Source organism: Thalia democratica, chromosome 9, assembly GCF_965202585.1.
Source record: "Thalia democratica chromosome 9, ktThaDemo2.hap1.1, whole genome shotgun sequence".
NCBI classification, from domain to species: Eukaryota; Metazoa; Chordata; class Thaliacea; order Salpida; family Salpidae; genus Thalia; species Thalia democratica.
Genome location: NC_139173.1, coordinates 19,778,127 through 19,850,215, shown reverse-complemented (window position 1 = coordinate 19,850,215; position 72,089 = coordinate 19,778,127). Strand labels below are relative to the sequence as shown.

Sequence of the window (72,089 nt, the reverse complement as noted above, 5' to 3'; positions counted from 1 at the left end):
TTAATACCGGTATTTGGCGAAGTGTTTTCCTCACACATGTTTACTTTTTTTTATACGGTGGTACAGCCATAAAATAATCTTCTTGTATATACTATTCTATAAGTACGCATTTTAGTAAAGTTATAATACAACTATCATTAAACTGATATAGTTTCATAGGAAAATTACTTTCAAAACACTAGTAAACCAATGAAAGTTTTTTTAATATCATCATTGCCCTTTATTATAAAGTTTGGCTATACATCAAAAAATAACAAAGTTTTTGTGAAAGTAAAATTCAACTTAATATTTAAAAGAAAATATCAGTTTTTTTTGGGAACGGGTCACTTTTGCACGAGCGTCACTTTTGCACGAAGGGATACTTTAGCACGAGCGTCACTTTTGCACGAGGGGTCACTTTTGCACGAGAGGACACTTTTGCACGGAGACACCTTTGCACGAGCGTCACTTTTGCACGAGGGGACACTTTTGCACGGCGTCACTTTTGCACGCAGGGTCACTTTATCACGAGGTGACACTTTTGCACGGCGTCACTTTTGCACGGTCGTCACTTTTGCACGAGGGGACACTTTTGCACGACGACTCTTTTGCACGGAGGGTCACTTTTGCACGAGGGGACACTTTTGCACGGCGACTCTTTTGCACGGAGGGTCACTTTTGCACGAGGGGACACTTTTGCACGGCGACTCTTTTGCACGGAGGGTCACTTTTGCACGAGGGGACACTTTTGCACGGTTTCACTTTTGCACGAGGAGACATATTTTCACGGCGACATTTTTACACGATGACAATTTTTTATGGCAGGTTTCTTGCACAACGACACTTTTGCACGGAGAGTCACATTTGCACGAGGTGACACTACTGCACTTTCCTCATTTTTGCACGAGGAGACATTTTTGCACGGCGACATTTTTTCACGATGACAATTTTTACGGCAGCTTTCTTGCACAACGACACTTTTGAACGGAGAGTTACTTTTGCACAAGGGGACTCTTTTGCACGGCTTCTTTTTTTCACGAGGAGACACTTATGCACGCAGTCATTTTTCCAAGAGGAGACACTTTTTCTAGGCGACATGTTTTTAAAATGACAAATTTTTACGGCAGCTTTGTTGCACAACGACACTTTTGCACAACGTCACTTTTTTAAGATCAATTTTTACACAGCGACATTTTGGCACTATGACTTTTCCGCACGGAACATCAATTTTGCATGCAGGCCAATTAAAATTTTTTTTTTAGCTAGTACCAAATCTGTAACATAAAAAGAAACTGAAAACTAAAGTTTTATAACATACCTATATTTAAGGAAAAAAAACCAAAGTCCCCTCGTGCAAAAGTGACCCTGCGTGCAAAAGTGACGCCGTGCAAAAGTGTCCCCCCCGTGCAAAAGTGACGCTCGTGCAAAGGTGTCGCCGTGCAAAACTGTCCCTACGTGCAAAAGTGACCCCTCGTGCAAAAGTGACGCTCGTGCAAAAGTGACGCTCGTGCAAAAGTGACACCCACCCGTTTTTTTTAGTTGTTGTTTAAAAAACATATACATAACAATTTTTAAAAAGAACTTATACATGTTTTTAAACTAAATGCATAACTTTTACTGGTATTGTTTACAATACTTCGTTTTTGCAAACAGTTTCAAAATAGATATGCTATCAATAAAATTTATGAAACGGTTTTAACTACTTCTGATGATTGTTAGCTCTAAATCTATATCCGTGTAAAAACTGTATTCAATTTATAAAATTTATTTTATTTAAAAAAATTATCGCTGGTGTTGTTTTTTAATGTTTAAAGAGTAAAATAAGTAACACAATTTTTCTTTAATGCTCATTATTATACAGTGCTCAAATTTTTACGTAGTTGTAGTTTTTAAGTGAAGTTTTTTAGAGAAGTTACTTTTTTATAAAAAAAAACTTTAGTAAATTTTGATACATTCCCATAAAACCAAAGCATTTATATTTGTATAGATTTAAATAATAGGTAAAAGTTAAATTATTTAACTCTAGTTACAAGTACAAAACTATAAATTGACTTTATATATATATATTTAAAAGAGTAAGTAGTGATTAGTGTTAACTTCCCTTTTTACTTTGATGTTTGTTTTTTGTGTTTAAAGAATTGTTTTAAAAAACTGACAAATTTTTATCTTTGATTTATTATTTCCTACTGTGTCAAACATTTTTTTACAGTTTTGACGTTACTTTACACATAGTTAGTAATTACTTAATAACAACTTTTTATTTCAAATTGCTCATTGAATGCCGTCATTGAAGTGTTAATCATAAAAACAAAGGTTTTAATATTTGAAAGTAATAGCATTTTCTTTTGAATAGAAATTTGTTGTTATTTAATTACAAACCTTGTGTCATTGCAGCTTGAGTATTAAAATAATATTTTAAAGTTTTAAGAAAGCACAGCTAAGAATGTTGGACAAACGAGCTAAAATAGTTATTTCTGTCGTACTCATCTTATTGAGCATTGCGACAGTTACGATAGTTGCTGTTTTTACAACAGGCGGGGCTGTTCAAACCACCGAAACAAGTATGAATATATTATAATTTTGTATTTATTTACTTAAAATTTATAACAACTTATATGTATACATATATGCATGTAAATGTATATTCTGATTAACTGGTATGAATTAGCAAAGTAAGTAAAGTTAGTTCTGTTTATGCTATAGCAAAAAACAAATTTTGAAAACTTCGTTACAAAATATCTGATTGTTTGACTTTTGTAAATTTTAGCTCTTATCTGGCTAACTCAGTATTAATGTTTTTTTTAAATGTGTAGAACTTTTGAAAAAAATACTAAATTGTTCTGTCACAAAAAAAAAGCTTAGAAATAAAGCTTTATAAAATTTGTTAGCATTTTAAAATGAAGTTTATACCTCAACTTCTTGTCTACACTGGAAGCAAACTGTTAAAGTTATAAAAATTGAAAACTTTTTTATAAACCAAAATTCAAAACAGAACCACAACCAGAACTGAAATATACTGTAGCGAAGCATGATAATGGCACATATATTAAAGAGAAACTTGCAGAAGCCGAAAAACATTGTAAAACGTTTCCAAATGGACGCCTTGCCCGCTCCGACAACTTTGAAGACTGGAAGTCAAAAGATTCTATAAAGTTAGTTTGTTGAAAATGCGTTCAAATATTTCGGATACGTTTTGCTGTGGCAGTGGTCTTAAAACTTTTCAATTAGCTGCGCGCACTGCACAATAAGTTAATAGAATTAAAATTCTTTGCAAACCAAACTTAAAAATAGTTGTTATTGAAAAAAAGTATTTTTTATGGTTTAAATATCTTACATTAAATATATCGTGTTAAGAACTATTAGTTTGTGCTTGTATTACTGTTTTTATTTAAAAAAAAGACAAAATAAACTTAATTTAGAAGAAAACTTCACCTTACTAACTATTTGTGCACAGTAAAATAATTTTATGCACACTATTGTGCACAGATGAACTGCGTGAAGGCTACTGATTATTTGGATAAAAACTGTACTATTTATATACTTCAAATAAAAATTTCCTATAAATTAAATAGTTGTGGTTTACTTATTACAATTAGCTTTTATAAGTAACAAAATACCGTTATTTTGAAAAAGCTTATTAATATACTTTTTTTGTAAACTTTTTGAAGCTTAAAACTAACTGTTGTAACTTTATGTAAGTACTCTACATAAAAAACCTAAATAGATGCATTGTTAAAGACGAATTATATTTAAGGTTGTTAAAAGTTCAAATGAGAGTAATAAAAAAGTAATAAGTACACAGTGCTATAATACGTATAACAAAAAAATTAAGGTACTCGATACTTTAAAAAGTAAAGTAGGTTTTATTAACTTATAAAAATGTTTATTTTACAAGAATTTACACTAGTTATGATATGTGAAACACTTATTAAGTGCACTATTAAAAAATCGTAGTTATATAAAATAATTTAACTTTATATTTCATAAATACAAGTTTAGTAGTAATCTTTAAAGATACCTCTAAATTTTCAAATGATAGTACATAGCTTACTTAGAGACAACTTTATTACTACAGAAAGCTACTTAAAGACGTTCTTAACGGAGAGCCTAAGACAGTAGATTACTTTATGGTCGGACTGCAGTACAAAAAAGAAAGTATACACACTTACGAAAAAAAAGAACTTGGTAAAATATCGAATTTAGTTGACGGTTACGACTATTTTACGACAGACGATGATCAATCGCAAGTATATTTAGATTCTGAATACGGACTTATTAACGACACTGATAGAGAAGAGCCCTTTATTTGTCAACATGAATAGGCATTAGAGCTTTGAAGATTTTATTTTGCTTCAAATAACGTCTAATTTCTTATCTAACTGTTTTAATTTGTTGGTCAAACAAAGTATAAAACTATTTTAGTTTGAGCATTTTGTGTTTGGATAACTAACTTTTTTGTTCTTTACAAAAAATAACATTTAAAATGTTATCGTCTATTTGTTTGTAACTGTTATTGCTATTAGATAATAGTGAGATTTTTAATTTAATAATCTTAAATATTTAGTTGTGATAAAAACTTTAACTTATAAGCTATACTAGTTTTAAAGCTAAACCTAAAATGTTTGTTTGTTTACAAATCTATGAGTAATGTTAACACAAACTTATTTCTAAAATTACATTTTCACTAATAGTTTTTATTTTTTATTTTTAAGAGTCTGTGTTGTTATTAAATTTTCAAACTGGTCTTGTCAATACGTCATTTTATAATTTTTTTATATGAATTAAATGATATAGATACGAAATACTATTATAGGAAGGTTTTTGAACGTATTTATATACCATTTGCAACTTAATATCAATAGATTATTTTTTATACTTTATAACACAAAGCTTTTCAAAACCATACGAGTTTCATTGTCAAGTGATAAATTTTAAATAAAACTTGAAAAAAAGTTTGTTAAGTTAATAGCTTTAAAAAAAAACTTTATTTATGATGTATGAATAAATTCAAATAAATACAAAACTTAGAGATTCAGCAATTAAAACTAAAGGTATGTTTATTGTTAGATTGTTAATAATTTTGTTTTTTCATTTAATGCTACTTGCGTATTTAAATTAGGTCGCTCTTACTCAATCAATATTGATTCCAGACTGTAGAGTTCGCTTTTCTTACATCGTTTTAAAACTTTAAAGTTTGTAATACCAGCTCTGCAGATCAGAGCATCTCTTACATTGGAGAAACATCACGACAAATATTCCGACGAATTACAGACCACTGCGGAACAGATAAAAACAGCGCAGTATTTGAACATATTTTTAATTGCACATCCTGTCAAAACTCTGAAATAGTTCAAAACTTTAAAGTTTTAAAATGATGTAAGAAAAGCGAACTCTACAGCCTGGAATCAATATTGATTGAGGAAGAGCGACCTAATTTAAATACGCAAGTAGCATTAAATGGAAAAACAAAATTATTAACCATCTATTAATAAACATACCTTTAGTTTTCATTGCTGAATCTCTAACTTTTGTACTTATTTGAATTTATTCATACGTCATAATCTAAAGTTTTTTTTAAAGCTATTCACTTAACAAATTTTTTTTTAAATTTATCACTTGACAATGAAACTCGTATGGTTTTGAAAGGCTTTGTGTAATAAAATATAAAAAACAAAATGAATAATCTATTGATATTAAGTTGCAAATGGTATATAAACAAATACGAAACAAAGACGTTTTTATCTTTTCTGAATCGTTTTTCAAAACATAAATAGTGCACTATAAACTGTAAAAAAGTTACATAAAGTCTTTAATACAGAATACACTTGTTGGTTATCTCTTTGATTATTTCTTCATAGTATTTTAAAAAATCAAGAATTAAATTTTAAGTTTACACTCCAGTTAGTAGCTAAAACTGTTATCTGAAGGAATTTATATTATTTATACTTTTACTCAAACACAATTTGATGCTCATAAACAAATTTTAAATTGATTCTGTTTTATAAATGTTTAAATTCTCATGGCTTTACTAACTAAAGTACATTTATGCTACTTATAGACTATTTAGAGCAGGGTTTCCAAACATTTTTTTTTCAAATTGCCCCTTATGAAGAAATAAAAAGGCTATTGCCCCCTCCAACAAGACTACCATTTAAAACACTTCAGACCTTTTTTTTTTGCTCTTTATCTGCAACTCAAGAATATCTAATGTAAGTTTCAAAATTGCCAAAATTTTAAAATTACCCCCCCCCCCCCCTTTTATTAATTATTGCCTTTCAACTTACTAAATTCCCCCCAGGGGGTGGTACCGCCCACTTTGGGAAACCCTGATTTAGATTATAGATAAAAAACTTAGTACACAAGAATAAGCTAATGTTTGTGTTATTATTTTTACATATACATTACATTTTAAAACTTTCTATTTTTAGTATCTATGTAGCGTAAGGTTTTGATTTTCTAGTTTTAATTTATAAGTCAATAGACTTTCAAACATTTTGCAATGCATTTTTTCTCGTAACTTACAGAAATCAAAACTTTTTTGAGCTAAAACAAACAAAAGTTAGTTTTATAACGTTTCAGGTCAAAAAAAAGCTAGTATATTTAATAATCACACAGGGGAAAATCAATTTCTGAACAATTATAAAATAGAATATTACAATTTACTAACTTAGCTTATCCGAAGGTAACAACCTTAAGTTTTTTGAAGAATATTTTTAACAACTTTTACTATACTCAGTGTGTTATTCAAATTCTAAATATTATAAACATAAAATAATAAGTACAGAAGAGTTTTGTTATTCAAAAAATAGTGTTTTTTTATAAAGTAAAACTATCAGTAAAAGTTAATACAATAACAGTCAATTGATAAGATGTTACATATGTTTTAGAAAACTAGATTTAAACTGACAGAGTTACTACAATAAAGATTTTACAAAAATAATGTTAATCAAACCATATAAAGCACTCAATTAAAAAAGAAACTGCACTGAATTATAAATTAAACAGTATTTGAGATATTTTTGATGCATAATGAACTATGATCCTTTACATTATAAACCAATAACAGCTTAGAAAACAGTAAAATATAAATCATTATTTTTTTAGTTAAATTGCCACTTTACAAACTAAAGCGTGAAATCTCCAAGCAAGCTTTGCGTGTCGCGCGAACTTCCTGACTGTGACGTCATATTACCAATAACAGAGTTCGTGGAAGACTTTTCGTTTCCCGCTTCGCTCGCTTGTTTCGAGTTCAGATCAGTTTTAACAGCTGAACTGCTTTTTCCGTACAAAATTTCGCCAATGTTGCTGTTGAGCTGCCACTCGCTCAAAACGCTCGAGTCAACTGAAAGCTGGTCGTCGGCGATCGACGTGCCTGAAGTTGACAATGAAGTGTGAATTTTTTGCAATGGAGTGATAAAGTGTAAAAGCTTGGATTAAACAGTAGAGTTTTAGTTAAAAAAAAAATTCTTAAAGTTTGGCTTTAAAAAGGGGCAGATAGCCTTTCGTGAGTAACGGTCATATTGACTAGAAAAAAGACATTAGAGGATCGTTGAATTCTTAAAAAATAAAAACTGAGAATCTGTTTAATGATAAACTTAAATAAAATAAGTTTCACTGTTTGTCCGCCGTTAAATTATCAACAAGTTTTAATTTTATTAACAAAATATTAGTTTCAATTGTTTTAAACAGCTGTTTTTAAAAACACTAAATACGTCGTAGTTTATTATATTAGTAGGAAAACAATTAATTTTATACCTTATCTTTATGACTTAAATTTTTCAACAATAATTTTTCAAAAGGTGTTAGCTAGTATAAATAGCTTTAAATAAAAAAACTAAATCGTGTGTGCACAACAAGGTTTTAATTTCACGCAACTAAACTGCACTAAGTTAATAGGAATTCAAAATAAAAACTTTACAATTTTGAATTTTTACTGTATGCAAAGTAGGTTTCTCAAAAAAATTTTTAATAAAGTAAGCATTACAAAACAAACTTACATGTACTTTGATTATTTGGAAATGGCATCTGTAAAAAGAATAAAAAAAACTTAAGTATTTTCAAACAATTACAAAAATTAAAAGATTAAAGTTTGTTACATAAAACATAGTACTGACTTAGAACTTAGGTAATTTGAATAATTAAATAAAAAAATGTTTTGTATAAAAAACAAACTAAATAAATTTTCTTTATTTGATGCATAACAATTTTTTGTAAGAAACTTTACACAATATGAGCTCAATTCTTTATTAAGAATTAATTAATGTTGTTTAAAACATATGTACATTTTTATTTATTTTGATTTTCGAGATCCAGATTATGCCTCATAAAACAAAAGTATAAGGTAAGCAAGTACTAGAGAGCAAATTGAAAAAAAAAAACACTTAAGTTTTATTTTAAGTATTTACAATACAAAATGTTTTGCATGTAAGCTTTTTGTTCTTAGTTACACTAAATTCAAACTTACATTGGTGTTTTCGGAATTGCTGTAGGTATTGCCCATTTGTAATTTGTACTTAGTTTTCTTATTCGTAGCTAAGAAATTACAATAAACACTATTATATATGTAAGTATTTTTTGCACGTTTAAGTAACAACATTGAATGCAAACAAAAACGCTTTTAATTGATAAAAAACTGCTTGAAAAACCAATCAGATTAATGGATAAAAACTTTTTTATTATTATACTAAAAAAAAAAGTTATAAAGTATTGTCTTACATAGTTGTTAAAATAAATAAATAAAATATCACATGTAGTTACAAAAATGCACAATCTATTATAAGTTCTTTGCTAGAATAACTTTTATTTATAGCAATACAGTATTAATTTAAATATTTTTACATACGTTAAGTACTTACCATACAGGGTTTTGTTTCTAATAAAGAATAATAATTTGAAGTATTTAAACTATTTTCAAACAATATAAAAAGATGTTTTATAAATACATTTCTAACTACCACAGAAACTTAATATGTGCAACTTTTGTACATTAGATAAAGTAGTAAAAATTTATATTGGTAGGTTATACATAAACTCACTTTTTCTTTCTTGTAACATCTTCTTCTTTACTTGTTTTGGTTTCCTACAAAAATTTAAATATAACAATTAGATGTAATGTAATTAAACTACATTTGACAAAATAACCTAGTTTCGTTTTGTAGCTGGTCAATCAATTGTATTCCACTTTGGGCAGTCATATTCATGTGGTATTTTGAAATATTTCTAAAAACATTTTCTACTTAAATTTGTCAATCTTCAACGACAAAATTGTATATTTCTTCTTACAATATCATAAATCTTACTACAACTCTAACTTTAATTAAATTGTATCAAAAAGAAATCAATAATACCAGTACACACAACTAGTATGCCTGTCTATTTGGTTGAAAAAAACATAAACAAATTGTAACCTTTTTTTAGACTCTCTAAAGTCATTTAATCGATTGATTTCTTGAGAATTGAGCATCTTTCCAGAGCTTTTAAACGGATTGTGCTCCTTACCTCTCATTTCATTAACTTTTTTCATGTATTCACGATTTCTTTGAGCTTTTTTACGGTTCATCCATCTTCTAAGCTCTATTTTCTTCAAGTCTTCTCTATGGTATAATAAAAATAAAATAAAAATTTATGTTTTACCTGATAATTTAATATAGATATAATAACTGTGAAAAATCATCTGTTACAGACTTTAATTAAATGATAAAAATTGCTTATTCAATTTATAATTAAATGAAATAAAACTATCTATTTCATAAAATTAAAATTTATTTATTATTATTTAATTAAAGGTTATATTTTTTGGCTACTTGATTAAACATAATTGTAAATTTAATTTTTTGTAGTTCATGCTTGATTAGTACCATGTAAAAACATTTTGGGTAAAACTATATAATTCATAAACCTACAAGGAAAAAACGCCAAATAATTTTATATAACTCAAAACAAATTAGGAATATTAATAAATGTTCTAACAATGTAGGTTCGGAAGCCTGATTCATTTCGCTTGCAAATTTTACATCTTTTGAAAGTTCGTTTTCGTCAATATCTAAAAATTCTGTAAATTTCAATACTTAAAATCAATTAAAGTTATAAAGTTTGAATTTTATACCGTGAACACTTACACTTTGAATATATAAAATATAGATAGACAAATAAACGTTAACGTTTAAAATTTTATTTTTCTAATTTAACCATAACTTAAAAAGAAAGATAATTTATTCTTAAAAATATATATACATAAAAAAATATCGACCTAAAAACTCCTTTAATGTTGTTTGCAATAAAAGACAAGATAAAAATGTAAAAAATATTATTATCTTTTAAAATAAATGTTTTTTTATAATAAAAAAATTAACAATAAGTTGTTGTCAATATAAAATGTAGGAACAGTTTTTTAGAATAAAAATCATGGTAAAGCTCAAATTTTTTTGAAAAGGAATACACTAATAGTACAAAACACACAAACTAAAAAAATATTCAAAATATATTAAAACCTTGATTTTTTTGTGCTTCACACATGTAAGAAGTGATGCTTTTCATCCACTTATTATATTCTTCATCAGAAATTTTAAAGTCATCCACATCATCTTCAACAGCATTCGGATCAATAACATCTTCAGACTGTTCGTCGACCGATAATGTTTCTTCTTTGCTAATACTTTCAATAAGCTCAACTACAAACAAAAAACTTTTGTTTAAAAAATATTAAATGTTATAGCACGTATTTACTTGAAACACTTGAATGGTACTTTAGAGGCTTGGTGGCGTAATGGTTCTAATGAGGGTATTTAAAGTTGTGTAAGTTTATTATTGCAAGATCAAAATCAAGTAGTCGATGCACACAACAAAAACATAAACTCAAGGCGCATATATTTAGCAAGTTTATAAAACATTAGTTTTAAATTACCACTAAAACTATTTGACCCAAAGATGTCAAAATCAATCGTACAATATAAAATACTTACTATATGAGTGAAATTAATACACAACAAAAAACTGGTATAAAATTTTCTGAAACAAAACCCACCTTCGGAAGTTTTCAAGGGTCCGAGCAGCTCGTACGCTTCCTTCAGTTTGTTTCCATACGTCATCGTGAGGTCACCAACCTCTTCGTTTGTGAAATCATGCGGAACGAGGGGCTCGTATTTCGGAAATATCATATTTGGAGTTGGTTCAGGAACCTTAGGCGGCAACTGAGCGTCTACGAATGCCAGCTCTTTTATGGGCGACAAACTTTGGTTTTCCAAAGCAACGCGGTCTGTTTGCTGCGACTTTTGGTCCTTGTTGTGGGTTATAATTTCTGCTGCTATGGCCAAACTTGCGCTTTCCTGTGTTATAAAAAATATGAGAAACTGTCAGTGGCGGTTTGTGAAAATTAAAACAAAACCAGTATATTTTTAAAAGTAGTAATGAGTAACATAACTATAAATGTTAAACTTTTAAAAAGAGTAAAATGTATCTTAATCTGCAACCTTGAGTTCAAAAGCTTTGTAAAAAGATAAGATTAGAATATTTCACGTTTTTAAAATACAAGCTTCAAAAATTATGATTAAAATTAATTTAATATTAAAAGATGAACTGAAGAAAACAAATTATTTTTAAATTTTTAGAATGTTCAATCAAAACATACTTTAGTTATGCTTACGGTAAAAACATTTACACTTAAGCTCAAAAGACTTAGTTATTTTAGTCATTTTGAACAAAATTTTGTTGATTACAAAACTAATAAATTTTTTTTTTTCTTTAATAAATTAATATAAAAGTTAAAATTTATCTTTTGTGATATTACGCTATAAAGTGTTGGCAAGAAAACATAGATATAAGACTATTTTTTATTTAAGTACAAACTTTGAATTGCTGGTGCATATCACTTGCTTGACTTTGCATAGCTTCTAATTGTAAACTCATTTGTCTCATTTGCTTTGTCCAAGCTTCTCTTGTACCATTTCGTATTTCCAAAACCTAAAAAAAGACTATTTTGTGTTCATCTAGAATCTAGATAATATCATACTTTAAACACAAATATAACATGTAGACATCACATTTGCACAACTAAACTTTTTGTGTGAGTGAAAGTTTTGCACGTCCAACTATACAACCTTAACACCTCATACCCTTAACTCTAGTTCGTTACCTCTAATCTAGAACCTTTAGTCATTCTAACTTAAATGCAAGTCATTATATGAAATACTGCAGTCCCCTTAACCTACAATACTTAACTAGATTTAATAACAATATTCTTAAACTTGTTGACAATAAGCCTCTAATTTCTACCCTTAAACTATAATTCTCATACTATATCAAAAAAGACCAATAGTAAGGAGCTAAAGAATCACTAACTAAAACGTCACCAACGCAAAGTGATAGCAGAGGAAGATCTGACACCTTATGAGTCTAATTAATTCTATAAGAAAAAGTTTAGAACTTGTAAAATGATTTTTTATTTATATAATTAATAACCGGTAGTTGTTGTAAGCTTTTTAAAAGCTTGTATTTTTTGAAAACTTTTCTTCTAATATGCAAAAAGTTTTTTTAAACTTTTAGACGATAAAATTAACTAGTTATAGCAAACTTACTTTTCTATAACTTTATTTTTAAAATTTATAGCGCAAAAAACATATAGTTATTAAACAAAACAAAATTACTAAGCAACATTAATTACAATTATTACATAAAACTTAAAGTTCTTTATATTTTTAATTTAAAAATGAAGAGAAACTTTCAACAATTTTTTTTACAGTAAAATACTTATAATGAAACAATATAACATAATAAAAACTTTAAAAAACAACATTGCAAATAAAAAAGTATTTTGTAACCTATCATTATATAATCTGAAATATTTACAATTAACCTTTTTACAGCCTAAAAAGTTTAAGGTTTATTTTTAAAATTTAAAAGTTAATTTTTTTTAATTAACAAATGATTTATTGATTAACACTTTTTACCTTTTTTATTTAACTTTGTATACTTCTATTTAAGCTAAGTAAAATAAATAGATAAAAGAAACTAGAGATCAATAGGTTAATAGGTTTCTTATAGAAGATGAAAGCTAATTGAAATGAAAGAATATTACAATTATTTGAAAACACTACTTTGTTAAATTAGTATCCTCTTTTTACATTTTCAAACCCATCTTGAATAATATAATTCTTAATAGTTTTTTAAATAAGTTATATCGGTTAATTCATTTAAAAAACATATATATTTTTTTGCAGTTGTTTACTTAATTTTTTTAAATAATTTTTAACCTTAAACTATCTTATACTTTCTCTGCATATTTTCTTAAAATGTTAAAACCTAGATATATTAGCTAATAAACCTATAAGGAGAGAACCACTTGACATATAATAAATAAGGAAATTCTTATTCTACTTCAGAGTCTTCTAATGTAAAACAAAAGTAAAGTATTAGAGTTCAGTAAATTTCCACACTAAAATTACAATAAAAATTCCTAATAAGTGCAAAAAACATTTATAAAAAGAAAACATTTGTATATAAAATAAAGTATAGATGTGAACTTTCAGTCCATATTACATATATTTTTTATACGTTTTTAAAACAGTAAAACACTGGTGAAAATAAGATAAAAGTATAAAAAACAATACAAATAAATATCTCAATCTTGTAACACTGCTATACTGAGATATTAATTTAACAATGAATTTAAAAATTTCAAGCCTTGAAAAATGTCGTAGGTGAAAATACCTTAATTTATAAAATTATTTTGATACTCATATTTTAATGTTTTTTTTTTGTTTTTTTTTTTTAAGAAAAACAACTTAACCCAAACACAATGATAACATATAAACGACCAAACACACTAGCAACGTTACTTATCAATTATAAAATAATTGCTCATCAACCAAATGCTGATAAAAGTATTTCTTACCCATGTGGGAAATGTATGCTGTGCGATCGAAATGGTAATAAAGGAATGGTTAAAATCACTGATAGTTTGACATTAAAAACCGGAAAATTAATTAAATTAAAAAAGAAATTAAATTGTAAAAATTTTGGGATCTATACGGAAGAATGCAAGGAATGTAATGAGTATTATGTTGGACAGACGATAACATCCTTTTCGCAAAGGTGGTGCTCGAATAGATATAATTGGAAAAACATGGATAAGAATGAGATAAACGATCGAGCTGCACTTAAACTTCATTATAACAAAAATCATCCAACTATATTTAAAAAATTTGAAAATGCTTTTACAATAACTTTTTTGGACAGCTCAAAGATAAAACAGAACTAGATTTTTTAGAAAGCAAATGGACAAATAAATTACAAGCTAAAATTAATATAAACAAAACAATACTATCTTTTTACAGATAAACATTCAAACTAAAAAACTTTTTAATTTCTTTATTATACTTAAACTTATTTTTGTTTATTAAAATTTGTACCTTAATCTTTCCAAAATAATTTGAGTACTCCTTTTTTATTTAAACCTTACTTTTAAAATTTCAATTAGTACGTAAAAAAGTTACTTTATCTCAAGAAAAATAATTCAAGTGATATAAAATGTTATTAATTTTTACTTAAAATTAAAGATGAACGTTACGTCACTGTATTGCATGTTTTCACTTTTTTATACTAAACTAAAAATGCTCTGTTCATAATTCTTATATCTACTTGAGAATGATTTTTTGAAACTAGTCGTAGATTTTTTAAGCAGAAATATTGCAGATTTCTTTTAAAAATTTTTGAAATACAACTTCCTAAATAATTAACTACGATCAAGAAAAAAAGAAATCCAATAAAGAAAAGTATACTGTGCTGGAAAGATTTAAGGTAATTTTAAAATTAATTTGTATTCTGTGAATATTTTAATGTAAAATAAAACAACTTATTTAAACTTTTTTTTCTCAACGACCATTGTTAAAAGTATTAAGTCGAGAAAAGAGGTTTTAACATACAAATTACTTTTAAGTAAACACATATTCATTCACTTGAAATGTTAAAAATGTTGTAAAAATAAAATAAAAAAGTTAGCTTAAACTTCAGAGGTATTTGACATATTTAAAATCGTACTAAACGAAAATTCCGAACCTTTGTTGAGGCTTCAACATGCTTTTTCAATATACTTTCCTGTTCTTTAAATCCTGGAAACTCGTTTTCAATGCGACTTTCTGCAGTTTTCGGGTGAGCTTTATCCTGCAAATTTTGAAAAGATAGATATTTTGAAAAGCAACTACAAGTGTTTCTGGTGCAAATAAACCAACGTTTACGTCAATCCCGCTTTTCACGTCAGAAACTTTTACGTCAGCCACGTGAATGAACTCTTTGCAATCGTCATTTTGTTCCTCGAACAACCGGTCGTAATCGTGTCTGGATAACAAGGTTTTTTTTTGAAAAGAAATAGTTAATTGAAAACTTGAAAAAAAAACATAGACTAAATTTACTAACAACTTAAGTATTTTATTTAAAAACATAGACACAATTATTAGCACTGATTGCATAAAAAAAAACACACCAAACCTAAAAACTTTTTCGATACAATAAATCTAAAAGCTATCCTCGGTATACCTCATTTTGTATAGTTCTTACTTAATAACCTCTATATAACCATAGAAGTTAAGCGAAAAAACCTAAGAGTATTTTTTTTCCACGTTATAATTGAAACATTATTTAATCTAAGTTATGTAAGAGTTTTTATCCTTCAATGATAACCTGAGCTTCATGAATACGTCTGGAGGGGGCTGAAGTGGATTCGTCTGCAACTCATCATTGTAGTCCACCAACTTCATTTCTTCCTTGTTGTTTTTACTGTCCTCCGTTTGAAGTTTAGCGTTTTTCATGCGCACTTTTTTCACCGTCTGAAATTTAAAACTTAAAATGTGAATTTCGGTTTGAAATATTGGGAATTAGGGTATATGAGGTACAATGCTTTTTTTAAATTAAAATTGTCTTTTAAACGAAAACTAAAAGTATAAGTCAGTTTTTATGAAAAGTAAAAAATAACTTAAATATAATTTTGAGAAACAGTCATTTTGTAAAAAGCTTGCGATAAAAACTTATGAACTGCAATTTTTTATTGTCAATTTTCTAAGAAACTTAAATTTTCTTGAATAAGCTTTGTAGTCTGAAAAACTGCTCAGCGGTAAGACAATCACTAAAGTAACTAATAAACTTAAAAATATTTTAAAAATATATTTTCTTTTTTGTTTACTGAGTTAAAGAACTTAATTGTACAGCAAGCATCCCTTGTAATAATATTTAGAAAAATCTTCCAAAACACGCATTGATAAAATTGTTAAAAAATAAAAATTCTTTGACCAAAAAAGTCTTTTTCCTTTTTGCATCTTTGAAGAAAGAGGACAGTTGGAATTTTTTTTACAGAGTATTCTAAATTTTTAAAAGATTATACTTAAAAAATAAAAAAGAATGCTCAAAAGTTGTACGAGGAGATATTTTTTATATGAAATAGTCTTTCTTTTTTCGGATTTTTAAATTTGCGCCTTAAATAAGTAATGATGTATGAAACTCTCAAAATTTGATCGCTTTTATCTTAAATTTTTTACAACTTTAACAAATGGTAAAAAGTTACTGATAGCTTAAATATCTATGTAAAGAACTAGACAAAAAAGTGATTCAACACTCCCAATGTCCTTAATCTGAATGTACAATATCTAAAACAAAGTGCAGCAATGCTGATATAACAAATTAAACAATTTTATTCTCATAGGGAAACCTACATCCGTTTATTTATTTATTTTTTTGAACATTAAATTCATAATATATTTAACAATTTATACTTCAGTTTTAAAAATACGCATAATAATTAGTACACAGTAAACTTGTTTTGAAATAATATTTTTATATGTACTACTTAACAGTCTAAAACAGATAAAAGAAACTTCCAAAAATTAATTTTTATGATAAAAAATTTCCTCTATACTTACCTTCACACTAAAAGACTTACAAAACACTTAAACTGGCAAAACTAGGAATATGTTACAAGTTAAGTAGGCAAAATTTTAAAATTAAACGAAAAATACAAGTATTACAAAAAAAGTTTGCACTCTGCTATATTTATGTTACATTTTTCTATAACAAACTTTTTTACTTGTTTGTTATTCTAACAGCTAATTACATCTTTGAAGCAATATGTATTTTTATTGTATGTCTACTTTGAAAAAAATATTTTGTTAATAATCTGGCTAAACTTAAGATTAAAACTAACTATTTTCTATTCTTAGCTTTAAAGTTTTAAACTTAAAGAAAAGTCATAAAAAAGTGGTGTTTTAATTACCTTTATTAAAAACTATCTATTTTAGCGTAGTAATAATATAAGTAACTAAATAAAAAAAACAAATAAATAAAAACAGACCTGTCGCTTTTGAAAGCAGGCTTGTGCGTGGATTTGAGCGCTGGTTACAAAATCCGCGTCTCTGCTGTTCAGTTTGTTTTCCAGAATGACTTTTTCGACCTGCTCTCTTATCTCGTCAGGGGTGAAATATCCTTCGAAACATTCCTCCTTCTCCGCTTTCTCATTATCTTGCTTCTCTACAAAGCTCTTCTCGGTGACAGTTTCTTAAAAGTATACACTGTTGAAAAATAACCAAAAAATAAAGATAAATAATCATAGCGCGTAAGTAGTTCCGATTATTTATAACTTTTTGTTTGTCCTAGTGGAAGTTATTTACTGACACAAATAAAGGCAAAAAACAAGCTATAAATTATGGCAACTATGAGCACGTGTTTAAGAATTTTACAAAAGTTTAAATGCTATATTGACAATAATTAAAAATTTTCATACATCAGATAGATACATAACTAGGTACTATAAAAAAAAACAGACATACTAAGTTTGTATAAAAATAACACAAAGCTCACCTTTTTCTTCAGTCTTTGAAACTTTATGTACTTCAGGACATGATGTCTCATTTTTGAGTTTTTTGTTGTTTTCTACAAAACCAGGCTTCTTGACACTGAGCAATTTCATCGAAGGTTTTTTATGTGTTTGCTGAGCTATTTCTTTTGGTACTTCATTTACAATACGAGTAAACCCATTGTTTGGTTTCTACAATATTTGTAAGCTATCAGTTTAAGTTTTGTTAAGTTAAACAAATGGATTGAAAGAGTTACTAGTTAGAAGCAGTGAATATTAAACTAACGCTTCTGTTAAAGTTATCTTATGAGGTGATATACCAACAGATTTTGTTGACTTTTTACCAACAACAAATTAAGAAACTGCGATAAGATTTTAAAACTTGTACAACTATTGGTGGTAACATGAAAAAAAACTGTTTATTTCATAAAATTAACTTTTCTTTTAAAATGCTCAAATAAAATATATATCAGGTTAAATAATCAGTAAAACTAAACTTATTTTTAAAGAGTACATATAAGTTTGTTTAACAAAAATTTAAGTCATATGAAAAATGAGTTTTGTTCAAACGAACTGTTTATTAGAGTACTTTGGTTTTAAATAAAAAATATTTATTTAATTTAACTATAAAAAAACACAAATAGCTTTAGTAATTATCAAAATAAAATTGATTCACAAAAATTATTACATTCGCACAAACCTGCAAATTTAAAAACTGTCCATACTTCTTATTGTGGTAACCTAAAACTTCTCTTGGGTCAATCAGCTTAGGAACTCTGTTGAAGTGGTTGACTTGAGCCGTAGGAGCTCTATTTTGGTACGAGTGAGTTATGTTTGTAAGCATACGTAGTCTTGGTGGTGGTTTGCTGGGTTGTGAACTAGTGGTTGGTTTATTTATGTGTTGAGTTTGAACTTGATAATTATTGCTTATCATATCATTATGGTTAGACAACTCATTGAAATTATTTTCTCTGTAAACAGGAGTCGACAAGCTGGGGTTATTAACAACTTGCTTTGGTTTTATTGGTACACTAGCCTGTAAAAGTTTAGGACAAGTTTCCTGAACAAGTTCTTTTTTATTTGCTTTAATTGGTTTTGTGCCAATAAGCAAATTTAATTTTGGCTTATTGCTTTTTGGATCGTTATTCTTTGTCCACGCAAGTTTAGTTTTATCAGTTTTCACCAGAGCGACATTTTTCTGAGTGTTTGATTTCGGCAGCGTTATGAGCTGGACCCCGTGGAACATCTTTAACTCAGTTTTGGCATCTTTATTAGCGAGCTTGAGAAGGGGCATCTTATTTGTCCCGTTACTTCTCACAGTCGGGCGACTGGTCGGAGCTGACTGGTTCTGCTGGACAATCTGAGGAAAAACCTCCCCTTCGCTCGGCTCAGAAGAAACTTTGTTCACGTTTTCATTATTGTGGGGCAGCTTCAAGGGAACCTGAAGTCTCTGCAGCATGTCGTTCACCGGACCGTTGTTGGCGTTCGTGCCGGGCACCAGAGTCTGGTTGAGCAAAATCTGACTGAGCAGCGACACCTGCTGGGCGAGAAGGACGTTGTTTATTTCGTTCCTGACGGTTTGCGAAATGTCTTCCCTCGGCAGCTGGCTTGGTGGTATGTGGTTTGAGTAGTTGCCAGAATTTCCCGCGTATCCGCTTTGAACGGGAATGACGTTTTCTTCTTTTGCAGAACGAGCTTCGGCTCGCAAGTCGTCCTGGCTAGCTGGAATTAAAAAAAAATATGCATATGTGTTCTAGTTTTGAAAAAAAAGATTTGACGGTAAGAGTTACGAGCATATTTTTTTTTTATCTTAAAAGGATTTTGTGATAGAGCCTGGGTGTAAGTAAAAACAAAATAGTACACAAAAATATTTTTTCTACATCATTGGTTCAGAAGATACATAAATATATTGTGGCAAAGATTCTTTTAAAATGCTTAAATACTTATAATTGCTCTTTTGAATAATTTCTTAACTAGCTGTTTTTCTAAGAAAAAATGCTTGCTGAAAATTGTTAAGTAAACATTATAAAACTTAAAAGAGTTTTTTCTCGTAAACTAATTCAAGTATTAACAAACATAAGCTTATTAAAATAGAATATTTTTTGAAGATTAAATTTACATTTTATATAAAACGTTTTAATTTCTCATAATTATTTTTAAATCTATATATAAACCTCAGGGCACATTTAAATTTACTATATCATTGTCATTCTTTAGCACCTTTTGAGTGTTAGTATAAATAGTTATATATACATTTTAGATAAAAACCTTCGTTTTTCGTTCGTTATAATTCGTACCAAACTTAATAACCAGACAAAACAATTAAAGTGGTAAAAGTTTAAAATTAAGTATTTCTAGAAATGTATAGAACTAATATTTCTATGTATTTCTAACTAGTAGATTTTCTCGATGAAATCTCTTCCTCATCCTTTATTGAAGAAGTTTCGCGTGGAATTGTGTCTATCAAGCTGCTTTGAATAGTGTCTTTTTTGTCATATGTCGTCACTTCTTCTTCGGAATTTTTCACTGGAAAAATTTAAAAATAGGTTATTTTTAAGTTGAAAACTATCCTACAAACTTTTAATTTAAGATGACAAAATTGATCTTAAAAAAACATGCATTAGTTCATTTAAAGTTAAACTTCAAAAAATTAAACTTATTTCTAACGAAATTTAATCACATACCAAGCTGGTCATAACAAATTATTTTTAATCAAATACCTTTGCTGCTGAACGGGCTCATGGTCGTCACATCAGTGTTGTTGTTGTTTGAAACATTCGTGGAAGGCTGCTGCAGCGTGTTCTCATCGCGCTCCTGAACGTTTGTTAAACTATAGTTGTTTTAAAAGCAGACCTTACGTTTATAAAGTTGACTTTTAACACTTAAATTTGAAACTGTTAACGGTCTGCATTTTTCGAAGACAACGTGAATTTTTTTTTTGAACATTCCTTCCGTTTGAGGTGTACTTAATTGTTGCGCTTATCGGACAGTGTTAGCCGTTTATCCATAGTACAAAATAAATTTACCAATTGTTTTACAAATATTTTTAAAATGTTAGAAGTTAAGATAAAAAAATATCAGAAGTCCTTATAATATAAGTGGTTAGTTATATACTAGCTGACGAAGAGCCGCACATTTTGTTTAACTATTCCTCTTACTTTTTCTTAAACGTTTAAACTTGCTTTTTAAGTACACCTCAAACGGAAGGAATGTTCAAAAAAAAATTCACGTTGGTGTTTTATCTTTGAAAAATGCAGACCGTTAACAGTCCAAGAAAAAAAGAACACAGATTTGATATTAGTAAAAAATTAGTATAAAAGTTTTCATAAAACATTATAAATTTACTTTCAAATGTCTAGTTGTTAGAACAATTTTATAGTTCCATGCTTACTACTGTATAATTAAAATAAAACAGAAGATTTTAAAATTATAAAAATTACCGTTAATATTGATGAAACTTGTGTAATTTCGTCCTTTTCTGTTGATAATGACTTGGCGTTTTCTTTGTTTTCGTCTAAAACTTCTTCGCTACTTATATTTTTAATTGTTTCTAGCATTATATTTTCTTTATTTTCCCCTAAAACTTCACTGTTGTTTAAGACCGTAGTAGTTTCACAAGATACATTTTCTTTATTTTCCTCTAAAGCTTCTCCATTATTTGATCTAATTTCAGTTTTGTTGATCTCATCTTCTTTGTTTTCTGCAAACTTATCCGCATCAGCCAGCTTTCTATTCCTGCTTTCTTTGCACCAGTCAAACGATCGCAGCTCTGCGAAGCAAAGACCAATCAGAAGCTTTTCGCTGGTGACCTTGACTCTGATCGTGGCAGGCAGGCTGCTCGAACCACAGCTGGAAAAAGCGAGAGCTTTCGCCGACCAGTTTACCAGCCACTTGGCGTACGGCGCGAGCCTCTTTACCTTTTTCTGAAGCTTTTCCGGGCATTTCTCCAAAAAACTCGAATGTTTCTTCTCAAACGCCACTTCGTGAGTGAGGTCATACATCTGCGTTCTGCCGTAAAAGTTCCTGTTGCCCAACACGAGCAAACTTTGTGCGTCCGAGGAAACTTTGCTTTTCTTCTTCTGCGCGACCGAAGCCTTGCAGTCTTGATGCTTGCTGTGAACTATCGTTAGAAACTGGGACGCGAAAGCCTTGTACTCGGCGCACACCTCGTGCCGATGCTCGGTTGTGAGAACGGAACTCAATTCACCTTCGCTTCCCGACAGAGCGAAAGCGTTAAAACGGGAGCTCAGCTTGAACTCTGCCCTCTTTTCCGCGAACCGGACTGTGAAGGGCTGGTCAGTATCATCGAGAGTTTGCCTCAGCTTGCTTTCCCACACTTTGACGCGCTCCTGCACTTTCGAAACATTTTGCTCTTCACAACTTGCCACAACTTCAGCCACGAGGTCGACCGTTTCCTCGCAGACCGGAACGTCGGCCGCCAAGCAGAGCGCGATGTCTGCAAGTTCTATACTTTTAACGCTTTCAAACGTTGACAGCAGCGCGGCCCACCTCAGCGCTTTGACAACAGTAGATTTTAACGATTCCTGTTTTGACGGATCAAAATCTTTAGACATTTTGAAATTTTGGTACTCCCTTATGTGGAAGGAGAGTTGATCCCTGGCGTGGAGCATGAACAGCAGCGAGACGATGTTACGAAACGAGTTTTGCAAGTACTGAAAATCGGGCGTTCGCGCTATATGATTGGTTGAATTGTCCGTGACGTCAAAGTCCACCTGGAGCTGCAGTTTTTCAACGTACCAGCCGACGAGAAAGGGGGTTACCCCGATCGCGTGATAGACGAGTACGATGGTTCTCACTGCCAAACTCAGCTGTGACTGGTTAAGCGAATCTGTGAACATTATTTTGCATGTTACCATTTAAAAGCAGGATCAGTTTCATAAAAGAAAAAGATGCAATGTTAGTATGAAAAAAAAACTTTATTAAAGTTTGAAATACAACGATTGTGTAAATAAACTTTTAGTATCAAACAAACCTTCTATCGATTTTAAATAAATATTTTAAAGTAAATATTTTAACATACAGTTTCAGAAAAACATTAAAAACTCTAAGTGTCAAATAGTTTTTTGTTAGCATTAGATATTATGTATACAAATCAATATTTATAAAACAAGAAAAAAATAAACTATAAATACAGATAATTACTTATAAGCTTTACAACTGTAAGCAGAACTGATAACGATACATCTAATTAAAAAATCAATTATTTTTACACTTTACAGACTTAAATTTTTAATTATACACTTTTAGCATAAAATAACGATATAAAATCTATAATACCTTTGCTATTGATATTTAAGTTATTTTGAGGGAGGTAGGAAGGTGGTGAGGGTAAATAGATATCCGCATCAACCAGAAGTGGTAACTCTCCAACTCGACTTTTAATTTTCTCAAACAATTTTTTAATTGAATGAGTCACCATGTCGACTCCAGTCATAAGAGAAATTTGAAAAACATCTACTAGGTACGGATACATATCACTTAAACTCACGTCCTTCGTTGTCTGCGTAAAAAATGTATGTTGTAAAACATCCTAGTACAAAGGTTAGTTAATTTATATTATAAATTTATATTAAGTTAACAAGATTATTAACTGATAAACACTACCATTGATGAACTTGTATGGCTAGCAATTATTATTTCAAACTTATAAACATAAAAATACTAGTTAAATTATGTTGTTTCAATTTTACTATTTATATTAAACAAGTTCTTATAATCTTATTAATGGATACTATTTATTTTCATTCAGAAACTCTCAGTCATGAAAAAATTTTGCAATTTTGAATTTAGTAAAGTTATCATAGTTTTTTTTTAATTGCAAAATAATAATTGTAAATATTTGAAAAATTTAAAGTACAACTTATCTACTAGCAACTATAATAAAGAAAACGTACATACAAAACTATTTTACCATTAACAAAAAATCCTTTTTTAAGTATTTGTAGAAAGTAATTAAATACATTAATATAAACTTTCAATACAAACAAACATTTTCTAAAACGCCCTTCAGCTTGCTTTGAAACTCGTCGAAAAGCATGTCGGAGCACGGATTGCTTTTAGGTTTGACCTTCAAGTTGTAACACACGGACGCGATTACCAGCGACGCTCTCCTGTCGTTCAGCTTAGCAGCCAGCTTGCGAGCCTGTTCCATTCTGCCGCAGTACAGCAAGTAGTTCACTGCTCGCTCGACATTCCAAAAACTTTCCAGCTTGAGGTCTCTGCGAATTTTTTCAACCGTTTGCTCTCTTGGTTCAAGACATAATAATGTTTCAGATACTAAGCTTAGATTTAGGAACAATAAATTTAACTAGGTGGAATTTAAAAAAATTAAACAAATTAACTTATTTGATCTCGCTTAAAATAGCAAAGTACTTTTAGATAGTATTTGTTTTATTTCAAAAAGTGACTAACTTGATATAGTTTGTGATTTTTCTTCTATCTAATGTCACCTTTCGTTTATTATACTTTAATCTAACACAGAATGATATCTTTTCATCACAAAAATAACTGCACATGACTGATATCAAAAGCTCAACTGGAAGTAAACCTGGTCAATTGGTTTAAAAAATTTAATAAAAATGGTCACGAATGCGTTTTGAAATTGCAACATAATTTTTATTTGTTCTTAAAAGTTGTTTATTTTATACATTAATAAAAGATATCCTAAAAAAATTTAGTACTCATAATGTACAAATTAACATTTTTCAAATAGCTATGTTTAGAAAAAAAAAACATATTTTAAAAAATTGTATATTTTTTTTATAAAATAGATTAAATGAAACATACTTTTCCATTTAACTTCATCAATATTCGAGACATTGACAAGATTAGAGCACAATTGATCAGCAAGATTTAGCGCATCTTTCAACTGGTATGAGTACAAAAGTCGTTCCATTTCAATCAAGTTACTTTGACTTGAACCATATTTCTGAAAATGATTGTCGGGAACCAGAAAAAGTATCTTTTTTTGTATCAGTCCCAAAATTCGTTTATGTCCTATGAAGTTCTGAAAAAAAATTCAACTTATATAGTAATTTTGATCGTTTTTGTTTTTGTGTAAAGAATAAAAAAGAGTTTTATTAAATAAGACAAAACTTAATGTTAAGTTTTAAAACTTCATACAGTTTTAATCTTAGAACTTAAGATAAAAAGTAAATTTGAATTCATTTACAAAAATTATTTAGAAGTACTACTTTTCTTAGCTTAATTAAATAGTGTCTGATTTATAAAGCGTGAAAAGTTTCAACCAATATTTTATATCACTTTTTAAAACGTTGATTATCTGCAAGTTTTTCTGACTTTGTCTGCAAACTTTTACTTTAAAAGTTTTTACCAAGTATAAAATACTTTTATGTGCTTGACATATATATTGAAGGTATTTTTCCCTTACAAATGTTGGACAAAAATATATTACAAAAGTGCATAGAAACTTAAAAACATAAGTAGACCTTGAAAATAAAGCACACCACCTAGAATCATATAACTTTGAAGATTTAACAGCGAGGGAAACAAAAAAAAACAGATTTTAATTTACAAACATTTGTTTAGAGCAGGGTTTCCCAAATTGGGCCAAGTGGCACCCTAGGGGGCCATGACAGATACTCAGGGGGCCACGAGCAGCAAAGGGGGAAGAGGGGGGGGGGGGGGGGGGCATGAGCAGTAAAGGAGCCACAGGGGGGGGGGGGGGGGGCATGAGGCCATAACTTGAAACTTACACTAGATATTCATGAGTTGCAGATAAAGAGCAAAAAAAAAAAGATCTTATGTGTATTTTATAGTAGTTTAGAAACTTACACTAGATATTCTTGAGTTGCAGACGAAGAGCAAAAAAAAAGAAAATGTATTCCGTGTTTTCTGTCGTAGTTTATGAGTAATCTTGTTGAAGGGGGCCATTGCCATTCCAATTTCTTTAAAGGTGGCCATTTGCAAAAAATTTTGGGAAACCTTGGTCTAGAGCGTCACTATGTAGTGTACAATACTGATGATCTCAGTCGTATAGCTAATTAATTCATGTTGTAATAATTTGCTAGATTTAACTTAATTAGATTGTTTGTGGTTAACATTTTCTTTAAGGAATTGTTATGACTGTCATTGTAGTAAGTTGCCCGCAAGATAAAAAAAAAGTTGTCAAGAAAAAGTTATAGTAATTCATCAAATATCAGAAAGTTAATTTGGTAGATTAGACATTTTCTTTGTTATACCTCTAGAAAGATTATGGTTATTTTGTAATAAATAATTTTTCAAGCACAAATATAACTAAATGTATTTAAAATGCTTAGAGCTTTTTCTAAAATTAGAATTTTTATTTACAAAAACAACTTATAACTAAAAATAGAGCGAACCGAGCGCTAAAATAAAAAGTTATCAAAAACAGTTATCAGCGTTAAATATTTGTCTGCTAAAATTTTTCCTGTTTTGGTAGTCATGAAAAGCGCATGTTTTAAGAGATCATCTTCAAAAGAGACATTTTTTTGCGCTAAAACTAAGTTTTAGTTTAGTAACTTCAAAAGCATTTAGTAAACCTTCAAGTTATTTAAAAATTTTCTGCATTGTTAATGTATTAAAAAACTATGTTAAACTAATCTGTAAATATTTTTTTGTTTGTAATACATACGCTCTTTTTGTCTTAATGAACTGTGATATAACTCCTTATACATTTTATGAAAAAAACATAAACCTTTAAAATAAAAATCTTTATCAGTTCTAAAACAAACATAGATGTCTACAGAACTAACAATTCTTATTGCAAAGTCTTAAAAGTACAGCACATTAAACAAATTAACTAGTTTACAAAAATAACTAAGCTTTATTAGTACTTACCTCACTTAAATTTTTAAAATTACAATTGAATTTTTTACAATGAAATGCTGTTGATATAAATAATTACTATACCAATTAAAACAAAATGTATATCCTTAATATTATATAAACTTTTGACAACTTTGTGTGCTTAATATTATTTTCAATATCATTTACTCAGCTTAAAAATGTCAGATACTTGTATTCATTTATGATTAATAACTATTTCAGGGAATATCAATCTCTTTCAGTCTTAAAACAGTTCACTGCAATCTATTGATTTAGTATTATTTTTAATAAATTAACTAAAGTACTTGGCACTCACTTGTTCTTTGTACTTGGTAAAATTTAATTTTTCAGCAAAGAATTGAATATCAATCCAAAGCTGAGGCAACACAATATCGTCTGAAAATGATTCGTATACACTGAACTTACTGTAAGTGTCGACATGTAACATTTCACCATCAACTATCCCACTGTGGCTTTTTTCGAAACTGTGGTTTGTTTTTTTTAAACTTTCACTTTAGAAAATTCGATGTTTTATTAAAAATCGTACACCTGGGCTTGATAAAAAAAAAATTCAAAAGCAACCACACCGGGTATAAATCAAAAACTTAAAACTTACACAAAAGCTTTGCTCAAAACTTGTTCGGCTTCAGTTACGACGGCGACGCAGGTCGCAATATTCTTACAGACATCCTCAACCGTGAGAACGCCTTCGGGAGACCGGTGCTTGCTCCTCAGGATCGACCTCGCGACGGTCCGAACCGACGACGCCACGATCTCTGCGCCCCCGCCCCAACATCCCACCAGCATCAGCTGTTTGGCGATCTTTTTCAACAGCAAGCAAATGCGCTCTCGGGATTTCAATTGGAGCACTTGAGTTTGCTTCTCGCCGATCCTTTGTTCGGCCATTTGGGCGCTCCACGGAACGTATAAGCACAAGTCTTGCGCCTGTTGTTTGCCAACAGCTAAGTACAAAAATATAATTAAAAAAAATTGTATTGAAACAAATATCAAAAATATCAGACTGACAAAAGCTATCATTTTGCTTTTTAACAATAATAAATACACTGATAATTTACTTTAAGTTTCACAATGCGTTTACAACTACACCAATTTGAAGCTACAAACTGACTTCAACCAGCATTGAGCAAACTACTTCCAACGTCTGGTGGAAGAACGACTCCAAGTGATCGGTGCTTGCCAGCTGGTTGGTGTGCACTTTGGAAGAAGACGTCGATACCATTATGAGGCCCCATGCACTTTTCATTTTCTCAACGATTTTCTCCAGTGCGCTCATCATTGAGTCTGAAGGTTTAAAACATATAGGATATTTAGCAAAAATGAGACTGAACAAAGGTTAAATACAATGAGGACTTTCAAAACTTTAAAAACGTAATACTACATCTTTATTTTCTAATCTAATAATCAACTTATAATATGGTTGCCATAGGTTTAAAAAAACCCAGGCTTTCTGAATTTCTTCCAGGTTTTTGAAAGTACAAGTTTATTTGTCTATTTTTAAAATAAAACTAAATTTAAGATAGAAAGCTGTCTTAATAAGTATAAAAATATTGAAAAGATACAGTAAGCCTACTTTAAATGTGTTTTATAATAAACAAAATTCTAAATGATACAAAAAAATATGCATATTACTTTTTGTATGTAATAAAGTTTCATTTAAAAATTGTTTTAAGTTTCAGATTTTTCCAGGATTCCGGGCCACCATGTTATAAGATTAATTTGGCATATAAAAAACTAATTTAATCTTTAAAAATGAAATTTTCTGTAAGGTTAATTTCAAAAGTTTTTTAGAGATAGTATTGAAATTTAATTGTAATTGACATTTTTGAACATTTTGTTCAAACACCATATTATCTGTGAACAAGTCATTTATGATCAACAAAAACACTCACTAAAATCACGTGGAAGCTCGTTTTCATCGACGACAAACAAGCTGGCATCGTCGTCAACGGCGGATTTTGATTGGTGCAAGTCGGAAAATCTCCCTCCCGATTGGTGCAAATCACCGAACCTCACTTTACCGCTGTCGCCACTCGCAATGACCCCCAACTTTGGAACGTTTTGTTCGATTGTAGCAGTTTCATCTTCTATCAGTAAAATAAAACTTCTGATTAAATGGTTGTAGTTTGTATATATGTTATTTCAAACTAAAACAAACGTTCTTGTTTTTATACGCATTTAAGTGAAGATTTATAAATTAATAGTAGTTATTATTTACTCAAGTATACGAATGAAGCGCAAGTGGCTTTTTTATCACAGTCTTAAATTTTAAATTTAAAGACGTTTTTACGTGAAAAGTTTGTAAAACTTATAAAATATCTATAAAAATATAAAGTTTTATAGTTTATTTACTGAAAGATGTAAACTATGTTTGTTAAAAGAAACCACTATAAAACTAATCTAAACTTTAAAAAATAGGTATTTTTTATTTCTTCAATCTTAAGATTACAAATGTTAATTCTAAAACAATAACAACCTGACAAATCTTCATTTTCTTTTTCTTCAAACCTAAATTTATTTAAAATTTTTTCTTCAAATACTTAAAATCTATAAAAAGAACTTTTTAAATGACATAAACAACAATTTAAAAACTCACTCATACTGCAGCATTTTAACATCCTCGTCCGATTGACAGCTATTTGCAGTGTCGACTAAAGATTGAGAAAATTGATTTGTGCTATCTAATTTCGTTTTCTTTTTCTATAATAGACCATAAATTTGGTAAATGCTATCAAAAAAAACTTTTAAATATCTTTAATGTAATAAAAAAATAATAACTAACAACACATACCTTGAATTTACCTTTAAGATTTTTCAAAAATAAAACAAAAGAGTGTTCCTCAAACTTGGCAGAATCAATTAGAGCGTTCCTCAATGCTAATTTGGATGATTTTGCTACTTTTAACTGTGAAAACGTTTATAAATTTTAATTATGAATTTCATTTAATACACTGTTTTTTTAAATCCTGAAAACTTGATTTGACAGTGTAATCAAATAAAATTTAGACAATTTTTTGTAAAAACTAAGTTTTAAAAGTCTCTATTTTGCCAGTTTTATTCTTAGGACTGTGTCTATAAAAGAGAACTGACAAAAATTATACACATATATAATTTTTTAAAGTATATGACTATTTTAAAACTTTATATATATTTTTATTTATCTATTTGATATGAAATATACTAAGCAATTATAGAAACACATTCACCCAAATTCAAAACTCTATAACAAACCTTTTCAACTTATTAAAACCAAGTAAGCGAACTTCTACACAAAAAATATATTTGTTCATCAACAAAGAACAAAAAAGTCAACAAATGCTCACTTCGAAGCTGTAAGTTTTCAGCAACCTCCTTATCATGTTGTTGGCTGAAATCAGGTGGTCGGCTGCCAGGTCGGAAGGTTGCAGGTTGCGAGCTAACTGGAAGGCTACCACGTTGATGCCGTCTGAACACACGACCACCGGCAACCTGGGATGGAAGGTCACAGAGTATTTGTTCTTGTGCCGGTTGTCAGAAGTTGTTGAGGATGATAGTGTGGCTACAGGGCTGCTGCTGCGCTTTTCATTGCTGTCAGGATAAGGTTTTGACGTCATAAGTACGCTCGAAAGTAAATCAGAAAGTTTGTATAACAGAAAAAAAAAATTAGCTATTGCTTTTGCATAACAGTCTTTTTTGTAATCTTTATAACATTATGATGTTGAAAAGTTATGCAAGTGCGACTTAAAAGCCACACTACAGGTGACTCTAATTTCAATTAAAAGATTATTACTAAGTTTTTTAAATCTAAAACGAAATTAATTATTAACCTTTAGTCAATAGGTTGAAGTTATTTTAAAATTTCGACTAAAAGTAAATGTCAGTAAAGTAACAAAACAAGCAACCTCTCCATATAAGGCTCTATGTTAGGAAGCAAGGGTAGGAAGATTGTGGGTGGAAATTCCATGAGGCCTCTTGAAAGTATATGGAGGCACTCTCCCAGCCTGCTGAACATCATCACGCTCCCTCTCCTCGTGATGCAAGTCAGAAGGAGATCGTCCGAAGACCAGCAAGCGTCGCTCACCCAATAAGATCTTTGTGAGTTCAGTTGAAAATGTTAAGTAAACAAAGTTTTAGTTCAAAAATAGTTGATTAGATTAATGAAAAAAAAATTCTTTAAGAAAAGCAGAGGTGGTTTTCAATTTATTAATGTTTATTTGATCGAATATATGATGAAAATAAGCAATAACTTTCTTTTATATTTACCCTAAGAAACTCATGGCTGACTTTACTTTTGTTAGAAAGTTTGCTATAAAAATTTGAATTTAATTCAAGTTTAAATTTAACATTTAGTATGTTTATATTTTTAATTGTTAAATGACACATACATAGCAGGCTTCTCACAAAATTAAATTTTTTTAAAGTTACTTTTAGAAATTTATAGCAAATTTAGTTTTTTTTTTAAACTCTGGCTATAAAATCAATTCTAAAATTGCTGTTCATGTTCATGAAACAGTTTTATTATTTTTATAGATTTAAAAAAAAATCTATGATAAAACATTATCAGTATGATTTTAAACTGTACTGTTTCATAAAAAACTCGAACTAATAATTAAAAAAAAACATAAACTAATTTATTAATATATGTTTTGATTTTTAGAAAACAAATAAAGAGATCTCAACTACTAAAGGAGAAATAATATATTTATTTTTCAAGACTTTATTATAAAAACTAATTTTTTATTGTATAACGAGGTATTATTGCGATCTAATTAATGATTTCATTAGAATACAGTTTACAAAAAAGTTAAATTAAATATATTGGCTTATTCAATACAAGCAAAACTTTTAAAACTAGATTGCACAAACACTCTCAAAAACTGAGACTTTTTTTAATATAACGTGTTACAGCAAATTAACTTTTAAAGTATAAAGAAAGAAACTAGAAACTTTAAAAAATAAAAATATACCAACTTTAGTTTACAAAAACCTTGAACCATTTATTTAAATATCTAAATTAAAACAGTAGAACTAAAAATAACTATTGGTCAAAACTTTTAAGCTAGTATTAAAATAAAGGAATCAAAAAAAATCGTATAACAATTAAGCTAAACTACTACAAGCACTTTTTAAAATATTTTGTTAGCCATACTTTTGTTAAAAACTTCTAACCATAGAGTTTATATACTTTTTTTATTCTTTAAGATATATGTGTATATTTACTTTCATTTGAAAACTATATTTTATAAAGAAAAGAAAATTTATAGAAGTGTTACATTAAACTTAAACTTACTTCGAATATTTCTCTAGCACGTGAGTACTAGTGGACCCAAGTGATTGTAAACTAGACTTAATAACAGCTCTTGTGTACGGATGAGCAAACAATAATGCTGAATGCTTTGGTTGCTTCTGATTGATAAAAATTGCAAGTGTTTTAGTATCATGTGAAAGTCTACATACATATGCACCTGTGCGCCTATAAGTTTATTTAAAAAGTAATTCTAACAATAGCTTATAAAACAATTGATTTTGTTTTCAGAAATTCAAAAATACTCAGTGTAATCTATCAACAAATAAAAAGTTCATAAAAAAAAGCAATAACAAAACCTTAATGGCTTGCAGTCATTGTTTATACACTTCAGTGGTATATCAATTCTACTGGTACTAGAAGTGAATGTTGGGTCGGAAGGTTCCAAGCATTGTGAAGGTTCAAGCCATTTAAGAAAAACATTGACGACAGCCATTCTATCTTGATAGTTATGAAGTATGCTCAGCATACAACATTTTCCCTGAGACTGTAGAAAATAAAATAAGTATTGAAAAGATGTAGTCAACTATTACCTATAATTAATTATTCACTTTATGTTTATGACTTACTTGATTTTTTTAGAACTAAAGTTAGCAAACATATGCTTTCAGTTAAAGCTTATATAAATAAAGCATACCAAAAATAAAAAGTTATGCATAGCTTCTATTATGTCATATCATTTAACAGTTTTTCAAAAGACATCAATGAGTTAGGTTTGAAGAGCTCAGACAAAAGTATCATTTTAAATGTTATAAACAAACTTGAAATTTTAAATAGGAACTGAAGTTTTTCAAAAAAAGAAGATAGCAAAATATTAAAAGAGGGTTAACAAATTAAAGATTTTTAATTTGTAAAAAATCATAAAAAACAATCTCAACTAACATTATATTAGTATAAGTATCTCATTTTTTAAACAATTACAACACAATTTAATGAATTAGTAAATAAAGTAATTTATATCAATTTTAAATAAAACTTAAAGCAATAAAACATTAAAAAAACACAATTCTGACCTCATTTTTCAAAAACAAGCAATCAGCACAAGTTTCTTTGTTAGATAAAGTTTTCATAGAATGTGAGCTGATAGCCACAAAAGACCATTTTCCTTCAACAAGCTTGTTGGATTGAGAAACAATATTATCTAGCTCACAAATCCATGCATTATGAAAGTTTACCAGAAGCACAAGTGTGTTACCATCATTACTTATGTAAATTTTGCTTCTATCATGTTCTATTAATAAAAATATAAGCCATAAGTATAACTGAGACAACTAAAATATTTATAAGAAAAACGGATAGTTTTATAAAACATGATAAATAAACATATCAAACTAAAAAACTTAAACTATTATGTAAAATATTGTTAATTTAAAAAAAAAAGTAGAAAATTCAGTTTAAAAAATAAAGCATCTAATGTAACAGATAAATCTTTATTGTTAAAAAATAAATTATTTAAGTAGAGAAAAATACTATTCAAAACCAATTTTGTAAGATATATTTACTTAATTAAATAAACTAGAACAAACTGACCATAGTTTGAAACTTTGTTAAAATCTGGACATTTTTCAATTATGGTCAAAGAATTCTTATCCTTTGTCCATTTAATAATTTTACCAGTTTGAAGTAGAAGAATAACATATAAGCCTGTTAGAAAGTTGGTAAGTTGTAATTATTAATTTTACAAGTTAGTTTAAGAAAGTTGAGCAAAAATTTTCCAGCACTTTTCTTTTAATCTTGTTTATTGAACAACAAAAAAATTGCTCAAAATATTTGGTCCAAACACCTGGTGCACAAAAAAAACCAGTCGTTTATCAAGTCGCACACCATGGATACCTTTTAACATTTTGTCCAGGACAGATTAACAATAATCACGAATTTTGTATAATGTACACAGTTTAAGGTCTAAGCATAAGAAAAAAAATTATAAAATTATATATTAATAACCAAAAATTATGCATGTAGCATTTGAAGTCAAAAAAAAAATTTCAAATATCTACTAAAATAAAGCTAGTAAACTATTATTTATACCAACTCATAACCTAATACTAACTTTAATTAAAAGGAGCAATTAAAATTTGTCTAGGTTATTATTAACACCAGGGTAAGCAGTCTTTTATAAGTTGTTGCCAATTTTCCTAGAAAATGAAGCCTGCAGGCCACATTTATACGAAAAATATTCCATGCATTGAAGTTATTATAAGTAATTGAAGTAAAAATACAATAATACTGTTTTAAACCAAAAATTTGATATAATAAGCAATACTAGAGCATTTGTAAATCTTTAAATTGAGAACCTAGTTGTTATTTTATAACCACCAAAAAAAATTGTTTTGTAAGGTTGTATTGTATGTTTTTTGGTATAAAGCACCTCGAGTGTTGCCCGCTTTTGCTTTAAAGGCTAAATTTAGGCTGACCACAGTTTGCTTAACTCTTATCTACTGTTATGATGTACTACAAGACTTTATTACTTATTTTTATTTCAAAACCAACCATTTGAGCTTGTGTTTATCAAAACAACATCTTTCATGTAGGGATGCAAGGCTGGTGGAACTCTTTGTGTTCTTCCTGAAGGTAAATAAAGAAGAGAAAGACGCTTTTTATCATGAATACAGAGACTTTCATTTTTTAACCCTATCCATTTTAGTTTTGGCCATGGTTTTTTTCTCTTTATTTTACTAACTTGGGTTACTTTAACTTTCAGCATTTGAATTTACTAGATAATAATTTGTTTAATTTCTGTTAAAATAAGTTTCAGTTAAAGTAGTTTTATTTTTATGATAAAAAATAAAAAATCAATTTGGTTGAATACCAGTTCATATATATATATATATATATATATATATATAAACTAAATATAATATAAGTAACATATTCATAAATTATATAATAAACAGCAGTTTTAAACAGCTGTTTTGTAAATGAGGTATTTCTATTTCATGTATTCCTCAGTAAAGCTCAAGTTTATTTAGCTGCAACTTAACTTGTTAAGCTCTATTGACCAAACTTTAAAAAAACTATTAATATAAACAAATATATATATGTGTATGTGTGTGTGTTTAAATTAGTTAAGTTGTTTTTAAAGAGCAATTATTAAACATATTAAATGTTTTTTTTTTTCACTTTATACATATGCCAATAAATTACAACTATTGTAAGCATTCAAGTTAAAAAGCAATAAAAGTTTAAAAGAAATAAGTTTTCTGACTAATCAAACAATCAATTAACTCTCAAAGTTGTACTTTTCAAGATTAAAAGACAGTTGTCAACATATATAATATATCCTAAATTTTATTTTATTCAATTTATTTACAAATTAACAAAAAATTTTATTTTTCAGTTATTTTTAACTTTATTTAGTATTCAAATAATATCATTCATACAGTTAATATTTATTATTTTTCTTCTTATGATTAAAACAAATAGTTTTGGTTAGCCTATGTTTTAGCTTTATGAACTAAAGCTGATTCAGACTTTTTTTAATTTTAAACTGGATGCCCTGTTATAAACAAAACTTTTTTATTAACTTTAAAATATACTTCCAAAACATAAGTTAGTCAAACTATGTAATCTGATTTTTGAATTTAAAATTAAAAATATTTTTTTGTTAAAATATCTTTATATTTATACTATGCAGGTACTTTATAAATTACAATAATTTTCAGGAGTTCTTTAGCACTGTTTTTTCAACTCTTTTGCTATAATAAATATATTCGGGTGAGTTATTTTTAACCTAAAACACTTGTTTTTTTTTATGGTAGAAAAATATCAGTCTTTCTCTTTCCTCTACTACAATTAACATTTTTTGAAGGTCAAGCAAGTAAGTGTTTCAACATGTGTAATTTCACTTGCCCCTTTAAAAATAACATAAACTAACCAAAAAAAAATATATATTTTAAATGAAAAAAAAAACCCTTGGTGATACATCATTTAGCAAATACTCAGTAAAATTTCAACATTAAAAACCACAATGGGTGGGAAAATAATGAAGCTCAAATCCCCAAACAAGTATCTTATTTTGAAGTTTTAATTGTTTATTTATGCAATAAATTTTTCAATATACTTTTTATTAACTGTGTGTAGAAATTTTTAAAGTAATCAAAAAGTCAATAAGTATATTTAACTGTTATTAGAGGCATTGCATATTGTGATTAGTTATTGGGTGTTGTGTACAGCTAGATGACTAAGAGGTCTTTTTGTATACCAGGTCCTTAGACCAAATTTTTTGATACTTTTAGTTTTATTTTTTTCAATTAACTTAAAATTATATTATAAAGTTTTATAAATGTGATATTAGTGATAAAGACTGAAAATTATAATTTACATGCTTTTCATCACTTTAGAAAACTTAGCTTTGTAAAACTAGCATTGTTTGTATTTCGTTTCTACAGTTAAAATACTATAAACACTAGCAGCGCTACAGCACTAAATAGTTTAACCAAAGACAAATTTTACTTTTAAAAAGACCAACACACCAAAAGAGAAATAGTAATAAAATATAACTTAGAGAGCTGTTTAAAGTTTATTGTATTTATTAAAAACTTTTATTTGATACATTGAAAAAACAATATTATTTGTTAAGTAATTTCTCTACATACGTTATACTTTTTTCTTACTAAAGTAATAAAAAAAATTTTTTTAATATTCGTTAAACATAGACAAATAAACAGAAGAAATTTTTGTCCACGATCAACAGCGCTTAACTAAAGGTAAAAATTAGTTAAATATCTATTTTTAACTAATATTTTAACTTATTTTAAATCTTTAAGAAAATAATAAAATGTAATACAATTGTAATGAATAATTAAATAAAGCAAACGTTTAATTAAACAAATAAAAACGTAACACAACTGTACTATTTAGCTATATAGATAGAGTATAAATGTAATCAATAAAGATTCAACTACATAAACAAACTGTTCGAACAAAAATTATTTTTTGCTTACATAATTCAGTTCTGGATTCAGTTTCAGGGTAAATATGAAAATACCTTTTGGAAACTTTAAATAAGAATTGACACGTGCTATTAATACTACTTTTGAAATAACCACATTATAGTTTATCTAATATAAATTACCACAAAATATTTCAAATTACTTATCAGAAGTTGGTCAAGTGCTAAAAACTGTTATTTTTTCTGTACTTTAACAATATCCTTTTACCTGTTAAAAAACCTAATTTTGTTCAAAGGACTTTAGTTAGGTGTTATTAAATCTACTTATTAAATTGTTACTTTTATGGCCCACCCCGTATTTTTGTTTACAAAAAACATACATAGTTTAAGGTTGTATTGCTGGTGTTAACAATGAACAGTTTGTCTCTTTTCTAGTTTTCTTTTTTTTTTAATAAATAAAAAGTAACGTTTTAGTTAGCTCATAAAACTAAAAACAGTCAGATAAAAACAAAAATTCAAAAAATGAGCAAAAATATCTCAAATTCTGATGATAAAAAAAACTATATGTAATAGCTCGTAAGAAACTTTATAAGCATGTGGTGTACGACTTGATAACTGAAAAGCTCCTTTGTACACCAAATCCTTAGACAAAACATTTTGAGCGCTTTTTTTATCCTTCAATAAACAATATGACTTAAATATACAAACTTTTAAAGTTTACTTGATTGCTGACGTGATGTTTTAATTTTCCGACGATAATGACTTTAGAAATTTTAATTAAAACAATATGACGATAGAGCCTGTATGAATTTGGTTATTGTAAAAAAACTAACTTAGTTGTTAATATTAAAAGATTGAGTTTTTAAATTTCAACTTTGATTAGTAAAAAAAAAAGACATTTGTACAAAGGAAACATTAAACGAAAACAGGCAAACTAGTTTTAAATATTTTCTTTATTCGAACTATATAAGACAATGAATAAGAAAAATTATCGTGAGTTGCCAATTAAGCATACAGTTTATTAAATTCTTTCTCAAAAGTGATAACTCTTCATTCATGGCTAGCATCAGACAATCCTCAATCAGAGTTGCGATTCCAATTGAGGCGCGGTAGAATATAACTCATGTGAGAATCATCATACCGCAGTCATCATTTGATGATCTTACTGGTCTACTACTTGAGTAGACGCAGGTAAGGATCACCCATACTGAAGAGTGGTGATAATTGTCAACTGTCTATAAATATTTTATTGCATGCAAGTAATAGTTTGCTTGTGACGTCATAATACACTACAACGTTTCGCTTCATCGCACGCGAACATGAAAGAGAATTAAAGTACAGGAGGGTTTGTGTTTTATAAAAAGTTAAGCTTTTGTTTAATCCTTTTAGTATGCTGCAAAATATTCTATATAACGACTTATTAGAATTTAAATTTTTTAAGCAAATTATATTCAAAAGTATTGTTTTAAATTTAATAAAGTTATCATCTTAGTTTATCTTTAAAAATTGAATGTTTATATTTTGAGTGTATAACTAAATAGTTAAACTAGTAAAATCAACAAACATTTTCCTTATAACCACTAACATTTAAAAAAAATTAATGACTTAGATCAGCTATATATATTTTTTTTCATTAGTTTTCTTTTAATTATAATTATGAAAAAAATTGTACAATGTGTGCCCTTTTCTTTGACAATCGATTTTTAATATCAATTAATCTTTTTTGATAGATTTTAATCTTAGCTACCAGATACTTTTTACAGCTTAACAAAACTCAAAGTATTTTTCGAGATAAAAGGGGTCAAAGCCGGCCAGCTCAATAGCTTCCTTATAGAAGGTGGAAACTAAAAAGGCGAAAAAAAAACCATTTCATTAAAAATCTACCTCCACCTACAGTTTTTAAGCAATCTTATTCAAATTTTTACAGTTTACTCTTTACTAAATTTCAAATCATTTGACTTAAGAAACTTTTTTATTTTGAGAAAAATTCCCCTTTTTTTCAAAAAAAAGAGTTCTTTTTTGTGAATTTTAGACATTAAATTTGTAAATTTCAATTATTTGAAATTCCAGCACTCAAAAGCTTTTAAACTGTGTAAGGAATATTTTTTGAAAATTTGTGGTACCTAGCTTAAAAAACCTAGGAGGAAATAGATTTTTAGTGAAATTAATATTTCCGCGTTTTTAGCTTGCGCCTTCTATTAGGTCCCTGTGGAACTCTCCGGCTTTGTCCGTTTATATCACAAAAACTACTTTGAATTTTGTAAAGCTATAAAAAGCATATGGTAGCTAAGATAGTATTCTATTAAATAAGATTAACTTGTAAAAAAAGTGTTTAACCCCCCTATAGCCTTAATTATAAACATTACTTAAAATGTTCAACCTTGTGGCTAGCTGTTCTACTGATTATAAGCTTACAGTAATAATTTTTTTAATGGTTTTCCTAAACCTCATTCTGACTCAGGTAAGTTTATAATCACTCAGATTAGTTTTTTTGAATCAAAGAGTGGCAACCCTGATATTAGCTAAAATTAGGTGATATTCTGGTTGCCAAAAATCATGGAAAGTTTATAAATTTAGCAAAAAAGATATTTTAGTGTTTTTTATTGTACTTTCAATTTGAAGTTTTTTTTTACTGTTCTTTCAATTTCAGGTTTTTCTTTTGTTCTTTCAATTTTAATAAAACTTATATGTAAATTTTGTTCAGAAAATTAGCAAACATACCAGCTACTATTTTTAACTGTTAATCTGAACTAGACCTTAATAACATATCATAAACTTTTTTATATTTAATTATTTTAGTAGCCAATAATACTTTTATCTAAATTTTTTTAAACTATAATTTTTCAAAATTCAAAAGCATATAGGTAGATATAACAAATAAAAGATAAACTTCACACAATTATACTTAGTTAGTAGTTAGTTATATAAAATTGCATTATTGTACATAGTAGTTTTTATACTACTTGCATTATAAATAACATAGAGTATTAAAAATCCGGTTCCAGATCCGTCCGAATTTTAATTTGATAAAAATATCCAGTTCCGGCCGGACCTTAATTTGAAAAATAAATCCGGATTCGGTTCCGGCCGGATCTTAATTTGAAAAAAAACCCGGATCCGGTTCCGGCAGGATCCTAATTTGAAAAAAAAGACCGGATCCGGGTCCGGTACATCACTGTTTGACAAAAAACCGAAGACACGGTTCACAAAGCTTTAAGTATAGAGATTTATTAAAAAAAAATATTATATAAAATTGCAAATGATATTAGAACTATAAGCTCTTTTAGGTAAATTAAGGTTGTTTACTATTGTCAAAAACCGTGCAATGATTAAAACAATTAAACATTTACGTTTCTGAGAAAAAACTTATTTGACTTATTTTGTTGAATAAAATTACTTCATTCAAATTCATACGCTATGCTAGACTACTATTATGAAAAAAAATATATTGAAACAGCTATTTCTAAAGTTTATGTTATACAAAAAGTCTAAGTTTTTTAAACGCTTTCAAAACTTTATGAGGTTGTTTGATATAGTAATTCGTTAATAAAACATTATTTTTTTTAGTTAAAACATCAACAAAGTTTAGCTCAAAATGTACATGTTAAAATTGTTTGTTTATGTCACGTGTTTAAGCTTAAAAAAGATTTCCTTTTAAACTAAACCTTTGAGTTGTTTTATATTCAAAACTGTACAAACCAAACAGGACTTTTTATTGTAACAAAAATGAATGACTAATCAACAAATAGCAAATATTTATCAAACTGTAACAAAGCAGTTAGACTAAATAAGGAAACGTTATAATTTAAATAGGTCCGCTTACATAACTTAGGTTGTAAACTGGAGTAATTTATCTTTAAACGTTTCCGTCTTTATTTCAAGTATCGTTTTCAATAATAGTTTTGCTATACTTTGGATTTTTGTCAGTAAGTTATTAACGCCGGATCTAACAATGTTGATTACATTTGATTCTACTAAAAGCTATATGTCTATATGTTTTACTTTTTATTTTGTATAAAGCTTAATCATCGAGTTTTATGTAAATTGGTTGACAAATAAAAATTGTTTTAGAGAAAAACTAGTCCAAGCTACAACTTTATTTTTTTATAATTAAGATTAAGTTAAACCTTTAAAAACGTATTTCAGGATTGTTTCTACTTGTTTAATGACTTTAATTTACGGTTAAAACATTTAATACTGTTAGTAGGTCATTATTACAATGCACGTAATAGTTTTAAAAAAAGTCATTATGTTTTGGTTCAGAGGTTGTCAAACTGACTGCGGCCAAGTCTGCCAAAAGTTTCTGAATATGCATGTTTCAGGCCAAAAAGTTTTGCTCAACTTTTTATACTAAAAGTATCAGACTTTTTTCATTTAATATGCTCGCAAAATATTTTTTAGAAAACTTACCCCCACTATCAAAGGCTGTTGACCCCTGGTTAACATGATTAAAATTAAGTAGAGATAGTTTTATCAACAAACAAAACAACTTAAAAATGTTTTTTTTTTCTTTTAATATTGTTAATTTGTTTTTATTTTTATGTAACTTGTTTAATATTTATTAAGTACTACAATTTCAATATAAATTCATTTAGAGGAAAATAACAATATAGTTAAAGTCTTTGATTAGTTGTATTTCTTAAAGAAAAAGAAAAATTTTAAAAATTATATTTTTATAAATTTTAGCATACTTTACAAAGCTTTTTAACTATACCAATGGTAAAAGCAATTACTTGTATAAGCAAAAGTTCAAGACATATAATAATGTATATTATGTATTATTTTCATTACCAAAAAGTTATAGATTAAGTATTTTATGTTGTATAGTATCCTAGAACTATTTAAATATTCTGCAGGTTTTATATTTTTAAACATATATTAGAAACAAACTCGAAATTAAAATTTTCATGTCCTACTATTTTTTTCTTTTTTCAATAGTTTTCACTTTGTTGATCAAAAGTTATTTAACAACACAAAAAGATGATGACTTTAAGTACTATTTATTTGAGTACTACCCAAATCCAAGTACCTAAAAATTTTTATGTATTCTAATTTAAGTATAATATTATCGATAAATAATTGCTAGAACAATCTATATTTTTATATTCTTGTAACAACACTAAGATAAGTTTTTAATTTTCGTCTTTGTTTATATTATATTTTATAAAAATAAGTTTTATTATACCATAAAAACAAACATTTAAAAGAACACAAAGTGATAACTTAAATTGCACCAAGTCTCGCCATATTTTTACAGAATATGAAAATTTCATTCCAACAAGAAGCTGCACTGAAAACGAGACACAATGCAGGAACACTTACGGACGACAAATTTGCGCTGAAGAAAAAACGAGGCGGGCGGCTTGTGCGGAATACTCGTATTACATGTGCGATGACAACAGCATGCATATAACAGAGATAGATACCGACGAAAGTTTTGTGAACTACTCCACATTTCATCGGTAAACATGTGCAAACAAATATCAGAGTTGTTTAAATATATATTAAATAGTAAAAAAAAAATTTCAAACTAGGTAAAACTGTATGCATTTAGATTTAATTGTTTAGGGAAACTTTTATTTATTAATCATTTTAATCTCAAGACATAACTTTTTTTTTCGAAGTGCTAACAAAATAACTGTTTTTAGTTGTTATGCATGCATAAAAAAAGAATCTCATTGGATTTTTAACTATATTGAGTTAAAAGTTAACAGAAATGGAAGCGAAAAATCATTTCAAGACAGACTTGCAGCAAGTTGTGACTATAAGAAAGTTAATATTTATATCAAACTTATATCATTCAAAAAGTAAACTCACTGTGCTTGAATTGTTTTTTAAAACTGACCTCTTGAAGTTAACTCTTCAAAAAACAGGCTTCACAGATAGCATGTGAACATAGTTTCGAGTTTGAGTGCAAATCAGGCAAAACAAAGTGCGTTCATAGGAGTTCTGTCAACAACAACATACAAGACTGCAGTGACGGGTCGGATGAAAATGTTGAAAATTTTATCTGTTTCGAATACGAGTTTAGCTGTACAATGAACAATAATCCAATTGCTGACTTAAATGGAGGTTAAAATACAATTTCATTAACTTATAAACTAGTTATGTAAGTTGTATTTAAGTTACTATGGTTTAAAAACAGGAAACCACCACGCAATCACACACAACAGATGTCTTTCTTACGAAATGGTCGGAGATGGTAATTCTGACTGCCCGTTTGGAATAGAAGAAAAAAAAATATTTATCACAAACTGCACGCACGACCAGTTGTTTTTGTGCATAGATCAAAGTAGGTGCTTACCAAAGAAACTAAAATACAACGGATACGTAAACTGCATTGATGGATCCGACGAAATAGAAGGTTGTAAATACAACCAAACGTATCTTCGTTATTTTGTATCTAACAAGGCTTTTATTTATGCTCGGTCTAACTTTATAACAAAGTTTACTAACGAGTCTTTTTCTGATATAATTCGTTTAAACCAAAGCAAGATGCTTGAAAGAATCAAAAAGTTTGTTTCAATGAACATGTTTGGCTTAAAGTGTGAAATACCCACAATTGATGTTTTAGACTTTGGCTACATTTTAAAAAATGTCACAGTACCTCAGCCTAAATTACCCTTCAACAAAAACAATACACACTGTATTAATCAAGAAGACAGCTGTTTCGATCAGTATGGAAAAATTTCGTGTTTTAGATGCTTTGATGGAACAATTGTCCTCAAAAACCAAGTGTGCGATGGAACAGTAGATTGCCAGGACTTGTCGGATGAATGTGCGTGCGAAAAGTCAGAAGTTCGACCTCTTTGTCGTTTCTTTCACGAAGTTAATGGTTTAAACTACAAGAAATACAACTTTACTTTGCTGTGCAACTTGGAGTACGACTTGCCGGGAGGCGTTGACGAAAAGTACTGCAGCACTGAGATAATATTTAGCGTTGCAATTAACTACTTTCAGATTGAATTTGAAAATGTAGACGAGCAAAGATGTGCTAAAGGACAAACTGCGTTTAATCGTTCATTTGATGTTGTGTCAGGAGAGTATGAAGATATTACGATGTTTAAACAGGACTATTTAAGCGCTCTTTTTTTGGATGCTTACTATAATGATAGTAAAAATAACATGTTAATGTCTTATGATCATAAAGTACTCAACAGTTTGTTTGACTTGCGTGGATCTTGTAATTGGGAAATAGAATGTCCATACAAAGAAGACGAGTGCTCACAAGAGAGTTTTGATATAATAAAATTTCATTTTTAGTTCACAGTTTTTACATTTAACAAAATGCTTTGATTTTCTTTTCAATAACTCGGAACTTTTTTATTTAAACTACATAGGGCTATCAATTAAAAACAATTCACTTCTAAATAAGACTTACAACTTTAGTTCAAAGCAAACTTCCAAGTTTTATTTTGATAACTCAGAACTAAAATCTTGTTTATCTAAAAATTAATATAAGGTTTATTTTTCAATGGTCAAAACAAGCGCCTGAAGGACTTCTGTAACGCTGCTTTTTGTTGCATGAAAACAGCTTTGTTAAATAACTTGTTATTTTCGAAAGTTTGTTTGTAGTGTTTGAGGTTAAAAAAAAATTCTTAGCATTTTTTTGCTTTATTAAGGGTGTTTTCCTAAATAGTTATGCTTTATTAATAAGACAGTTTTCTAATAAAAGACTACTCAAAAAATTGTTATTTTTTGTTTAAAACTAGATGCTTGTTAGTACGCTTGATGTATTTTAATTTTTGTATAAGTGAGTATAAAATTTACTACTTTTCTTTTTTGATGCTTTTAATTTTTGCATTAGATTTATTCTAATTGATGATTCTAAGTTTCTGTTTAGTTAATTTAGTTTTTGTAAAAATGACTGTAGTTTTTATTATTTGTGAGGAAGTAGTTCCAGTTTTAGGCTTCAGACACAGATTGGCTGATATCAACTTTATTGATAAAGAAGCTGCAAGTACTCTGAAAATAGTTTTTTTTTTATTGCAGCGCATTTTGTAGTAAATAGAACTGTATATAACTATACAGTGTATATGAGTTAAAAAAAAGCTCTTACTTTTATCACGTGTTATTTTCAAAAGTATTTGATATAGTTTGAACCAGTGTCTTCACAGTGTTCACCTAAGTAGTGTGCTTATGAATGTTATACTGCACAAGATAGAGTAAGTAAAGTAAAAGTTTGTTTTTTAACTGGCGTTTGATTTGCCTCATTCTGTTAGAAAAAACTAACTATAACGAAAACAATCAGTTTACAAATTATTTATACATTAACTAATCAATATAGAAAATAAAATAGAGGGAATTTAGACAAGAATTTATACTTTTATAGTCTAGTGAGCACAGTACTTATTTTTCTGTAATTTAATGAGCACAGCTTTTTAATAAGCAGAAGATCAATGGTCTAAGGTGTAACTAAAAAGAAAGAAAATTCAATATAAAAAAGTTTCACAATACTCATTTAACATCTTTATTTTGTTCTTGTTTAGTTTTTTAGTTTAATATTTTCAATTTCCAATAATTTAGTAGTTAATATAAAAGGATAGCGTATAAAAAATTATTTTCATATATTTAAGGTTAATTCTACACTTTAAAAAATAATAATAGTCATAATTTTTTTTTCAAATTACTAAAAAACTGTTTAAAAGACTACATTTATAACGTAATATTAAAAAATATTTTTAAACTTGATAACTTATAAAAATCTATACCTATTCATCTATATCCTGAAGGGTGATGTCTTGTGCCTACTTGTGTTCCAGAATAAGGAATATTTTTCAATGGTCAAAACAAGCGCCTGAATGACTTCTGTGGCGCTGCTGTTTGTTGCATGAAAACAGCTTTGTTAAAAAACTTGTTGTTTTCGAAAGTTTGTTTGCAGTGGTTGAGGTTTAAAAAGAGTATTTTATTTTAACTTTTTATTTTGATAGTTTTTTTCATAACTAACAATGCTTTATTAAAAAGACAGCTTTTTCTCATTTAATATATGGTTGATTTATGAAATTTTATTCATAGTATTGCTAAGTTTCATTTAAACTAGATACTATTACTTCTGTTTCAAATAATTTTTAACTGCATTCTATAAGAAAAATTTACCGGGAATTTTCATATAAGCATTTAATGTATTAAAAATCTTTCTCAAAAGATAAAAACTCTTCAGTCATGGCTAGCATCAGACAATCCTCAATTAGAGTTGCGATTCCAATTGAGGCGCGGTAGAATATAACTCATATGAGAATCATCATACCGCAGTCATCATTTGATGATCTTACTGGTCTACTACTTGAGTAAACGCAGGTAAGGATCACCTATACTGAAGAGTGGTGATAACTGTCAACTGTCTGTTAATATTTTATTGCATGCAAGTAATAATTTGCTTGTGACGTCATAGTAAACTAGAACGTTTCGCTTCATTGCACACGCACATGAAAGAGAATTAAAGTACAGTAGGGTTTGGTTTCAAAAAAGTAAGTTTTTGATTTTTAATCAAATTATCGTTTTGGTATGCGACAAAATACTTTATAAGAACTTCTTAGAATTTTACTTTTACTACAAATGAGAATTTAACTTATTTTTTTGTTTAGTGAAATTAAAAAATTATCATCTTAGTTTATAATTAGAAAAAAAAAAATTAGTATGTTTACCAAAATAATTAAGCTGGTAAAACCAACAAACGTTTTCTTTAAAACCACTCACATTTTAAAAAGTTTTAAAACTTTGAACAATTCTTTGTTTTATTCCCCTTCATTTGTTAGAATTATAATTTTACATCAACAAACGCTAAAAAATTTTAAATAAGTTCATGATGTTTAGGTATATTCATTACTTTTTTAATTTTTGCTAGTAAGCTTTTCACCTAAAAAAACAAATAGTGTTTTAATATCGTTTTGTTGATATTGATAAAAGTTTTAATTTTATACTTTTTTGTACTTCTGTAATAACCATATTTTTCTTTCCTTAGTTTGAAGACAGTTATTTTGCTACTAGTACTCTATTTCTATTTTTTGTGTATATGTGAAAAAAAATTTTTTGGTTAACATCTTTTTTAAAAATTCAATCATTCATTTTAGGATTTTGTCTTTTTTTTTAAGTGTTTAAAAAAAATTTGACGCGTTAAAAGTATATTTAAGTCAAAAACCTTTTATTTTACGCCGATCGTTTAAAAAATAGAATGAAACAATTTATTTAGGTATTTAAGAAAACAAACTCTTAAAAAGTAAAACACAAATAAGTGAACAACCACAAAAAAAACGATTAAGTGTTACAAAAACAAGTTTAAAACTGTAGTTAATGTCAACAAATATTCTTAAGTTATGTATTTTTACTATAATTATTTATACTTGTCAGTTTAAATATTATGTAACAAACATACTAGAAGATATAAATTTATGATTTTATTTCTTATTAGTTTTTTATTTATTTTAAATTTTTACAAACTCCTTTATCTTTAACGCAAGTTCATTACTTGCATGAAATAAATTTAGTATATAAAAATAAAATAATTTAGCCATGTGCATTTTTATTCAACTTCAACCGTACTCATATAAAGTAAAAACTTGAAAGTAAAAACAGCATGACTAACAATGAATTAAGGTACAACATTACTAAAAATAATTTTTGTATCACTTTAAATGTTTCATAGATTGTAGTAGAAAGGTCTCAAGCTATATAATTTTGAATATAGCAATTTACTTAAGTTAATGTGAAAGCTTGCCATTTATTCATACATATACTATTGATAAAGACTACTAGGACATTTTTCTATCTACATTTTTTGTTTGAGTTTTTGTTTAATTGTTTATGATATTATTATAATTTAATGATCGACAAAAAAGACATTCAAAATATTTAGTCCAAGGTTCACGAGACTTGAACAGTGCAGAACCTTTCGGTTATCGAGTCGCACGCCACGGATGCTTTGAAACAAAGCATGTCTTCTCTCTTGTCAACTAAACGTCACTCTTGTTCAGGACATGGCGGGTCGTTTAAACGTTTTATTAGTTGTTTTAGCTTAGTTGATTTAGCTAAGTTGTTTTAGCTTAGTTGTTTCAAGCTTTTAGTTTTTGTATATATATCAGAATTAAGGTAATAACTTTAGAAAAGTTATTTCAAAGCTAAAAAAAATTATTTGTGCTATTTTATCGTTTGAAATTCTAGTCAAGTATATTTTAATTGCTCCTAAGTTGGCTGAAAACAGGGTTCAAGCAGCCATTGACTGTTAAAAAAAATGCTCAATAAAAAATCAAAATAAGTGTTCAATATAGTTAAACTGAGCTTGATTTCTTCGTTTCAAAAATGGTTTTGTTACTTTCTGCTTAAAGTATTTGAAAAGTTATTTAAGTTTAAATCCAACCAGTTTTTGCCTTTTACAGTGTTGAAAGTACTCAAAACTCTTCATAGTTTTGTCCAAAAATCTACTTGAATAAAGTTACAGAAAAATAGATGAAAAACTTATTTACAAAAATCTTTTTTACTATTTTTGTTTAAAATAGTATAATGTATAGCATTTATAAGATAAGCTATTTAAAAACTACAAATTAACTTGAAGACTTTATTTATTAAATGGCCGACTTGGACCAGTGCAAGAAAGTGTACGACCAGCTCGTGGCAATTTCGCCAATTTTGATGGCCATGAGCGCCTCCAGCCCCTTTTTTCGCGGCTTCGTGTCAGACGTGGACACCAGATGGACGATGATGGTGCAGTGCAACGACGATCGGACGCGAGAAGAAACGAAAACGGTGAAGAGCTCGCGTTGGGACTCGGCGGATATGTTCTTGCGCGAAGATCACCTCAAGCTCAACGACGTTCCTGTTTCGTACGACCGACAAGTGTTCGATTTTCTCATTTCTCGAGGTGTCGACGAGGCCGTGTCGAGGCACGTCGCCCATGTTTGGGTGCGAGACCCGTTCCTCGTGTCCAATGAAAACTCGGACGCTGAAGAGAGCTACTGCTACTTCGAGCACATGAACAGTTCCGTCTATCGACCGGTGAGGTTCAAGCCGCCTCCCGGACCGAAGTCGCCGATCGGCTGGAGGTGCGAGTTCCGTGTCTTGGAAATTCAACCGAGCGATTTCGAAAACGCCGCTTTTGCCACGTTCGTGGTGCTGTTGGTCAGGGCTTTCGCGAAGTTTGACGTGGACTTGACCACTCCCCTGTTTGGGCATCACTCGAACATGGACAAGGCGCAAAAGAGGGACGCCGTCAGGACGCAAAAGTTCAGCTTTCCCGGCAAACTGCAAGTTGGTGGTGGTGAGAAAGGAAATGTGGTGCTGATATCTGCAGACAAAATTATAAACGGCGACGGGAAAGACTTCATCGGGCTGATCGGGCTCGTTAAAGAGTATTTGAAGAGTGAAGCTCACACCGTTGAAACTTCAGAGAAGCTCAGCGCTTACATGAGCCACTTAGGCGGCATAGCTTCAGGCGAGACGCTCACGATGGCGCAGAAAATGAGACGGTTCGTTGAAGATCACGAAGATTACAAAGGAGACAGCGTGTTGAATCACAAGATCAACTACGACATGATGAAGGCTTTGTGGGACGTTTGATAGTATTGATTTGTATACAGCGATCTTAAAATATGCAATACAGTCAATTTTTTTTAGCATGTAAGGTTTGCATGTAGAGTAACTTTTGCTTGACTATAGTTAACTAATTGTGATGTTATTTGTAAAACTACTTTTTATATTCATAATTATATATATACTAGCTTTCAAAATTAAACGAAGTTAAATGTATTAAAAGTCAGTTAACAGGTGTTGTAAAGAATACATAACAGTTTTAAACTTTTTAGAAATGCTCAAAACTTACCTTAAAACTTACACATTTTAATTATCAAGTCATACAAGTATGTGCGTAGAAAATACTGTATTAGTATTTTTATCGATTTTTTCTTAAACTTCAAGATATAAGTTGGAAACTAGATTTGACAGTAATTAAACGTAAATTATTTACTTTTATATATATTAAATTTTAAAGTAGATTGTAACAGATCAATTGGAAGCTAATAAATTTATACGAAATAACAAAAACGACTACTAACTACACTATAGTATATTTAATTTTCTAATATATAATGGAAATACACACAATGTCGTTTATTGTCGTAATTTTGTAATGTACTTTTTATTTAATTTTGTTTCAGGTAAATTTTCTACTATCTTAAATGTTTTTGTTTTAACAGTTTTGTTTTACAAACCTCTTAAGTTTATCAGTATAAAAAAATAAAACTTTAAACTTGTACTTAGACTATAGAGAAAATGATTGTAGTTAGTTAAAGCTGTCACTTTATAATTTTTAAATACTTTTAATTTAATGTATAATAAGCTAAAATCGAAATAGTTTTTAGTCTTACTAAGGTAATTCTTTTTCAAAACTTTTTTAATTTTTGTTCATATAACAAAAACACTTTAAAATAATCTAATATAGTTTTGCTCAATTAAAAAAATTTAAAGAGCTTCAGATAAAAAAAATTGTGATTTTAAGCTTAATCCAAAACTAGAGTTTTGCGGTGGTATTACTACCGGTGCTCTTCTGTTAAAATAAACAGTTTATTTTGACCGAAGAGTATTTAAATTGTTACCACTGCAAAATTCTAGTATGGAATAAAGTTTTGATAACTGAACGGTTTATTAATATTTGTTCATAAAACGTGTTCCGTTGTGTTTAAAAACTTAAAAAACAATTAGAACCATATAAATAGCTTTTTAATAGTTTTTAAAGCTATAAAACAGTAAAAAAGTTAGGGCTGAAATTAGCATTTAATTCTGTTTATTACTGTATTTGTAGACAATTTTTTTAAATTATTTTTAACATTACTTTTATAACTTATTTTCACTTTTTTTTTTTTTTCTAAGATAACAAAGTCGTTACAAGTCAAAAATTACTACATGTTAATATTATTGTTTAATGAACGACAAAAATACGCTCAAAACGTTTGGTCAAAGGACCAAAATAGATTGTAATATAAATTTAATAATAAATTATTAAAAACTATTCTGTTTTTCGCCGATCGTGTAAAAAAATGTTTACAAAGATTAAACTTTAGTATTTTTGTAAAACCGAATGTGAAAAATTATAACAAGAACAACTGTATTACTAGAAAAAAAAAACAAAAGTTACTAAAAACCAATTAAAATTTGTACTGGAAAATATTTTTTAAATGTATACTACTTAGTTATTTTTAACTATCATTTATTACATTATAAACAAAACTCGATGATATAAGTTTATGAAAAAATGAAAAATATCGTTAACTGTGTCTTAGACAGATTTGAGTGTTATATTATATATATATATATATATATATATAAAGCTTGTATTTGACTTTCAAAATAAGATAAGCTTGTTGAAATGGAAAAAAACATTTTCAGAGGTATTAACTTTGTTTAATTAAGCATATTAAGTTTGGTAACTAAAAAAAAAGTTTTGTTTGAACAAATTTATGGCGGCGCGTGGTGTTTTTGGTAAATGGTGCTACATATTAGTAACTGACAAAATAAATTAGAATGATTCTGTTATAAAAAACCAATTAATATTTAAACATAAATTTATTACTTGCACGTTATACACTTTTCAAAGTTGTTATATCTCACTCATACATTTAAATAGAAATACAGTTTCTTGATTAAATCTTTCTCTTGGAAAGACAGAGCAACTTCAACTCCTTAACCTTTCCTTTCGCTTCCAGCCTATTGACTTCCTCTGCGCAGCCAATTATCATCTATTCTCGGCGTCTTAGTAGAAGAATAATCGATCTCGTTCTCTCTGTCAAACTCCAAAGCCAGAATCCTCCCAACCTCGCCTTCTTCGTCGTCGCGCCAGTACGACACGACGCCAGAATGAGACGTGAACCCGTCCTCAGCTTTGACCGTGATCTCGCCGTCGTCTTCAAAACTTGCTTCCACCGACATCATCTCTCACTTCAGCGCCGCTTCGACACTTCCGTGCCTGGCGTCGCCCGTCAGCGGGTTAAAGTAGCTCATCCCCATCTGACATAGACTGCACTCTTCCCAGCTGTTCATATGCGCTTCCTTTGGCAGCCTGAGCATGTCGACAATTTCAAACGTCTCCCGGAAGTAGACAAGCGCCACGCCGTCGCGAAGATACCACGCGGCCGCTAACCTGGTCTCTTGGTCGCCTCCTCCTGTCGGAAAGCTCGCAGGGATCCATATCTTCCGTCGCCGTAGTTGCACCCCTGCACGCAGTGGCCGGTGGCGATACAAAGTTTTCATCAAAAAAGCCCCGCTGCACCTGGTGAAGTAAACTTCGCCGCTTTTCGCCGCCGCGTTCCCTGACAGCAGGGCAGCAATAAAGCTGGGATTTTATAAAGAGCTCTGCTGCAATATCGTCTGCTCCGGCGTCTGCGACTTTATAGTGTTTTCGATGAAATTGTCCACATATAGCAAAAGTTTAATCTCCGTCACCGAGTTACTGTAGCGGCATCCACCGGGGAGTCCCCGATGACAATACACCGTGCAAACTGTCGTCATGATCGTTTGTGACCGGGCCGCCGCTGTCGCCATCAGTCGTCGAGTTAGTATAATTTATCTAATATCAATATGCTAAATTCGGATTTTTCCTTCTATACTTGCAACTAAAAAAATAAAAAAATAATTTAATTTAAAGCTTATTACAAATGATTATTAAGTATATGAAGTACTATGTTATAATATGGAAAATTATCAATAAAATAATATAGTTTCTGAAACATTCAGATGTGTTTAAAGTAATTCTGATAAAGACTACTCTGTAATAAATGCATAAATAATAGAAGTAGAACAAAAATTAAAAAATAATCAGTTAAAATATAATTATTATGTTTTTATAGATTTTATTCTACTTTATTCTATAAAAATGTCTTAGGTATGTATGTTATTTATGCCTAAATACTAAAGTTTTAGTTATTTACCAGTCAGTGTTATTTTAACTAGTTTCTATATGAATTATTTATTTATTTATTAAAGTTATGAGAACGTATGTGCTACATATTCTGGAAGCCTTATGTATTTAGTCATTAAAGCTCAGTTTATGTAAGCTGAAACACTTTTTTATCAGTCTAGATTTTTTAAATCTTTATTTCAAGTAGTTTTATGGTAATTGTTTTGACAAGTGCAACTTTGTTTGTAAATTTTATTATCAATTCAAAGTTCATTTTAGTATGATATTAAATCTAATAATTTTAATTAGTCAACCGTATTGTATTTATTTAGCTTTAAAACTTTAGTTAATTTTTAAATCCCAACTCTTTACTCGATCATTTCGTAATTTTATATTTTATAAACTTATAAACTTTTGACCACAGTATACTTTTACTTCAGTTAAATTTACTAGAATTCAGTTATTAATAAGCCTTAGTCGAAAGTACAATGGTTTAGTAAAAAAATGGTTTAGATCAGGGTTTCCAAACTTTTTTTTTATCTAGCCCCCTTTATAGAAATTAAAAAGGCTATTATCCCCTCCAACAAGACTACTCAAAAGGCTACCATTTAAAATAACCTAAGAACTTTTTTTTTCTTCATCTACAACTCAAGAATATCTAGTAAAGTTTTAAACTCCAAAGTTGCCAAAAAGTTTGAAATTGCCCTCATCCCCTCTTTTGCCCTTTACTAGTTATTACCGACTTACTAAAATTTAGGAAATCCTGGTTTAGATCATTAACTAAATGAAACACACAGTTAACAAATTATCATTAAACAATTTCGATACTAAACACTGATAATCAATCTAATTAAGCAAAAATTTATTTCCCGTACAAAACTTAATGTCTCTAAATTAAAGAAAATTTAGTACTTGTTTAAAAGTTTGTAAACTACTTTGGTAATTACAAACACTCTTCTACGTAATTTTTAAAAATTTGTTAGGAGATACGGCCACTTGTAAACTTTATTCTATTCAATTTAACAAATACCTAGGTGTGTTCAGAGTTCTGTTTGATTATATTTCATTGGTCGGGAGTATTTAGTAATAAACATATAATTTAATTTCAATTAATTTCCGATCCGCTGCTTGTTAAAAATTACAAACGATATATAATTTAACAGAACTCTAAATATACTTAAGTTGTTGAAAAGTTGAATAGATATTTAAAAAATCATAAAATTTTAACAGAAAACTTTAGCAATAAAATGCATACAAAAAATTTGCACATATTCATTTTTAGTTGCTGTCAAATAACTATTTTTAAAGACCAATGACTTCATACGTACAAAATAAAGGTTGCTTTTTGATCGGTTAAAATAAAAAAAAACTACTTTGAGCGAATAAATGTAAAAGTTGTGAGTGTTCGAACAAAATTGTACAAGTAACGTTTAAAAGTAAAAGTTTAAAACAGTTAATAAGTGAACGCAAATATAAAAATCAACGTGTCTAGTAAAATCGAACACTTAAACAGTGATAGTTAAAAACTTATTGCAATCAAAAGTTGGTTCACAGCGTTGTATACTTTCACTAGTTGTGGCTTTGCTGCGCAACCTCTGTTAAAACATAGTGAAGCTAGTACTTAAAATTGAACTTGACTTTTACGAGGTACTTCGGCTTGACCTGTGTGACGTCATAGACGATGTACTCGTTGTACAGCAGGTAGCCGCCCCGCACCTCCTGAACCTTCGGTTTTCCCAGCGGCACTTTAACGTCTTCGCCCAGCACCCTGCTCGCCCCGTCGTCCGGCGAAGTCCTGCCCACCCCCTTCGTGCTGTGCTTACCGCTGGGCAGCTCGTTGGCATGGTAATCCGCCTGCAGCTTCTCGTTCATGCTGCCCACGGCCACCTCGCACAGCAGCAGCAAGCCGTAGGGGCTTCTCTTGGACGCGCGGCAGTAGTTCGCCGACTTGGACACCATGTCCGCGAAATAAACCCCCTTTCCGAACATGTACCCGCTCACCGGCGCCTCCGGCGGCGCGATCCGCAGCCCCTGGCTCAAAATACCGCACCAGTTCATCAGGCGCGACCCGTGCCAGAGGAGCATCTTGGGGCTGAGGCTCTTCTGGTACCTGGTGCTGTCGGACACTCTGTTGACGTCGTACACGTCCATCAGCTGGAGCTCGTACGCGGAGTGGGTCGGGGCGTGGGTGTTGCTCACGAACTCGTCCACCAGCTTGTAATCTGAAGACTGGCGGTTCAGGGGCTTCAGCTCGCAGTTGAGCGACTTGTAGTAGCTGTCCAACACGCAAACTTCCCCTCCCGCGTCCGACTTCACTATTTCCATTCCGGATTGAACGTCGTCGAGTGACTCGAGCAGCTGTATTTTTTCCTTGACCTGGGCGTGGGTTCTTATTATCGTCGGCCTCTTCATACCGAAGTTGTGTGGAATTCGCGTGTAAAACTCGCTGCAGGCAGCCTCGAGGCCGGCTTTGTTCTTCGTGTCGATGATGGCAGCCACGCGCTTCAGAGTCTCGTAACCCACCTTGACTTGCGCCTTGGTCAGCTTTCCCAGTGGCGACTTTTTAACGTCGAAGCCTAAGTCCGTCATGGACCGCTCCCATTCGCTCACGTCAAATATCATCTTCATCAGCTCTTGCAGTTTCAGGTCCAAGTTTGACGCCGCGTTGCTTTTCTTGACGTCTGCCACAGGTTTTTCTTCTTCCTCCTCCTTTTCCGAGTAGTCGACCTCGATCAAGTCGTACTTTTTGTTTTTCTTCTTGAACTCGCCGCCCCACTTGTTGCCTGTTTTCAACTGAAACTTTTTAGTAAAGTCTTTGATCGCCGCCTCTTTACCAGAGTCGAACCTCTTCAAATCGTCGCCCACGGTGCGACCGATCCTGCCCCACTTGTTGTAGACCCAGTAACGGTCCACGTCCTTTTCCTTGATGACCTGCAGCACGTAGAACTTGTTGTTGTTGTCTTTGATGTTGGTCTGGTTGAGCATCGCGTTGTAAACCGTTCCGTTTTCCGCGTAAACTTCGTACTGATCGCTGCGCCACAACCTGCATTCGTTGTCGATGGGTGGCAAGCAAGTCTTTTTGCATTCGGAAGTGGTGGCGGCTTCTGTTGGCTTTTTGCTGTCGGATTTTTTGGCGGCGACTTTTTTGCTGGTGTTGGACGTCGACTTGCGCTTGATGGCTTTTTTTGGCATATTTTCAAATTAAACTACTTGTATTCTTCGTCTAAAAATAAATATTAAAATAAAGTACTTATTAAAAATGATGCTTTTGCCTTCAAATAGTACTTACACTTTTAATAAAAAATAACATTTATATTTTTTTTTTATCTCACAGAGTGGGCCGAAATGGCGTATCAAATTAAACTTTTGAATTAAATCAGTATTTGTGAATAAAAAAAAAAATATGCAGCTTAAGATTGCATCAATTTTATTTTTAAAACTAAGTAAAGAAAAAAAAAAAAAAAAGTTAATTGACTTAAAGTAGAAGCTTTCTAAATAGTATTTTTGTGCATTTTTATGTTGAAAACTAAGTTTATTTAAAACTTAAAATTAATGCAAGTTTAACTAATATTTTAATGACTTTTGTGTTTTAATAGCTTTCAAATGTTTAGTACAATTTAAATATTAGGTATTGATACTGTTTAAGAACATTTCATTCTTTAATTAAATAATGCTCCTTAAAAAATAAGTCCTAAAAGATATTTCTTAAGAATACGTCGGCAACAACTGTGTAAAGTATTAAAAAAAATATTTTGAGAGTTTTTGAAAAATATTTTTATAAGTTCATTGAAATCTAACAATACTATGGTTTATAAAAAATAATACACACATTTATATCAAAATGGTCCGTAAGTATCTTAAACTTTAAAGGTTTACTAGGCTAACAATGTTTTTTTTTTACAAAAAAAAAGAAGCTCAGAAAAAAAAAATATTAAACAAGATAAAAAAAAAAAACTTTTGAAACTAAGAAACTATAAAAACTCTTAACTTAAAAATTTATTTTATAGGCTGTATATGGCGTTCAATTTTCTTTAAGCAAGGACATCAAAACTTTATTTATGCGAAGATTTTTTAAATAGCCTTGCGCAATCTGGTTAAACTTATGTTGTAGACGGAATTTTATAATTTTGTATAAAGCTCTAGAATCTTGGTTTACTGTTTATTTTAGTAATATTTTTTAAAATAAAAGTCTTTTTTTTCTAGTTGCCTGCCCACTGTGTCTCATTTAAACATTTAAAAAGAGACAACTTGTTATCTGACAGATTTCATTATTAAAAACAAGGTTAAATTTAAAATTACGAAACCAATATCTAATCTTGTAACTTTAATATTTTTTATGGTTAGAGTTAATAAAAGTTTTTCGTTAACCAAAATCTGTTTTACTAGAATTTGTCTTTTCAAGTGTAAGTGTAAAATTAAATAGTAAAAAGCTGTCAGGTTCTTAAAAGTTCTACTTTTTTAATCTGCAAGTTTGATTTTTAACCAAAGGAAAAGTAAATTTTTATCTGCGAGACCCTTGTTACAGAACACTTAAGTTACCTTAGTTCATAAAGACAAATTTGTGCTAAGATAGAAAATTTTTAAAAGTAGTAAGTTCTTAATCTTCTTTATGAAAACGTTTCCTGTTTATTTTATATATGATTTGAAATAACAACAAAATAAAGTTTTATAGACTAAATTACTAAATACGATTGTTTGAATGTTTTCACGCTTAAACAAATGATATAATATACCTCGTGGAAAACTGTTTATATTTTAATTTTCTGGATACACCCAAAGTTGTGAAGCGTTCCCACTTTTGTTAAATTTTTTTTCCAGTAAACAAATGATAAGAACTCCTAAATTTTTTTTTTAACACTTAAGGGTATTAATATACTATCGTTTTTAAGTTATTTCAGAATTTTGTCTTTTATATAAAAAACGATTTTAAACTGAAACAAAACAAAAGTTGTAAGGTATCATATTATTTACTATTGAGTTGAATATTGGAGTATTTAAATTACTATAACTTTAAAAACAATATTTATTTTAATTTTAAATACAATAGACTTAACAATAAAAAAAAAACATATTATGAAAACAATAATATTAACTCACTTAAAATTATATAATAATAAAAATACCAACAACTTTATTTGGTAATAATCAAATTTTAAAACTTATGCGTTAGATATAACATAATCGTCAATTTTATAAGTCAAAAGTTATTAAAACTTTAGAGAGAAATTAATTAAATAAACATGGTAGGTTTAAAAACAAATGTTTACGTTTAACAAGTTATTGTAGGAGAGTGTAACAAGCTTCCAAAAACGTACTTATAAGTTCAGTTTTTATAGTTTCGATCTAAAAAGTATCATTGTAATACTTTATATACTTTATGTTTCTTTATTTTTGAATACTTAAAAGTTATTTATATGCTAACAATTACTGTACAATACAGTTGTTAGCTACTAAACAAATCTATTTGAAATAAAAGAAAGAACTTACTGCAAAATTAAACAAAATTTTAAGATGTTTTGAATTCATGACCCCTTTTAAAAACTCAATTGTATACTTTTGAAGTAAAAAAATGTTATGCTTTAGCAAAATCTTAAAATGTAAGCTCAACTGTGTATTGTAGGTTAAAATAACATTAGCTAAATTCAAATTACGTTGAAATTTACAAGATTCACTTTTAACACAACAATTTATTTTCTCTTTAAAATATTAAAAAAGTTTTTTACAAATTAAAATTTTATATTTTTGTCTAAGTGAAACCTGTTCTAACCTGAACGAAATTTGAAAAACTAGATTAAATCTACGAAAATACTTTTACCGTTACAAACAATTTTTTAAATTTCATAAAACAAATTGTGTTAAAAGCTATATAACAACGCTTGTTTATTATTGTTTTAGTGACGTGCTTTGTATTGTTTGAATTTATAATTCAAATAAATGAAAGCTTTCAAATCGTATGAAAGTGTGCATACATTGTTACATACATCGTATTCATATATTTTACTGTAACAAAGCATTATTTAAAAAAAAATCATAAAAAATATACTTGAACTTTTTAAATATTTAGTATTTAAATAATAAAACATAAAGAATAATAGCACAAGATATCATTAATTTACAGAATAAAACATTAAAAATAAAAACTATGGTTAGAAAATTTTCATTAGTCCTACTTTAGATTATAAACTATAAAAAGAAACTAAAAAACAACATAAACTATTGGTTTTTGCATGATTCTTAAGTGTGATTAAACATAAATAAATACTATAAAAATATAAATTTGTCTTAAACTATATTAGGAATAGTTAATGATTATTTGATATAGCTAAGGTTTGACTAAGTAGTATTTTTGATAAGGGTATTTTGGAATCTTTAAAAAAAAGTTATACTTTTTTTCTACTTTTAACTTAAAAAGAGAAAACCAAGTAATAAATTTGAAGAAAATTACCGAATAGTCAGAGCTTTGTCTTTGATAGTTGATAATGTTACTAAACAAACTAAAACATCAATAAATAATAGACATATAATTGTTTAAATTTAAAAAAATTATTTGGTAACTAAATAATAAAATTATCTTTTAAAAAAATTAATAGAGGTAGTAAGACAAAACTATACTTCAAAAACAATGAAAAGCTTTTTATCTGTTTTGTTATTACTATACAAAACAAAATAAATATATATCTACTATATCTAAGGACTTTTTAAAATAAGGTACTGATATTAAAATCATATGTTGAATGAATATTTTAATTTTTATTAACAATATTAATCAAAAAAACAAAAATAAAAACTAATTTTGAAATGCTACGTGTCAAAGCTTTAGTATAAGTTACTTTGAAAATAATTAACTTTATTTTTTCATTGTTATAAGTATTAAAATTCGTTTTTTTTTCATCATCTTTTTAATAAATTAACGTTATTATGATGCTTAGAAAGCACTTTTTTTACAACGTTTATTTATTTAAAAATTAAGAATATATTTGACTATCAATTTCAAACATTACACTTATTTATTCTGTGATTTACAGCTTAAAAAGTTACACCAGTAGTTAATAAAGGAAAGATTATATAAATTTTTTGAATAATTTAATTCACAGGTACACGTCTGAAAAAAATAAATTAACACATAAAACTTAAGATGTTAAATTAAAATAAGAAAGCGTTAGGTTTGTTGCTTCTTTAGTTTTTTTTTAAAGTAAAAGTAAACGCTTGTGCAAAACAACCTGTACAAACATAAATATTTTGTAAAAAAGTTATAAGTATTTATTTTGATCGCAAGGTTGTTTTTTTAATGTTGAATATGTTAGGTGAAATCAGGGGTCGACAAACTGAAGCCCGCGAGAATAATAAAGCATAAACATGCTGCCTACAAAGTACTTTTCAGCAAAGTCATACATATAGAAGAAGAAAAGGTTTTTATGGTAAAAACAAGAACAGGGCTCTTAAATTATGTAAAGAAAGCTGTAATGAGAGTTCTTGCCTCTCACCAAAATCAGAAAGTCCCAATAAACTATAGGAGGAAAGTTCATGCGAAAGTGTTGGAGAAAAGATTGTTCAGTTGAAGGCTTGATGTGTAAAAAAAACTTACTGCAGGATAAGTATGTTATAATAGGAAAAGGACCGGATAGTGACGATGAGAGTACTAGTGATGACAAATTTTAAAGAAGAATTGTATGTAGTTATATATATGGGTGATGACGTACTTATTGACGTAGAAAGTAATGAAAGTAGCTACATTGAATCAGACGAAGATAATGATGAACTAGATGATTATTGTGTAAATTATTGTGTGCAAATAATAGGTTTGCGTAAGAAAGAGGAATTTTGTAAAAATATTAAATTAATATAACTAATACAACAAAAAAAATTATAGACTTATATTAAATAAAAACAGATTGTACAGTAATCTTCCTTTATTGTACCAACATATGTTTCTGTTTGTTAACGAATCAACACACTTCAACTGGGTTCTGTAAAAAATAATTAATGTAATGAAATAATAGAAGCATAGAGTAAAGTAGGTGTTAACATGTTTTCATTAAAATAAAATATTTTCTACAGATAATAGTTAATAATAGGTAAAATACTTAATATTAAATCCGACTGTTATAAAACTATATAATGTTTGTGATTATTAAGTCTAAAATAAGTAAAGTAAACTAAAATACACAACAAAACAACAAATAATAATATAAACAAACAACTCATGTTAATGTAAAGAAAAATTGATTCAAATTTTACTGTTGTTAATAAATGAACAAAATACATTCATTTCATCTAATAATTACATCACAATATAAATGAGGTTATTTCAACTATTTAATTAGTATTACAAAGTATGTTAATTTAGTTTTTATGTTTGTAATCTATTTTGAACAAAATAAAACAAATATGTTAGTTCAAATGTAAAAATCAAAATTGAAAAATTAAAATGTAAGAAAACAAAACACAAAAAAAAAAAAACTTGTTATTGAGCTTACAAAGTACTGAACGATAATTAAGTTACAGGGACACACATAAAATCACAATGACTTAAATTACATATATATATATTGTATTTAATAACTATTACAATAGTTGATTGATAAAGTAGCAGTTGGGTGTTTAAATTAAATATCCCATACATATATTTTAAATATTAAGTAAGTAAACTGTATTATATATGAAAGTTAAAATGTAAAACAACGAGGTGGTCATATGCTAAGTATAAACCTGCAGTAAAAAACCTACTAGCTCTCTTGGGCGTAGTAGGTAAAAAAGCACGGTTTATCTGTGATTTGAATACAGGCTTCAAATTAAACTTGGAACTTAACACATAAAGGTGTGAAGAATTATAGTCCGAGGGTAAAATGAATATTGAAATGTCGGTAATAGAAAGTGACTTATGCGAAATAGATATATAAATAATAATTGATTAAAACTATATATTACTTGAGATATATAATTTTATTAATATATGTTAAATGAATGTGTGTGTGTATGTGAAAGGTGGATGAAAAATATGGAGGGTGAGAAAGCGCCAAGGTGTTATTTGAAGAAGAACCGTCGGTTGTGTACACACTACCGACTGCTACTTTATCAATCAATTATTTTAATAGTTATTAAATACAATATATATGTAATTTAAGTCATTGTGATTTTATGTATGTCCCTGTAACTTAATTATCGTTCAGTACTTTGTAAGCTCAATAACAAGTTTTTTTTTTTTGTGTTTTGTTTTCTTAAATTTTAATTTTTCAATTTTGGTTTTTACATTTGAACTAACATATTTGTTTTATTTTGTTCAAAATAGATTACAAACATAAAACCTAAATTAACATACTTTGCAATACTAATTAAATAGTTGAAATAACCTCATTTATATTGTGACGTAATTATTAGATGTAATGAATGTATTTTGTTCATTTATTAACAACAGTAAAGTTTGAATAAGTTTTTCTTTCCATTATCGTGAGTTGTTTATTTATATTATTATTTGTTGTTTTGTTGTGTATTTTAGTTTACTTTACTTATTTTAGACTTAATAATCACAAATATTATATAGTTTTATAACAGTCGGATTTAATATTAAGTATTTTACCTATTACTAACTATTATATGTAAAAAAAAAATATTTTAATGAAAACATGTATACACCTACTTTACTCTATGCTTCTTTTATTTCATTACAGTAATTATATTTTTACAGAACCCAGTTGAAGTGTGTTGATTTGTTAACACACAGAAACATATGTTGGTACAATAAAGGAAGATTACTGTACAATTTGTTTTTATTTATTTTCCAGTGAAGTTTCTTCACTAGGATCTTTTGTTAGCAAACAATTAAACCTTTTTTTTTATTAACAGTTAGACTTATATTATCGAGTTTAGTTTATTATAAAACAACTAAACTGATAGTTAAAATTAGCTGAATAAATATATTATTCGAAAATATTTTTCAATACAAACTTAAAATTTCAAACGATTTCCTGTAACACTTGTTTTTTTTTAGTAGTATAGTTACTTTTGTTTTGGATTTATATAATCGGTTTTACTAAATTTAATCTTTGTAAATATATATATTTTTTTAATATTAGGCGATTAACGAAATGATCTTTAATAATTTATTAATGTGTAAATATCTGAAACTTGTAACGACTTTGATACCTTAAAAAAGAAAAAAATTGTGAAAATAACTTATAAAAGCCGTGTTAAAAGTATTTAAAAAAAATATTTCTACTAATACAGATATTAACAGAATAAATTCCTAATTTAAACCCTACTTTTTACTGTTTTGCGACTTTAAAAACTATGAAGAAAGTTATTCATATGGTTCTAATTGTCTTTTAAGTTTTTAAACAAAACGAAACACAGTTTATGAACAAAGATTAATAAACCATTCAGTTATTTTAAGCTTTTTTATTATAAACAGTTTATCTTGACCGAAGAGTAATTGTAGTAATACCTCTGCAAAAATCTGGTTTTGAAATAAACTTAGAATCACATTGAATCGTTTATGTGAAGCTATTTAAAAAAATTCAAATTTACCAAAATTATATTAGCTTATTTTGAAGTGTTTTTGAGTATATAAACAAAGATTAAAAAATTATTGAAAAGTGTTAACTTAGCTAGACTAAAAACCATTTCAATTTTAGCTTATTTTATATGAAATTTATAGTACCTAAAACATATAAAAAGACAACTTTAATTAAGTACAAACATTTGCTTTATAGTCTAAGTATAAGTTTTAATTTTCCTTTTTATACTTAAAAATCTTTGAAACTACACAAAAGTTAATTATCAATTTAAAATTCATATATTCGATTATGTAAATAAAATCATATAAACTATAGTTAAATATCTTATATAAACTTTCTAAATTTCAATTGATATGCTACCATCTACTTTAAAATAATATATGCTAAAAGTAAATAATTCACGTTAAATTACTGTTAAATCTAGTTTACAACTTATATCTTGAAGTTTAAATAAAAAATAAATTTAAGTACTAATATGGATTTTTTCTCCGCACATAACTATATGAATTGATGACCAAAATGTGTAAGTTTTAAAGTAAGTTTTAATCAATTATAGAAATTTTAACAACTGTTATGCATTCTTTATAACACCCATTAAGATAATAACTGTCTTTTGATACTTTTACCTTTGTCTAATCAAAAAATTTGTTGAATGTATAAAACGTATTTTTACAAAAGACAACACAATTATTTAACTTGTACAAGCAAAAGTTACTCTCTAGGCAAAGTTTATTGACCAAAAAGAACCGATTGTATTGCATATTTTAAGATCACTTTATACAAATCAATACTATCAAACGTCCCACAAAGCTTTCATCATGTCGTAGTTGATCTTGTGATTCAACACGCTGTCTCCTTTGTAATCTTCGTGATCTTCAACGAACCGCCTCATTTTCTGCGCCATCGTGAGCGTCTCGCCTGAAGCTATGCCGCTCAAGTGGCTCATGTAAGCGCTGAGCTTCTCTGAAGTTTCAACGATGTGAGATTCACTCTTCAAATACTCTTTAACGAGCCCGATCAGCCCGATGAAGTCTCCTCCGTCGCCGTTTATAATTTTGTCTGCAGACATCAGCACCACATTTCCTTTCTCACCACCACCAACTTGCAGTTTGCCGGGAAAGCTGAACTTTTGCGTCCTGACGGCGTCCCTCTTTTGCGCCTTGTCCATGTTCGAGTGATGCCCAGTCAGTGGAGTAGTCATGTCCACGTCAAACTTCGCGAAAGCCCTGACCAACAGTACCACGAACGTGGTAAAAGCGGCGTTTTCGAAATCGCTCGGTTGAATTTCCAAGACACGGAACTCGCACCTCCAGCCGATCGGCGACTTCGGTCCGGGTGGCGGCTTGAACCTCACCGGTCGATAGACGGAACTGTTCATGTGCTCGAAGTAGCAGTAGCTCTCTTCAACGTCCGAGTTTTCATTCGACACGATGTACGGGTCTCGCACCCAAACATGGGCGACGTGCCTCGACACGGCCTCGTCGACACCTCGCGAAATGAGAAAATCGAACGCTTCTTGGTCGTACGAAGCGGGAATGTCGTTGAGCTTGAGATGGTCTTCGCGCAAGAACATATCCGCCGAGTCCCAACGCGAGCTCTTCACCGTTTTCGTTTCTTCTCGCGTCCGATCGTCGTTGCACTGCACCATCATCGTCCATCTGGTGTCCACGTCTGAGACGAAGCCGCGAAAAAAGGGGCTGGAGGCGCTCATGGCCATCAAAATTGGCGAAATTGCCACGAGCTGGTCGTACACTTTCTTGCACTGGTCCAAGTCAGCCAGCTGAACGGTGGTTTGAAGGCAGCAGCTGCTGTAGGCGACCCAAACGCTGTCTAGATAGATGTGACCTTCCTTGCTAGCGTCCCGGTCTTCTTTCCGCCCAAAGTTTTCTCTGAACGGAAGCCTTATGTTTTTGTCCTTGTAAACCGGAACGTTGCCGACGATCTTGGATCCTTTTCTTATCATCATATTAAAATGCCATGCTCTGTAAGCCGGCGAAGTGCTGCAGGCGTCGTCGTGGAAAAATATCGATCTCGTTAGTGGGTTTTCGTCTTCTGGCCCAACTTGCAAGGCAGGTACGGTAAAGTTCCCGCAGCCAATCAGCGGGTATGTGGTCATGGTCACCATTTTTTCGTTTTCGCCCAGACAACTGTTTATTTGGTCCCTTCTGGCCTTCATGTTAGCCTCAACTTTTGCCAGATCGTCCACCGAGCTTCCAAAAGGTTGACCCGGCGTGCTCTCCGCCTGAAACTCGCTCGATTCCATCTGCCAGCAGATCCGATCCTCCTCATCCAGCGTCTCGTTGAACTTTTTCAGCTTTTCGAGGACTTCAGTCGCCTTCAGTACCAACTTGACCGTCTCGGCTTCATCGTCCACTCTGACGATCAACTGTTCGATCTCATCGCCCCATTTAAACGGGTAGTCCCCTCGACCCCGCATTCTCGTGTAATTGTGGACGAACTGCTCCAACCCCTGCTGTTTTAACTTGGGGATGAGCGGCTTCATTTCTTCCCAACTGTAAAAGTTTGGGGCACGTTCGTAAATTTCCATTTGTTTCGAAATGTTCACCTGCATTATCCAAGTAAGACGCTCGTCTTGTTGTGGTTTTTGTACCCTCACAAACTATATTATTCTATAAATTTTAATGATAAAAGCGAAAATATTTTTTTATTTGGGATTAGTTTTTATTTTAGGCACTAAGTATCTTTTTTACACTTTTATTTAACTTATTAAAAAACTGCTTTGGTTTATAAGAACTATTTATAAACTGTTCAAGTCTTTTAAAACTAAATTAAGTATACTTTGTTGTTCTTATAAACGAAACCATTTTAATAAAACCAAAAGCAAACAATCTCAGTTTTACTAAACGCTCATGAAAACATTGATAGTTTTTAAATAAACTTAAGTTAAAATAGCCTTTTCAAAATAAATTAGCGTTTGGATGTAATAATGCTTAACTTTTATAACTTTGTTTTTTTTTTTATTTCTCGTATCATATTTTTTGACTCGTGATAACAAACTAACGCATAACTTTATAAATTGTTTTAAACTTTTAGGTTAACATTTAAACAACAATAACATACAACTTTGGTAGACTTATCTATACTGAAAGAAGACTTTTGTTTACTTTTGTACTGCATGGCTTGTTTTTATTTGCTTTCTACTTTATGACCGTGGGTTTTTAAAATGTATTTTAATTTATACTTATCTTTTAAACTTCAAGCTGATAATACAAGATCTGAATGAAAACTTGTATAGATACTTTTTTTTGAAGTATTTAAACCACTTAAATGATGAGCACACAGTGGGCTGGCAAACGGACATTGAACATTTTAGTGACTAAAAAATTAAACTAAGAGTTTTATTTAAGTGTGTAGAGATAGGTTTCTTCTTTTAAAAGTTGGGTTCAGTTTAATCATCCTCAAATATATAAAAAGGTACGTCAAATTAAATGTATTAAATTTTTGCTATTTTGAAGTTAAAAAAAATAACCCGAATAACCCTAAAATTTATGTCAATGAATAAGTCTTACAGTAAGTGATAAAATACACCTTAAAATGAATAAGTACAGCAGATATTTTTTTTAGATTTATTTTCTTTGGATTAGTTTAATTTGAAAAATAAATTTTTTGACTTAATATAAAAAAAGTATTTTTTATTTATTTATAAAATTGCTCAATTACCCGGAATTTCATTGGTGTTTTTAGGGTAATATAGGGTATTTTTAAACGTTAAATATCTTAAAAAACTCATCGTTGGCATATTTTTTCCTATTTTTTAGCTAACACGACAAGAAATCTATAGACAAAACTTTTAAAAAATCTATCGAGGAGTATACAACTATATTTTTAGGTTTATACAAGCGATATTTTGATGCCTATTTACTTATTATTTAGAAAAAAATAATTTTTAAATATCAAAAAAAGTCTAATACTTTTAGTTTTTAAATAACTTTTTTTTTTTTTGATATAGAACAAACCATTTTAAACAAAAGGAAAAAAATGTTTATAATTATTTCATTTATTTTTTTGTAACTTTCTGCAAGCAAATTTTTCAACAAAACTATGAAGAATTTTCAGTAGTTTTCTACACTGCAAAAGGCAAACCCTGGTTGACTTTAAACTTACATGACTTATCAAATACTTGAAGCAGAAATGTAACAAAACCAATTTTGAAACAAAGAAATAAAGTTCTTCTTAACTGTGTTTAACACATAATTTGATTTTCTTTTCAAAATATTATATTTTATAATCAATGGCCACTTGAGCCCTATTTTCAGCCCACTTTGGAGCTATTGAAATATAATCAACTAGAACTTCAAACTAGTGAAATAGCACAAGTATTTTTTTTAGCTTTGAAACAACCTTTCTAAACTTATTAGCTATTGTCTGAAAAGTATTCAAAAAGTAACAGCTTAAAACAACTAAGCCAAAACAACTAAGCTTGATATAACTAAGCTAAAACGCTTTAACGTTTCGTTTTGTCCTGGACAAGGCATTAAAAGGTATATTTGATGTGCGACTCGATAACCGAAAGGTTCTTTGTGCACTAGGTCTTTGGAATAGATATCTAAGCGCCTTTTTTATCGTTGAATAAACTATATCAATTTAATAAAAAATTAGCCCTAAACTTAAACAAAAAAACTTTAAATAGAAAAATACCCTACTAGTCTTTATCAATAGTATATGTATAAGTAAAACGCGAGCTTTTACATTAACTAAATTAACTTGTTATATTTAAAGTTATATAACTTGAGACTTATATACTACAATTTATGAAACATTTAAAGTGATACAAAAAATAATTATAACAACGTTTTACCTTAATTATTCATTGTTAGTCACGCTGTTACTACTTTCACGTGTTTACTTTAGTTGAGCATGGTTGAACTTGAGTAAAAACACACATTACTTGAAAATTACTAAATTTATTTTATGCAAGTGATGAGTTTACGTAAAAGATGAAGGAATTTGTAATAAATTTTAGTAAATAAAAACTAGTAAGGTAACAGAATCATAAACTTATATCTTCTAATATGGTTCGTTACACAGTAATTAAACTAAAAGGTATAAATAATTTAGAAGTATTTTCTGATATAAATAAAAGTTTTAACTTGTTTTTTGTAACACTTGTTTGGGTTTTACTTTTCAATAAATTATTTTTTTAAAGTACCTAACAAAATTGTTTCCTGGTTATTTTTTTTATACGATCGGCAAAAAAAGTTTTTGATAATTTTTTATAATTTAAATACTGTTAATGCGTTTTAATGATTTTGGTACATCTAAATAACATGAAAAATCCTAAAATGCCTTAATAAAGCGATTTTAACATTATCGAGAACAGTTTTTTTACATATACGAAAAAAAAGAAATAGAATACTAGTAGCATAATAACTATCTTAAAACTAAGCATAGAAAAATATGACTTATCTCGAAGTACAAACAAGTTTAAAAATAAAACTTTTAACGATATAAACAAAACGAAGCTAAAATATTACTTATTTTAAAATCTGAAAACATCATCTACGTTTCATGTACTTTATTTAAAATCGATTGTCAAAGAAAAGGAAATTTGTTGAACAAACTTTTACAAAACTATGATTTAAAATAATGAACCGAAATAGAACTAAATTAGCTGGTCTGGTCATTAGACTTTTTAAGTTGCTAGTGGCTATGAAAAAATATTTGTTGATTTTACAATCTTAATTATTTCGTTACACATACTTAAAATATATACTTAGTTTTCTAAAGATAAACTATAATAATATTTATTTTTGTTAAAATAAATTTAAAAAATAACTTAGAAATATGATTTTTTTTAAGTTAAAACTCTAAGAATTCGTTATAAAATATTTTGTAAAATACCAAAAAGATAGTTTAATCTTACTAAAATATTAATCTTAATCACAACAAAAATTTACTTTTTATATAAATCAAACCCTACTGTACTTTAATTCTCTTTCGTGTGCGTGTGCAACGAAGCAAAACGTTCTAGTGTACTATGACGTCACAAGCAAATTATTACTTGCATGCAATAAAATATTAACAGACAGTTGACAGATAATTCCACTCTTCAGTATGGGTGATCCTTACCCGCGTCTACTCAAGTAGTAGACCAGTAAGATCATCAAATGATGACTGCGGTATGATGATTCTCAAATGAGTTAAATTTTACCGCGCCTCAATTGGAATCGAACTCTAATTGAGGATTGTCTGATGCTGGCCATAAGTGAAGAGTTTTTTTTTTCTTTTGAGAAAAATTTTTAATACACCAAATGCTTATATGGAAGGTCCAGATAATTTTTCTTATAGAATGCAGACAAAAAATTTTTTTAAACAAAATTATTAGTATCTAGTTTAAATAAAATTAATCAATACTATAAACAAAATTTCATAAATCAACCATCTATTAAATGAGAAAAAGCTGTCTTTTTTTAATAAAGCATTGTTAGTTATGAAAAAAAACTATCAAAATAAGAAAGTGAATTTTTTTTTAACCTCAACCACTGCAAACAAACTTTCAAAAACAACAAGTTTTTTAACAAAGCTGTTTTCATGCAACAAAAAGCAGCGCCACAGAAGTCATTCAGGCGCTTGTTTTGATCATTGTAAAATATTCCTTATCCTGGAACACAGGTAGGCACAAGACATAACCCTTCAGGATATAGATGAATAGGTATAGATTTTTAGAAATTATCAAGTCTAAAAATATTTTTTAATATTACGTTATAAATGTAGTCTTTTAAACAGTTTTTTAGTAATTTGAAAACAAATTTATGACTACTTTTATTTTTTAAAGTGTAGAATTAACCTTAAATATATGAAAATAATTTTTTATACGCTATACTTTTATATTAACTACTTAATTATTGGAAATTAAAAATATTAAACTAAAAAACTAAACAAGAACAAAATAAAGATATTAAATGAGTGTTGTGAAATTTTTTTATATTTAATTTTCTTTCTTTTTAGTTACAGCCTAGACCAGTGATCTTCCACTTATTAAAAAGCTGTGCACATAAAATTACAGAAAAATAAGTTCTGTGCTCACTAGACTATAAAAATTATATTCTTATCTAAATGCCCTACTTTATTTTCTGTGTTGATTAGTTAATGTATAAACTATGTGTAAACTGATTGTTTTCGTTATAGTTAGTTTTTTCTAACAGAATAAGACAAATCAAACGCCAGTTGAAAACAAACTTTTCACTTTACTTACTTTATTTTGTGCAGTATAACATTTATATGCATACTACTTAGGTGAACACTGTGAAAACACTGGTTTAAACTATATCAAATACTTTCAAAGATAATACGTAATAAAAGTAAAGAGCTTGTTTTATAACTCATATGCACTGTATTGTTATATACAGTTCTATTTACTACAAAATGCGCTGCAATAAAAAAAAACTATTTTCAGAATACTTGCAGCTTTTTTATCAATAAAGTTGATATTAGCCAATCTGTGTCTGAAGCCTAAAATTGGAACTACTTCCACACAAATGATTTACCACAAGAATTTCGCCACAGAAGTCATTCAGGCGCTTGTTTTGACCATTAAAAAATATTCCTTATCCTGGAACACAAGTAACCAACTGCTTGCCGACCCATGTTATAAGCTTAACCAAATTTATTGGAAACGTATTTACTTGAACAAACGCGTAAAAATCTTGTTGGACATTAAGATTAAAATAAATAATTTCTAGACGTTTTTGTTTTATTTAGATAAAAAATGAGGTATCTACAAAGCAAGAATAAACAATTAGTTTATTGTATGTCTAAATGAAAAAATTTGTAAACTCAATAGATTTTATTACTACAAATAATTTACTTTTTTACTTTTTTTAAATAAACAAGTTGAAAACTATTTAAACTTTTAGGTCATAAAAATAACTTTTTATGTGGTTTCGTTTAATCTAAATAACCAACGCCATATTTACAAAGCAAAATAAGTTGTTTGTGATGTTTTTTATTCATACTAAAATAGAAAACCTGTAAGCGTGATTTACTAAATAAAAAGTGTGCAAAAGTACTTCATCTTCCCGCGTAATTTTTAAAAAACAAATAGTTGTAAAAACTACAAACAAAATAAAAACGATTATTATTTAAGCGTTAATAAGCACTTAAAATCAAGTGAAGAGTGTAAGATTTTGTAAACTATAAAAACTTATTTAAGTTTGTGATTTTTGATAACTAAATAATTAGTTAAGTATAAATAAATGTTTTGGTAAAATTATTTCAAACTTTGTTTGTTGTAAGCAAGTTTATGGTGAATTGTAAAATTTAAAACGACAAAACTTAAAATTATACAAAATATATAGAGACAATACTAAGAAACTCTTAAATAAATCTATTATGTTATTTTTAGTTTTGCATATCAAAAACGAAGTATTAAAAAATATTTAGTCCAGTACGCGAAGTTTTTTTATTTAAAACAATTTTTTAACATTAAATATTTAAGGCCATTTGAAGAAAAGCTTTAAAAACAAACATGATATCTTTTTATTTTGTTATAAAATATAGAATATTTGATTTTTTGCTACCTTCTTTAACTAATGCTATTTTTACACATTTTCTTTACATTATACAAAAAGTAGATTTTATTAATGAGTGTATTAAATAACAAAATTAAATTCTACAAGTGTTTTATGTATTTAATTTTTTTTTTTTTTAAAGCTCTAAAATTATGCATAATAAAATAACTAAACAAGTTGCTTAATAGGAGCTTCCTTTTTTAGCTCATACTTTTTAGCGAACATTTTTTTGAAACCAACAAAAAATTTGTTTGTTATCAATTTAATAATGTTTTTACAGAAAACTTTTGTTAATTTCAAAAAAATTAAAAATTTGTTTTAAGTAACAAA

The 72,089-nt window shown here is 28.8% G+C and overlaps 2 protein-coding genes, 3 non-coding genes and 2 pseudogenes across 5 annotated transcripts; 2 read left to right on the top strand and 5 right to left on the bottom strand.

Moving 5' to 3' along the window:
* Positions 1-6,869: 6,869 nt before the first annotated feature.
* On the bottom strand, positions 6,870-17,926 carry LOC145844889 (uncharacterized). The gene is made up of 15 exons (XM_082952308.1): positions 17,818-17,926; positions 17,312-17,514; positions 15,652-15,797; positions 15,204-15,309; positions 15,031-15,135; positions 11,824-11,937; positions 11,003-11,303; positions 10,470-10,649; positions 9,949-10,030; positions 9,387-9,572; positions 9,121-9,198; positions 9,015-9,058; positions 8,444-8,511; positions 7,977-8,004; positions 6,870-7,351 (listed from the first exon to the last, which is right to left on the bottom strand). Exons 1-15 carry the CDS (start codon positions 17,924-17,926, stop codon positions 7,104-7,106), a joined length of 1,998 nt encoding a protein of 665 aa, XP_082808434.1. The 3' UTR covers positions 6,870-7,103.
* A 19,973-nt stretch (positions 17,927-37,899) lies between these two features.
* LOC145845301 (U8 small nucleolar RNA) lies at positions 37,900-38,048 on the bottom strand. Its single transcript, XR_014370345.1, has one exon. It is a non-coding gene; the product is annotated as a U8 small nucleolar RNA (small nucleolar RNA).
* Positions 38,049-46,005: 7,957 nt separating this feature from the next.
* On the bottom strand, positions 46,006-46,154 carry LOC145845305 (U8 small nucleolar RNA). Its single transcript, XR_014370348.1, has one exon. It is a non-coding gene; the product is annotated as a U8 small nucleolar RNA (small nucleolar RNA).
* Positions 46,155-48,396: 2,242 nt separating this feature from the next.
* On the top strand, positions 48,397-49,383 carry LOC145844888 (glutamate--cysteine ligase pseudogene; annotated as a pseudogene).
* Positions 49,384-54,328: 4,945 nt separating this feature from the next.
* Positions 54,329-55,906, bottom strand: LOC145844887 (uncharacterized). Its single transcript, XM_082952307.1, has one exon. It carries the CDS (start codon positions 55,904-55,906, stop codon positions 54,329-54,331), a length of 1,578 nt encoding a protein of 525 aa, XP_082808433.1.
* An 8,115-nt stretch (positions 55,907-64,021) lies between these two features.
* LOC145844886 (glutamate--cysteine ligase catalytic subunit pseudogene) lies at positions 64,022-65,800 on the bottom strand (annotated as a pseudogene).
* Positions 65,801-69,295: 3,495 nt separating this feature from the next.
* Positions 69,296-69,443, top strand: LOC145845306 (U8 small nucleolar RNA). The gene has a single exon (XR_014370349.1). It is a non-coding gene; the product is annotated as a U8 small nucleolar RNA (small nucleolar RNA).
* Positions 69,444-72,089: the final 2,646 nt, after the last annotated feature.

What these genes read in the sequence shown, in the direction of transcription:
- LOC145844887 (XM_082952307.1), bottom strand. Translation starts at nt 55,906, where the DNA reads ATGCCAAAAAAAGCCATCAAGCGCAAGTCGACGTCCAACACCAGCAAA.
- LOC145844889 (XM_082952308.1), bottom strand. Translation starts at nt 17,926, where the DNA reads ATGAAATTGCTCAGTGTCAAGAAGCCTGGTTTTGTAGAAAACAACAAA. An exon ending in ATGTTGAAGCCTCAACAAAG is followed by an intron (nt 11,938 to 15,030) that starts GTTCGGAATTTT and finishes GTCTTTTTTTAG; the next exon opens with GTTTTGGAAATACGAAATGG. An exon ending in TCCAAATAATCAAAGTACAT is followed by an intron (nt 7,352 to 7,976) that starts GTAAGTTTGTTT and finishes TGTCAACTTCAG; the next exon opens with GCACGTCGATCGCCGACGAC.